Source organism: Urtica dioica, chromosome 3 (assembly GCF_054948205.1).
Source record: "Urtica dioica subsp. dioica isolate 48M chromosome 3, U.dioica_male_clone48M_v1_H2, whole genome shotgun sequence".
Classification (NCBI taxonomy): domain Eukaryota; kingdom Viridiplantae; phylum Streptophyta; class Magnoliopsida; order Rosales; family Urticaceae; genus Urtica; species Urtica dioica.
In genome coordinates, this window is record NC_142758.1 from 4,229,295 (window position 1) to 4,301,383 (window position 72,089).

The 72,089-nt window shown below is 40.5% G+C and overlaps 2 protein-coding genes and 1 pseudogene across 2 annotated transcripts; all 3 read right to left on the reverse strand.

Annotated features, from left to right (window-relative positions):
* Positions 1 to 11,924: 11,924 nt before the first annotated feature.
* Positions 11,925 to 14,502, reverse strand: HSFA8 (heat shock transcription factor A8). The gene is made up of 2 exons (XM_089610202.1): positions 14,134 to 14,502; positions 11,925 to 13,010 (listed from the first exon to the last, which is right to left on the reverse strand). The coding sequence occupies exons 1-2, from the start codon at positions 14,371 to 14,373 to the stop codon at positions 12,240 to 12,242; spliced, it is 1,011 nt and encodes a 336-aa protein (XP_089466328.1). The 5' UTR covers positions 14,374 to 14,502; the 3' UTR covers positions 11,925 to 12,239.
* Positions 14,503 to 28,938: 14,436 nt separating this feature from the next.
* Positions 28,939 to 29,724, reverse strand: LOC149402156 (secreted RxLR effector protein 161 pseudogene; annotated as a pseudogene).
* A 21,138-nt stretch (positions 29,725 to 50,862) lies between these two features.
* On the reverse strand, positions 50,863 to 57,266 carry LOC149402157 (MAC/Perforin domain-containing protein). The gene is made up of 8 exons (XM_089608183.1): positions 56,845 to 57,266; positions 56,503 to 56,744; positions 53,554 to 53,752; positions 53,404 to 53,478; positions 52,903 to 53,086; positions 52,389 to 52,558; positions 51,970 to 52,034; positions 50,863 to 51,745 (listed from the first exon to the last, which is right to left on the reverse strand). Exons 1-8 carry the CDS (start codon positions 57,100 to 57,102, stop codon positions 51,103 to 51,105), a joined length of 1,836 nt encoding a protein of 611 aa, XP_089464309.1. The 5' UTR covers positions 57,103 to 57,266; the 3' UTR covers positions 50,863 to 51,102.
* Positions 57,267 to 72,089: the final 14,823 nt, after the last annotated feature.

Genomic DNA, 72,089 nt, shown 5'->3' on the forward strand with positions numbered 1-72,089 from the left:
GGAATTTCCCGGATTCAACCCGAACACCCACTTGTTGGGGTTAAGTTTCATTTTATATCGGCGGAGGATTGTGAACATCTCCCTTAGGTCGTGCACGTGATTAGTTGCCTGTAGGCTTTTAACGAGCATGCCGTCCACGTACACTTCAATGGTCTTGCCGATTTGACTGGTGAAGATTCGATTAACCAAACATTGGTATGTTGCTCCCGCGTTCTTAAGGCCGAAAGGCACGACCTTGTAACAGTAGAGACCTCGATCGGTGACAACGGTTGTCTTAATTTGATCGGGCTCATGCATTCGAATTTGGTTGTAACCCGAATAGGCATCCATGAAGCTGAGGAGTTCATGGCCAGCCGTGGTGTCGACCAGCTGTTCGATGCGCATGAGTGGGAAGCAGTCCTTAGGGAAAGCTTTATTAAGATCTTTATAATCTATGTAAATACGCCATTTCCCATTAGGTTTTTTCACCATTACCACGTTGGCGACCCACTTAAGGTACTTAGCCTCTCGGATGAAGTTTGCGGTGAGAAGTTTCTCGACCTCTTTATTTATGGCCAGGTATCGTTCTGGATTGGACATTCGTCTAGCTTGCACTTTTTCGGCGACCCTTGGGTCGTCGTTTAATCGGTGCACTATTATTTCGGGATCAATTCCGGGCATATCCGCATGAGTCCATGCAAATACATCCTTGAATTCCCGGAGGAAGGCAGTGAGTTGAGTCTTGATGGCAAATGGAAGTCGGGTGCTGATCTTTACAACCTGGTCAGGTTTAGATTCGTCTAGCACGACCGGCACGAGATCATCAGAGGTTTCCACTTTGAGTCTCTCGACTTCATCCCGAGGGTCAAGTTCTCCGAATTTCCTTGCGTCCCTTAGGTCGCATGCGTAATCATCTTCATGGAAGATTGTGCTAACCCTTTTTCCATGGGACTTGCCATCGACTCATTGCACGTAGCATATCCTGGCCTAGGATTGGTCTTCGGCCATGATGCCAATTCCCTCTTCAGTGGGGAATTTCACCGGTAGGTGATACGTGGAAGTAATAGCCCTCAGCCGGTTCAACGTGGGTCGCCCGATGATTACGTTGTAGGGCGACTCCTGATCAACCACTAGGAATGGGACCATGTAAATGACTTCAATGCCTCCGGGAGTCCCGAAGGTGATCGGTAGATCGATGATGCCTTCGGTCATGACTCTCTCCCCAGTGAACCCAAACAAGGGCGTTTGGGTTGGAGTTGGGCGTAGCCCCCCAAGCTTCATGCGCTCTAGGGTGGACTTGAAAATTATGTCGGCAGCGCTGTCGTTGTCGATGAGAACCCTTTTTCACCAAGTTATTAGCCACTTGGGCTTTGAGAACTATCGCGTCATTGTGTTGATGTACAACTCGATTGGCCTCTTCGTTGGTGAAATACATCATCTCGTGTGGCACGGACGGAGGTTCCTCATACGTAAAGTTGACGTGCATAGCAGCGTCTTCCTGAGCCACGGCCCTAAGGAATTTTTTCCTTTGTCGGGCTAAACTCCATATTGTGGACCTCCGAATATGATAGTCACAACGTGAAGCTGTGGATTGGCGTCGGCAGTAGCCGCGGTTCGGTCGGCAAAAGCGACTGTTCCTCCTCCCTTGCCAGACTGTGGTCTGTTTGTGGTAGGGCCCACAGCGCTGATCATGCGCAACACGAACTCTTACAGCTCTCTCCGTTGGATCAAAGCCTCGATCTGCCTTTAAGATTGTAGCATTCGGAGGTCAAGTGACTGTATTCCTAATGGAACTCGCAATATCTAGATCGATAGCGAGTCGCGGGATCTTTTTTCATTGGAGCCGGGGGAGTGAACTTGTCACGTGCCAAAGCCAGGATCTGTTCCGGCGTCGTGTTCAGCGGTGTGAATGACGAATACCCTTTAAAGTCTTCCGCAAGTCGCGGCTTTGTGGGTGCAGAGGGTTGGCTGTTGGAAGCCTGATTCCCCTTATTTCGTCTTTTACGAGATTTGCCTTGCTCGTGGCTAGGTTCGTCTCGACGACGAGAGCTTTGATTGTTGCTCTTGTGGCCGTCGAGGTAATCTTCGATTCCCATGAAGGTCTTAGCTCAAGTCATCAACTCGGCCATGGTAGAAGGGACACGGCCAACGACTGACTTGAGGAAGTCACTTGTGCGCAAGCCTTCAATGATAGCGGCAATTGCGTCACCGTCGTCAAAGCGGTCGACCTTGTTCGACTCTTCGGTGAATCGAGCGAGGTATCGCCTAAGAGACTCGTCACTCTCTTGCCTGATTGACCACAGGTACATCTCAGTCTTCTTTTAGACCATAGATGTGGCGAACCGTGCTAGGAACATGTCCTTCAGGTCTTTGAACGAGAGGATGCTTCCCGACCTTAAGTTCTTAAACCACTCGAAACTGGGTCCGGCGATGGTAAGACTAAAAGCTTGGCACATGGCGCCGGGAGAGACAGCATGCATCGTCATCCAGGTTTCATAGTGCTGGATGTGGTAAGCATGATCCGTTTTTCCATCATAGGGAGCGAGGTTCGGGAGTTTGAAATATCCCGTACAAACCTCGGCCAATATCTGAGCCGTGAAAAGCGAAGAATTCTCCTTAATGACTCCATAGGCACTTCCGCATATTCCGTATTCCCAGAGATCTCGTATCTCATTTCGAAGATTTTGGATCATAGTGACCACATCGAGACCGGTAGTCGGAGTAACTCCCTGTACGGGAGGAGTCACCTGCCGCCTCTCATTAGACCCTTGACCCATGCGGCGGTTCCCGTTAGTTGGGGCTGCCAGCGGGATGTTCAGCCTAGGGATGGCAACGGGTACGGGTAAAGCCGGGTACACCTATTCCGTTACCCGTACCCGCTATAATTTTTTACCCGTTACCCGGACCCGTTTACCCGGATTTTGAGACGGGCCGGGTAACAGGGATACCCGCCGGGTAAGCGGGTTAAAAATATGAGAAATTGCCCTATTTGCCACTCTTTTGATAATTTTTTCCCACATTCCACTAAAACCTTAATTTGTCTCAAAATGCCACCATGACAAGAGTAAAAAGTCAAGTTTGCCCTTCACCCATTTCGTCTCTACATTAACTCTCATTTCTCAACCCACTCAAACCCATCACTTCTCACCCGAACCCCTAACATCGAGAAGAAAAATGGCGGACTCAAACTCATCACCCCCGCGTCCGACACCCTCGCGTCGGAGTACGGCGAGTTCGTCCGACACGGAAGAGGAAGAACTGGTTCCCAAAAAACCCCGTACAAAAATGGGAACTTTAAAGGTTAGTCTTTGATCCAAAATCCCTAACAGTTATTCTCTTGATTTATTTCGATTTTATTGATTTATTTTGGGTTAGTGTTGTTGATGAAATTATGGGTTAGTGTTGTTGATGAAATTTTCTTGATATTTCGGAATATTAGTCTCTGAACATGAGAATCGGTTCGTCTCTGAATATTTTTTGGTGATTTTGTCTCTGAATACTTGTTGGAATATTTGTCTCTGAACATGGGAATCGGTCTTGTATTTGTCTCTGAATAGATATCAACAATGTTGACATCAACGATGTCAACATTGTAGACATTGTAGAAATCTATATCAACAATGGACAATGATGTCTACAATGTAGACATCTATGTCTACAATGTAGACATCAGATGTCTACAATGTTGACATCTATGTCTACAATGTTGACATCAGATGTCTACAATGTGGACATAGATGTCAACAATGTTGACGTAGATGTCAACAATTTATTGTTTTTATTTCTTCTTGATTCTCATATCATTTCCTTATCTGATAATCTTTATTTTCAGGGTTGGTCGAGATTTGTTCCCGAAGGGAACATTGTAGACCATAATTTCAGCTTTTCAGGGTTGGTCGACAAGGAGGAATGAGCTAAATTGATTCATAAACTCTTATTTATTTAATATCAGTTTTTGTTGAAATTATGGTACTTTAATGATTATGGTATGTAAAACTTTAACTTAATCTTAGTTTTTTGTAAAAATTATGGTACTTTAATGATTATGGTATGTAACTTTCCCATTCACTCATCGTGTATGCCTTTGCGGCACCGTAAAATTTCCACTTCACATCCTTCGAAATCCCCTTAAAAGCAGTCTTCAAATTACCGGCGAGATGAATTTAAATTTAGTTCTTCACTTAGGCATGCAATTCACATCATTACACATATATAAAACATAGTGTAAATAGACATATTAAGCAGTTTCAAGCATTCAAGTCATACAAAAACCCATACAAAAATATAAATATTACGAAGTTTAGACCAATGATGTGAGAAATTCATCGTCAGAGTCATTTCTTGTTGATCCTCATCCTCCTATAATAGAGAAGTTCTTCTCTCTGTGTTTTCAGCATAAACAATTGTGTCCTCTTGGGCACGACTTCCATAAAATCTCTTTTTTTCTTCAACTGAGTCTCCCAGTCGTCTCCGATGATTTCTTTCATAACACTTTCGAGACACATGATCGGACCCGATTCAGTTTCACTACAAAAAGTATCCAAGTACCATATGTACTCAGCCTGGCTCATTTGAAACTCCGTGAGTTGTGCATCACCGAGTTCCGATCCGCTTGCCTTATTAACATCAATTGACTACAATTTTAGTAATTGTCTACAATTATAGGTATGAATGTCTACAATCATAAAAAATAATAACAAAAAATCAGCTTTGCTTGGCATCAAAATGTACCTCATTTTTAGAACATTTTCTCTTTCGGGGCTCGAAGTCGTCATAGTTTGTCACCGGAGATTCAATGGAGTGTTTTTCTGACATTTCTGTATATTTTTGACAATATTAGAGTCAACAACGTTCATTAGTTGTAGAACAAAAACTCACCATCATGTAATGCAAGCAAATGAATAACTAGAAAACTTCAGGCCACAAAAAAAGCATTCAAATGTCAACAATGTTGACTTTAGATGTCAACAATCCCTTCACATAGATGTCAACATTGTTGACATATATGTCAACAAATAAGAACGTCATCTTCAAAAATCACATAACATACCCATAACAAACTCATGCTTTTAAACAACAAAAACGAACGAACCTAGGGTTTTATTTTGTCATCTTCATTATTTCAAGACGAAAAGCTTTTTTATACCCAGAAAATGAAAAAAAAAAAAAAAACAAACCTATGGCTTTATTTCGTGGATTGCAACTTCTTTTGTTTTGGTCGGAATGCTCCTCCGACAATAACTGAGCTCCTCCGACGAATTTTTTGAGCCGTGGTCACGAGTTTTCTCAGCTTGGACGAGATGCGGGAGAGTGAAAGAGAGAGAGAAGAGATCTGGACGCGAGAGCTTGGACGAGATGAGGGAGAGAGAGAGAGAAGATCTGGACGACAGATAGAAGAGATGGACTGGAAGAGAGATAGACTGAGACCTAGATGTACTGGACGAGAAAGAGAGAAGAGATTGACGAAGGAGAGACTCACCTATTAATCGGTCTTCATTTCGGGAGAAAATGGGTGAGTAAAGATGTCTGCCAATTTGTAAAGAAAATAGATAGTGAAGGGCAAACTTGACTTTTTACTCTTGTCATGGTGGCATTTTGGGACAAATTAAGGTTTTAGTGGAATGTGGGAAAAAGTTATCAAAAGAGTGACAAATAGGGCAATTTCTCTATTTCTCTTATCACTCCATAGTTTATCATATCCGAATTTATGGGATTTTTAACCTTACCACTTGCATACTGCATTGGCTCCACTCTAAGCCCGCTCCACTATCTTGAGTGACCCTCATCTTATCCCGCTCCGTAGTGGTGAATCGAACGCCATTCATGATGTAACCTGAGTGTTTATGTGTCTGCTAGGTATATTTAATAAATTACATAGCATGTCACTAAAAGAACTTTACCCCTCTTGATACGCATTTCTAACCATTGAGGAAATTCGTGACGATGTTTTGCTTTTGCCTTTCTTAGATATCTTTTATTTGTTGCATCTTCTTGCAGAATATTCATATGTTCCCTCTAATTTAAAATAGTAGTTCAATAAAAACCATGCAAAGATATATGCTTATAAACTTATACATATATTTAATAAGTAAACGTACTTAATAAAAGACTGAACCAAACTTTAATTATGTAGAATGGTCTGATGTGCCAATATCATATCAACATAGGCAAGTGAACGAACTACATTGTTCATTATACCCCAAATCATATTAGAATCTTGATCTACATTTTTACGAAAGATTGATAAATTCAAGATCGTGCTAGTATTCTAAACAACATGAAGTTGATTTTTCAACCATGTAACTTTCGATAATACATCTTTCAGGTTGATTTCGATCTCTATTGTATCCCTTCCATACTTTCATAAGTCTCTCAAAAGGATACATCCATCAGAGGTACACGAAATCACACAACTCCACTTCTCTCACAAATTGATGGATGAAGCCATGTAGCCTTTCCTTGCATGATCAACTGGGTTTCGCAGTGCTGGACATGATAGTCATGATCAGACCTACCATCCCAGGGGGTTTCGTAGTTCTATATATGGTTGCACATGATTCCTCTTCGGCAGTTCAACCTTCGCGCGTCTTAACTGTCTGCAACGACTTCCCTTCAATCAGTGCGATGATCAAGGAATGAGCGTGGGAGTAAGCCTCTTAAGAATCGGAAGAGTCATTCCCTGGTCTAGGCTGAGGATCAGACGGCTCATAATTCTCTCTAATAGGGAGTCCCCTGTCTTTTGGATGAGAAGTGGCGGCGCCATCAGACTCCTCAAGGCACTAGTAATCAAGATCATCGTCACGATCCTCGCTATATTGAGGTTATGCGGTTCCCCATTGGGGAGCTCTCCCGTTCCCAAGATTTGATTCATGATGGCATTGTGGCAGAATGATCTTGAGAACATTACCATCATTCGATTGAGATTCTCCTCAATTGAGTTCATACGAACGTGTAGTGGATCCTGAACTGGATGAGGACTTGTAATCTCTTCTTGGAGAGACTCTTTGTTGTTTTGTGCAAGAAGCATCCTGAACTTCCTGCACGGGCATTGGAGTTATTTCCGCCCTCTGACGTACGGCTGGTTGGTTACTCAAAATTTTGGATAATAGTTTGTGAACTTGGGCGGTTTGATCCAAAGACAAACCAAGTGATCGCATGCAAGCCGGGTGAGATCTTATGAAGCCCTAAAACCATGGGTTAGGGTACGGATGAGGCGAAGGAAGTCCGCTCGTGTGTGCCCTGACTCGTGAGAACGTTTGAGATTGGCCTTTGAGCATCAAGTTCGGGTGATGCTCGTTTTCATGTTTTTTGGCCTAATTGGTTTGACGATGGATCGGCTCATAATGCTTCTCTTCGGATCCTTCACAAGTTGTGAGGATTTCTTCTTTTTTTTGTTTCCGAAAACGATCGATAACAGTGTCCGAGATAGATTTTTCAGAGATAGTTTGAGTTTTTTTTAATCATATCAATACCTTTACTATCCTTTTGTGAATGTCAGTTTTTATTTTTTATTTGTTTGAATTATTGCCGATAGAGAGCATTTATAGGACACTTATTATTACGCATAATATTTTCATATCGTCTCATCCTCGTAAAGAAAAAAAAAACATAGAAATTATAGGAACTCAAATATGAAGAACATTAATATTATTTGAAAAATAAAATAGGACTAATATATTTGAGAATTTTTATTTTATACATATATATATATATATATATATATATATAATTTTATTGGATATATGTCTGTATCTATGTCGATAACCGGTATCTCCGTAAATTTTTTATCAGTACTTTAGTAGCAGTATTTGAAATATCTATAAAATCTTCGTCGATATTCTCATCGGTAACCGATATCTTAGTAAAATCATATCAATGATATATGATCGGTAATGATATTTGAATCTTTGGGTGAGACTATGAATGACAACGGGTACGGATATGAGAGGGTTTACCTATTTCATTACCCGTACTCGTTAACCCGTTTATTTTAATAATCATATCAATATATTTTACTATCCTTTTGTGAATGTCAATCCACTTGAGTATCTAAGATCATTGACATTTTGTTAGATTAACTATATAACATATCATACAACTATCATAGTTCAAAACAAAATGTTATTATGATCTTACAACTTTACATTGTCAATTTATCTTATTCAAGACACTCTTCTCATTACCTTTTTAATACAGAACTCACATTTCATAAGAATTTACTTTCTTTGATTATTTTCTTTGACATAGTCAAAGGAAAATATATCAGTGATCTATGATTAAATAATTTATGCTGATACATTATCAAACATTTTATATGCTTCGATTATACGTGTTTATCCCCTTTAGGTGCTCTTTTTTTCATTCTTCATGCTAGAGGTTAAAGGCTTGTATTCAATAATATTTTTTCTTTTTAAGTTACCTCTTGCTCTAGAATAAGAGTCCTAGTAATTTTCAACTATTTCTAGAATTTGGTATTACAACATAACTTAGTTATAGAATAGTTTAGTATCAAGCTCTTAAAGATTTAAGAAGACTTTTGAAATATCATATCTTTTAAGTCTTAGTTAATATGTTTGATCGGGTGTTTCATTCATGTTCATGTGATTAATGATCAATATCATATGTTGAGATACAATAGTTACTACTTTCAATCAACAATTCACAAAATTGTAGGAGGCTTTCTGCTTGGTGTAATGCCCTAGTTACTGCTTTCATTGGACAATTCACAAAAGTTTATATCACTGACAATGTCAAATAAATAGAGTTAGTATTTCAACACAGTGTTGATGTAAGCTAAGAAATAGCATCGAGCAACTCTCTTTGACTTATGCCCCATATGATAAGCATAATCAATCTTTGATTAGAGTAAGTACTCTTTTCAAGATGATATGGGGTGGTGAGAACAATTTTGTGTTTATCCATCAGATAATCCTACAAATTTCTCATCCTAGAATTAGTTTGAAAATAGTGTTATATCTAAGGGAGCTAGAGACATAATGCTAATATAATAACAAAAAATTAGGTAAATAGCCAACTAAAACGTTTAGAATTGCTATATAGCCAACGTTTCGTAAATCTTATGTAAATAGCCATAAAGATGGCGTGGCCTAATGAATGGAAGTGGCTATTTACCTAAGATTTACATATGTAATTATATGAAATGACGATTTACCTAAGATATACGAAACGTTGACTATTTAGTAATGTCAAACTGTAAATATGACTATTTACCTAATGGACCCATATAGTAAAGCAAAGTAAATTTAGATAGAGTCAACATTTTGGAATGTAATTATGATGCATGAGCAATCTTAATTTATGTTTTAAAAATGGTTAAAATTATTTATTTTCCATGGTGTTATGAATATTAATGATAACCTACTCCACCAAGGGTGGCCGCAAGAAATTTCCTTTCGTAGTTGTGACTCATCACATATTTAGTTAAGCTAATCTCTAGATGTTAATATATTTAGTTTTCCTAATCACCATTGTATTGTATAGTTTGGTCACTTACTTCAAATGCCTTATTGTTCGAGGATTACATTTCAAGTAAGTCTAAGGGCTTAATGTTGGAAATTGCGTATAGAGTTTAGAAAATTTAATGACGTATCACAATATGGCAGAGTTAAGAAAATAATTTTTATTTTATAAAACTCAGTTTATAAAACCTATTCATGATGCATAATAGATTGTGTGATTTACTAACCTTATCGTGCTTGAACTTGTATATCCGGAATCTCCATCCATCTCACATCATGTTCTTGATCTTCTTAGAGTAGCCAGACTAAAGAATCTTTAATTCTAATAAGGACATCCGTGTATGATTTATGTGTGAGCACAAGTGAATTCTAAAGACTTGAATTCAATTTTCAAAGCCTCTTGATAACTTGGAATTGCTCGACCAAACTAGATACTTGATTTAACTATTTAACAATGTTAAATACTTGATTTCTCAAAATGTATTTGAATCAACACTTAAAATCTAATTCCAATTATACAAGTCATCATATCATACTTCTTTGCGAAGATGGAGAGACTAATCTTCCAAGATAGTCATGGCGGACCTGTGGACTTCCTGGTCAAGCCTACTCAGCAACTTAGCTCGCTGACCGAGTTAGGCGAGCCTCTTAGCACGCCTGGCAAGCCAGTACGCTTGTTGGCCAAGCCTGGAGAGGCGTTGAGGCGTGTGGGCTATTGTGCTCATGCTTGGGACATTTATGGCTTTGTTCCACACTTGAGTTGGTCGTGGGCCTTTATTGGGAAATGGGGGGGGGGGGGGGGGGGGGGGGGGGGGGTAACCGGACACAAACGATTGCTCCGACACAAGACACAAACGATTGCTCCGACACAATTCGTCGGTGAAACACGTAGGATATCAGACACGAACAATCGCTCTAATACCACTTGTTGGAGAAACACGAGCGGTATCGGACACGAACAATCGCTCCAATACCACTTGTTGTAATTATGTACTTACCTTGATAACCATGTAAGTTACGGAATAAATTAATTACACTAACAAGAATGTATGGTTATCTAACAAGATCTAGATTTACTTTATTAATTAAATAATGAAAGCATTCAAACATGTCAAGCAACCAATAAGAACAAAGAACAAGGTTTATAAAGAACTTACGGATTAGGCTCACGAACTGAAACTTCAAGCTTTCTCAATCCGTCTTCAAACGCCTTGATCTCCTTCTTCAAGCTTTCAGATCCTCGCACTCCTCTAGATGACACCGTAGTCTTCCAAAACGTAATCTTCGAACGAATAAAGAATACGGCGTAGGACCACACTCTTTAAACTCACACAATCAAGAAACAAATGTTGTTTCAAGATCTTACTCTTATTTTCTAAGAACGGAATAGAGTAATTCCAAGGGGTAGAGAGAGAGAGAATCGGCCACCCTCTAGAGTTGGACGAAATTTTGGACTTCCAAAAGCTTGAGTGGAGTTTTTTCTCTTCTCATGAACCCCTATTTATAGTAATGGAAATGATATATTTTTGGTAGTTTCCAAAATATATTATTTAATTTTATTGTGTTCACATTAGTGAATCAAAGTTTGACCCTTGGATCCCATCTCATTAATCCTACAACCTTCCTTTTGATATTGGGAACACGTGGACTCAGAAGTCTTGCCCTCGACGTGGTGCAAGGGTGAGCCTTGGTCTTGACCATCATGAGAAAGAACCGCGGCCTTGCTTGTGATGAGGCCTAATTTTACACTAATGGCCCATTTTTAAAAGTTTAAATTTTTTTTACGTTAGCCCCATTGAAACTTTTTTTTAAATTAGCCCCCGTGGTGAGCTTCTCTGGCTCTGTTTCTGAGCACGAGGGTGGACCATGGGCCTTGTCCAGGGCATGGCACGTGTCCAAGCCATGGTCTTACCTATAGCATGGCACAAGGGAAAGCATGGTCTTTGCCCTGACGCGGCGCAAGGTGTCGTTTGTTTCCGGATTCTTGCCACGTCATTTTTGTCGTCGAGGGGTCATTTTTCCCGCTCGAAAAATGACTGCGTTCTATATATATATATATATATATATATATATATATATATATATATATACTTTGAAATACACATTTAAAATTTCTTTAATTCCTCTCCATATTTACAGTAAACGCTCGGGAAAAAAGTTGCTGCAAGCTCTAGACTCGTTACAAGATCCATTTCTTACCCCAGATTGTAAATTTTCACCTTTACTTTTTTATCATACAACGCGACCAGGAACATAGCTACACAAAGTTCGAAGTTCATACCTATTTCTCTTTCCTAGGGATCCAAGAAGTGCCTAAAAGATTAAAAGGTATGTCAGGCTGAAAAAACCCTCAACTTAAAAAATCGATGTTTAGAATTCTCATTCTAGTCCTAACGCCAAACCATGTCAATGTGTTTTCAATCTAATGTCTTTGACATAGCTCTGAAAATTGTAAAACACTGGGAGTAAAATAGAAGTCACTGTAACATATAAAAACAGAAAATCGCAATCATGCCATCAGAGCGAGAGGCATAACCTCTTCAAATCTGTATACATGTTACGTATTTAGACTGCAGGGATAAAAACAGTCGTATATTCCTCTACGCCTATGATTATATGCATATGAGAGGTTGACAGAACCAACTTACATCTGTTTATACTTTATACGATGTTTAGGTTGAAAAAAATAAGATCCAGTTGAGAATAACTACAGAACTATATATAGCAAATCTGCGGAAATGCCATCAGCTCCCCGAACTGTTTGACTCAGTCCCAAAAGCTCTATGATTTTCCTAACATAGTCCCTAGTGAGGCCAAATCCAGATCCATATCAGTAGGAACGTTCTCTTCACCATCATCATCATTATCATCATAAACCTTGGTGGTCCTTTCGATACTCTCTCGGAAAGGACTGGACAAAAGAAGCTGCTCCCAAGAGCCGTCATCGGTCCAGTTCGGAAGCCCAAAACGGCCCGGGCTCTCCAACGAGAATATCTTGTCGTCCATGAGGAATTTCATGAGCTCCGAGTCCGAGAAAACATCCCTCGTCTCTTCTACACAGGTACTAGAATGCTTTGGAGAAGGGGTTTCGTGGTACCTCACGATCGTACCATTATCCGACTCGGGAGAAGAAGACTCTTCCAAGGCTGTCCCGGGCTCAGCTTCCACGCGCCAGCTGTTATCTTTGGGGTGGACCACCTTGACGAAGTAGCTGGGATATTGCATGGCCATCACGAGGAAGGAAAGCATTTGCTGCTGGCTCTTTTCCATGCCTTGAAGCCGCTCTCTCAGTCCGACGAGCTCGTGCTCGGAGCTCTCATGGTGTTGCCTGAGCTTCACCAGCTCCTGGGACAGCGTGTTCTTGTCGATCTTGAGGCTCTCCACCGCCTTGACTAGCACCTCATTCGCCTCTTTCTCCGCGACTGATTCGTCTTTCTGCTCCGGGGCTTGAGCGTGTTTTTTCCGAGATATGGAGTTTAGCAAATGCTTCTTGCCTCGGAGGAAGTTGTCGTGGGCGAATATCCAACTGTCCGAATCGATTTTTCTGAATCCCTGCAGCGATGAGCGGTTCGTAAGAACACAGTATGAGGTTTTACCGATTAAAAGTTAACGTACTTAAATAATTTTTCCCAAGGAATCACGAAGCGTCATGATTTCTCTAATAAGATGAGTTAAATCTGACATATGAATCCCGACAAAAGAATGTTTTATAAGAAACCCTAAAAAATGAAAACCACAAAGAAAGGGTAGTTAAGAAACATTTTGTAAAGAATGTTTGTCATTCCACGGTCATTAAAAAAAATTAGTAAAAACAAAAAAGAACAAAGAAAAAGGAGTTTAGTTCAAGGAAAAACGGAGCTACTCATTATCAAAAATTATTCCTAAGTTTAGTGTTTCAGTATCTGATGACCCTTTTCTAAGCTACAATGAGAATCTCCATGTCGATCCATTGCAGACATACAACAATCAATCTTACAATTCCATATTCAAACCCATTCTCTGCAAACATGATCAGCGGAGATAGAACATACCGAACAGAAAATTCATATCGAAAGAAATCATAAAGTTATTTCTTCTGAAGATTTGACATTTTCACTAGACAAACCAGTTCAACCCATTTTGGTTATTGTGGAACTCCAATCACTATCTTTGATTGCCCTCTAATATAAAATAAATAAATAAATGAAAGATTTTGTGTTTCTATCATCATTAAAGAGTATAATCTTCAAGAAAAAACCATCAAGAATTTTCTAAATATTCAGCCACATGATCATCCACAACCAATTTGATGCTCTTCAAAAGTAACAATAATCATACATCTCGAATGCAACAGCTTCCATTGATTCATTTTTTTTTTTAACAAAATAGGATGACTACAGGAAATAAAGAATACCAATTCTCAAGAACCAGTGAAAATAATTCAGTAGAACATGCCGATGATGAATGATATACAATTGAATCTTTTCAAGACTCATTCGAATTCTAAAGAAGTGATGTTTTTATCAGTAAAGCTCATACCTAACGGTGATCGGTAATCAATAACGAGATCAGCAATTGCCAAAACACGTCGATTCAGAAGCAGATAAACAGTTCGACACCGAAAGAAATGAAATCAAACTAACAAAACAAAAAAAAACAAAAATCATATAAGAGAAGAGAAATCGAAGAAGCTCACATAGATATTGAGTTGTCGCATGAAGCTAGCGAAGTTCTTGTGCTTGAAGTAGATGGGAAGCAAACGGAGAGAGAATTGGGTCATATCGCGAATGACGAAGCAGTCATCGGCGTTGTTCCACGAGATGATATCATCGGTTGAATGGTCGTCGACCATCTCGTAGCATTTCTTCAGGAAAGGAGCCACAGAGCCCAGCGACTCCGACCCAACAACACCGTCGCTATCCGCAGATTTCACCATAATTTTCTTTCAGGAAACAACACCGTCGCTTCCAAAAAGAGAGAATAGAAGAAAACCCCTAAAGGGAACACATAGTCGGACAGAGGAGCTCTTCTTGGAGAGTTCAGATGTTTGTTTTATAGTCTGGGATGGGTTTTAGGTAATACGAGTTTTATGACCCCACGCCGTAGCTACGGTTTTAACCAAGGGTCATTAGATATATAAATAGCTAATTTAAAAGTTATGAATTTTGTAAAATAATCAAAGTTTGTCTTAATTTAATGAAATAGTTAAAATGTGCAGTAATCTAATTTTTAAAAAAAAATTGACCTGAGATTAATTATTTTGAAAATGAAAAATTGTTTATAATAATCATAAAAAAAAATTTAATCTTGGCTGTCGAAGAAATTTTGAAAACGAAAATTTGGTTATTTTACTGAAAAGTTGAAACTTTAACTATTTTGCTAATCAATAAACTTCAAATAGCTATTTTGTATAATTTTTCTTTTATTTACAGTTTTGGACCTTTGGTTTGTCATTTGACCAACTTAATATTTACAGCGTATATTAAGTGAAATATTTTATCAAATATTGATTATTTATCTAAAATTTACTTAAAAACATTGGATATTTACTTAAAATTTGCAAAACGTGAAATTAAAAATTTCTTTAGTTTTAATTGACTAATTTGTTAATTATTTGTTAATTGAATAATAATTATCATATTTTAAAATGTTAAAAACTTGTATAAATATAATAATAGTGAGATGTATGAGAATTAATAAATGAAAAATTATACAAAATAGTCATTTGAAACTAATTAATTAGTAAAATAGCTAAAATTTCATTTTTTTAGCAAAATAATCAAAATTACGTTGTCAAATCTTTTTTAATACAACAAATAATAAAATCGGAGGCGAATCAAATAATAAAATAAGACTTGCGCAGAATACTCAGGTAATCAGATCTATTACGATTTGCCAAACAGTCACATATTTTTTTAAGATGTTAAGAACATGATATAGGACATCTTAGAAACAGTTTTTCAAAACTACAACATACTTCTATAACCCATCAATATAGCAACATTCATCAAAGACAACAAGTAGGACTATTCTCTGATTCGCTTTTCTTTCTATCTATATCGAATTATCTCTCTTAAATTCTACAATTATTTTGTAATATTTATCTAACATCATTTTTGTGGATTGTTGATATTTGAGCATGACATGACAGGCGATATGTTACACATATAATTTGCACAGTTCAAGCAAGAACTCGGATGTACCTAGAATGGAAGGAATCTAGCACCGAGCCCGAGTCAAATAGGCCCAAGGACTCATTAAGTTTAAGGAACGACCCGTTCATAAGCCAAGAACGAATCTATCGAGCAGAATTTCGGAGAGAAGAGAAGTTGATATGTCAAAGACTAGTCAAAACAAAGAATACACTGGTAAATAAATTAAAACTTAAGTATAATACACACCCGCACTCGAGAAAATAACCACCCACTACACACATTTTGGGAGCAGTTATCCGGTAACTGCTAGGGACATGGGACAGATCACCCCATGAACTCGACCCCAAGGCTTATAAATACATGAGGCAACGCTAAAGCGGGGACAATTCTAGCACACACATAAGCACACGCCAGACCTCTTGCCTATGTTGATCACCCTCTTTTACTTTCTCTCTGTTACTAGATTCGTCTGTATTTAGAGATAATCTTGCCTAGACACTCAGAGTTCTCGAAAATGTGTGCTTGAAACCAAGTGCTTTTCGTGAGACAATTATTGTACCGTTTTTGTCTAAATTGGGCGCTAGAAGGATAGGGTATCGTTGAAGATCGATGGCTAGTTCGTGAACTCCTACCGGAGACGCGAAGAACACCATCGGTGTCGATCCTCAAATCGAGCACCACAACCACAGCTTGCCACTCACGCCAGAGGAGCTTGCTAACCTACCACATCCCAGCATAGCAGAGCAGTTCAAAGAGATGCAAGAGCATCTCCTGGCTCTTCAAACTAGCAACAAGTAACTGGAGGAAAAGCTCCGAAATAAGAGGGTAACAATGCAAAGCACGATTGTAATCCTTGATGAGGAACCCTTACATCGACCACGCAAAGAACCTGTTGACAGGAGCCAAGGATTAAAAATCTCGGAAACATGGCAAAGATCAGTATGAGAGGGAAGAAGATGACTCAGACACCGCAGGTTACCAAGCCAGTCAAGAAAATATTTCTGATGTATACCAACCTTCAACTGAGAAAAGCAGGTCTTAGACCATGAAAAGTCCCGTCAGAAACATTAGAAAGTGCAAGCACTAATGAGACCAACTTCAAAATATTGGAGCATCAAATCGAGGAGGTAACGTTGTGCCAAAAAGATCCGACTCCAAAAATTGGAGACACTGCCTATCCATTCACTTCTCAGATGTTATTAGAACATTCATTGCTTGATCGGTTCAGGATGCCAAGCATCTCGACCTATGATGGAAAGATGGATCCCGGTGATCACCTTAATACTTTCACATCACGGATGCTGCTACAAGGAGTCGGACCTGAGGTAATGTGCAGAGCTTTTTCAATTACCCTTGCAAGCTCAGTCAAAAGGCGGTACCAAAAGCTCCGGCCAAACTCGGTGGGATCGTTGAAGCAATTGACCCAAAAATTCATGGAACAGTCCATCGGGTCTAGTTCCGAAAAAACTCCCAAAGAAAGGCTGTTGGAGATAAGGCAAACCCTCGCTCAAAGACTACATCAGTTGTTACTCGGAGCAAGCACTTCAAGTAAACGACCTCAACGAATACTTCAAGCTCTTCGGAATCACTTCAGGGATCCGAACAAAATCAGAATTCTGGTTGTCCCTCCAGAAGACAAGTCTGCGGGACTACAATGACTTTTTGAAAAGTTCTCATAAGTATATTAACGCCGAGGAGGCAAGATTGGAAGCACCGAAAGTCGATCTTCCAAAACTACGACGAAAAGAGCAAATGGGACAAAAATATGAAGATACCCGTCTATCAAAGGAAAGTCGACCAGGAGAAAGCCCTGCTAAGCCTTTCTCCAATAAGTTTTACAAGTATCACCCCATTAACGCTCATATAGAGGAAATATTCAGTCCCACATAAGACAAAGAAGATTTCTCAAAACCAAACAAAATCAAGAAGGATGTCTCGAAGAGAGACAAAACAAATTCGCATTCCACCATGACGTTGGCCACAAGACCTCGGATGCTTCAACCTGTCAACCTAAAAGAAGCCATAGAAGCACTGATCTGAAGATGATCACTAAAAATATTTCGAGCCGATCTTGGAGAACACACCGAGCAGAAGAGCGAGGCGTATGGTGACATCTCTTTGATCGTAGGCGGACCACACATTGGGGGAAACACGATGAAAGCTCTAAAAAGATATGTTAGGGAAGCCCATGCCGAACACCGCCAAGTCCTATTTGCGGTAGAGCAAAGGCCAACTAAGTTAACCAAGTCAAGCGCGGAACAATATTTGTTAGGAATATGGCCCGCTGAAGATATACAAAAAACATGAATGATCACTCAATATAATAGAAAATTTACTTTATTAGCATTATTGATTGGTGGGTTATTTTCTAGTTAGAATCAATAACGACTATCATCTATAGCCTCTGTATTAAACTAAATTACATGATGGGCATCTAAGTTCGGGCATGAGCTAAAACATAATCGTTGATTGATCCATGTATGAATAGTTGGATCTAAAATCACATATGTGGAACACAAGTGAAAGGTTGATCACTTATTAGGGGGAGCATTCTGCACATTTGGTATATGTACAACTCGAACAGATTTTGGTTATTGATGTGTCGTTTAAGCACCGTTATGATACACTAATCGGGATCGTTATGATGGTCACAGTGAGACTTAATCTAAATCCTGAAGTGGTCACGAACTTCTAGGTTGTACTACCGAGTTCTTTAACTCATTCGTTAATGGCTACTTGAAGATGCCTAAATACTTATGTCTTGGGAATTCGGGATATGATCTGAGCGAAAAGTGATTCACAGATACGAAATTCAACCTTCCTGAAAGAAGGTCAACTTCGCTCACCTAAGGGTTGATTCCATAACCGATTAATTATGCGCATTTCCTTAGTTAGTACGTATAATTAGAGATACTTGTAATAATTAGATTATTACTTGTTTAGATGAATAACTTCGCTGTAATTAGAGATACTTGTAATAATTAGATTATTACTTGTAATAACTTCGCTGTAAAGATGAATAGAGATACTTGTAATAATTAGATTATTGATTACACATCCACTATTATAATTTGGTTGCAATATTTTTCGCGCGAAATTACTTTACGAATAAGTTATTACTTGTTTAAATAACTTCGGAATGTCACTTAGATTTAAATGGGCTTGTAAAATAGCAATTTAAATCAGCCCACAATGCCCGTAGGACTAGTGATAGGCGTGTACATAGAGGGGATCAAAGCCCAATAGGATTGAGGCTTTTCTCAAATAAGATATAATTATTATATATTAAATATGATCTGATTTTATGAGTATTTAATGTACTAATTATTTATGAGAGTATCATGGAGATATTCTCTGTTATTCCTTTTATGGAATAATATATCCTATTGTGATAAACAAATAATATATTAATTATGTTATTTATTGAGAATATCATGGAGATATTATCTACTATCCTATTTATAGAATGGTATCTCTTATTGTGAGAAATAAATAATATATTAATGATGTTATTTATTAAGAATACCATGAAGATATTCTATATTAATCACTTATCTGATTAATATATTCTAAAGTAAGAAGTAAATAAATATCATATATGAACTGAATATTTTTTTTTATTAAAGTATCTATAACATATTTGATTTGTTCTATTCATAAAATAAATATCTCACATTAATTTGAATAACATCAAAGGAAATCAGGAAAGTGCATATTCTATTTTGGGTAAGCTAGAAAGTATAAATAAGGGGCTTAAGATACAGAAAAAATGGTCTAATAGCCTTGTTCCTCATTTGGAATTTTTGGCAGCCCCTCCCTTAGTGTTGTGGACGTTTTCCCTCTGTCCCGGAGTTGGAAAATTAGTTCATACCACTTCCCAATGAAAAGAAAGATATTTTGACCCCTTGTTAGAGTAATACACCTTGGTCTTTGTTCTTCCAAAGATTACATTTTGGAAGATTGTGGTATCGATCAATCGACGAGCAACCGAGAAATCCGAGGCTTGGAGATCCGAAGATCCCAAGAGCAAGGAGTCTTCGAGGAATCTGAGAGCTTGAAGATCCGAAGTTCCAATGAGCAAGGAGCCACCGAGGAGTCCGAGAGCTTGGAAATCCGAAGATCAAAAGAGCAAGGAGCAGTCGAGATCTGAAGAATCCTGGAGCCCTGACACAAGAAGCAATGAGATCCAAAAGCTAGGAGTGTGGAGGATCTGTAGCTGAGCCGAAAGATATGTAATCCGAAATCTTCTTATGAGATTGTGTTGATAATGTTTGCCTAATATTAGAGCTGTTATTGTTGAATGATTTTGAGTATGTTGGTAATTATTGTTTACATTAAAGATTAGCGAATGTTCATGTATTCTTCTATTCCGCACTAGTAAACATATTGTAACGGTTAAGATATTGGTTACCCAATCAGAAGTATTGAAACGATTGTTCATGTTAAATACATGAGAACTGTAATTAACCCTAGAAAAGTAGTTTACCCATCGAATTGGGTATCAGACCGATCGCTTTTATCATATATCCACCACCTTACTCCCATCACCAATCACATTCACAACAAAAGATGCGCAATGGGTGATGTTCCCGCATAACGAACCCTTAGTAGTCTCGGCTCTCATCAGGAACCGATATGTCCATCGGATCATGGTAGATAATGAGAGCGTAGTCGACATTCTCTATGGAGAAACCTTCAACAAAATGGGTCTTTGGAAAGATTCCCTAACACCATCTCTAGAAAATCTCTATGGTTTCACGGGAGCAAGCAAGCCAAAATGAACAATCTGGATTCCAATTATATTGGGAGAGCATCCGAGGACAAAAATCGTCAACACAAAAAGGGTTGTGGTTCCAGGCAAATCACCATTCAACTTTATAATTGGGAGGCCAACCTTGCAAGAGCTCAGAGCCATCACTTCAGTGTAGTATCTAAAGATGAAATTCCCAACTGACTAAGGAGTCGGTGAGGTCTAGGGCACTCAGGCACTTGCATGGAGCTGATACGCCGATTATCTCAAGGATAGTCAAGACAAGGAGAGCCACAAGGTGATGATGGTCAACATTGATTTTGATCCACGCCTCCCGAGTCGAGGAGCGATCGGACTCGGAGACAAGATAGAATAAGTCATCCCAGATCCCGAGCAGCCAAAAAAGAAACTCAGGATTGAAAAATATCTCGAATCAGGTACCAAACGTGATATCATCTCTTTATTATCTAATAGCTTATATATCTTCGCGTGATCTCAAGCTAATATTGTTATGAATTCTTGCCCACGAGAAGATTTATTTGTAATTTTCGCTGAAATATTAATAAAATAAAGTTTTGACATTTATAATCTATTTGAATTGAAAGCGTTATCTACTATTGCAAATAGTTACAACAAACATTCATCAATCCTTAGTCTCCGTATTAAACTGAGTCATATGCTGGACACCTAAGTTCGGGCGGTGACCTAAAACATGGTCAGTGACTGATACAAGCCTGGGTAGCTGCATCCGAAGTCACATATGTGGAACACAAGTGAAGGTTGATCACTTAGTGGAAGCATTCTACACTTGTGGTAAGTGTACGATCCGGACAGACTTTGGTTATGTGTGTGTCGTGTAAGGACCGTTGTGACGCACCAACCAGGGTCACTATGATGGTCACAGTGAGACTTGATCCAAATCCTGAAGTGGTCAAGGACTTCTAGGTCTTGTTACTTAGTTCTTTGATTCAGCACGTTAAAGGCCAATTGAGGTTGCATAAACAGATGTTTTGGGAACTCAAGACTTGATCGGAGAAGGGAAATGTTTCACATATACGGAATCCAGCCTTCCTAAAAGAAGATAAACGTTCTCTCACCTAAGGGTTGATTCCAAAACCGATAGATTGTGCGCACTCTCGAATTAAGTAACGTTCGAGAGAATCTTTCGCTGGGGAAGCAACAATGCTTAGGGCTCATATGTATGAGAAAGGTATAACGAAATAATTGACCTGGAGGATCTTGATCACGTACTGACTATATCAATGGACACTCGTCACGATGAGTAAATATAATTCCAGTATTAAAGGAGAGTTCAGTCTTAGCTTACACGGTAGAGTATTGACTAAGATTAGACGAATCGATCGAAAAAGAGAAATGACTATTTCGTCTTTATGATCGGATTCGTTAAGCTTCAATAGTACTGGGTCCATAGTCCCCGATTCGGCTTCGATAAAGACGAATAGGAACTTTCTAATAATAATGTTTTTATTATTATAATCTCATGTGTTGTAATATGATTAGCAGTATATATTCGAAAATTTGTTTATTTGTCGAATTAACTATTTATAGTGGAATTAATTATTTGTTGTTGGATCAAGTAAATAATTAACTGAATTTTGAGTTAGGCCTTATGGACATTGCAAAATTCGAAATTCCTTGGCCCATGGAGAAGCAATTAATTCGTCCATACCCACAGTGGGTATATTGGGAAAACGCCCAAAAACGAAATCATTTGCTCATGGGTACATAAAATTCGAAATACCCATAGTGGGTATATTGGGAAAGCGCCCAATTTTTCTCTTTGATGATTTAAATAAAGAGAGAATAATATTAAGAAGGAAATAAGATATTTGCCTTTATTTTCTCTCTATTTAAATTCCTAATATCTAGGAGATAATATTAGATTTGATATTATCTCACTATTTAAATGGGAATAAGATATTGTCTTTTTAAATAGATTCCTTATTTAAAGGAATATATTATGGAATAATATATCCTAGATTATGATCTTAGGGTTAAGAGAGAAAATAGGAATTTAAATAAAGATATAACTGTTGATATTTGATTGGAGACTATGGTTTCCTAAAACCTCTCCATTCTACCACTATAAATAGGGGGTCTAGGGTTGAACAAAAATCATCCAAAAAATAGAGGAAAAATTTCGTCCATTCCCTCTCTATGGTGGACGAAAATTTATCTCTCTCCCTTCCCTTCGGAACTCCGTGATTCCAATCTCATAAACACGGTGCGACCTGAATTCATCGTTCGAGGTCGTAGTGAGATAAAGATTGTGCCCACTCATATTTCCTATTTGCCTCGAAGATTACGTTTCGAAAGACTGCGGTGTCATCAACGACGGCTTGAAGCTGATCCCGAAGTTTCAGAAATAACACGAAGGATTAAACTTATAAAGACTGAAGATGGATTTGTCAAAGCCTCAAGATTTAGTTCGTGAGCCCAACGAGTAAGTGTCTCTAAAACTTAATCAGAAATTTTATCGGTTACTTGCTCGCTCTCATACTTTAATAGTACACACAAGTAAATCTAGATTCTTGTTTAGTAACTGTTATGTGCAATTTTGATAAGCCCAAAATCAGCACATGGGCCTCATGGGCCATAAAAAAGACAATAAAAAACAAAAACAAAAACCCTAGCTGGAGGGGGGGGATTCACACGGCAGCCACATAAAACAAAAGAAAAAAAAGAGAAGACCAGGTCACGCAGGAAAGAAAAAAAAAAGAAAAGAAAGAAGAAGAAGAAGAAGAGAACGCGGAGAGAGAGAGAGAGAGAGATAGAGCGAGACTGAGAAGGAGAGCAACGTCGTCGAGCACCGCGAACCTCCGGCGAGCCCCACGAAGCCCTCGTGCCCACGAGCCACGGCGAGGCCTCGGGCCAGCGAGCACCGTGAAGCCTCGGACCAGCAAGCCATGTGAAGTCTCGCGCCGTCGAACCACCATAAAGCCCCGTGCCGGTGAACCGCCATGAAGACCAGCGCCACGTCGACTCCCACTTGGCGAACCACTGCGATGCGAAGTCTCGCATCGGAGAGCCAGAACGAAGTCCGCGCCAGAGATTGAAGGCAAGCCTCCATGAAGCACGTGACCGGTGTGTCACCGCGAGTGCAAGGCCACCGAGCCTCCATGAAGTGCGTGGCTGGTGAACCGACGCGAGTCCGAGATCGGTGAGCTTTCGCGAAGACGTGGTCGGAGAGCACCACGAAGACGTGGTCGACGAGCACCGCGAAGGCGTGGTCGGAGACCACCGCGATTCTGTGGCCGGCGAACCGGCGCGAATCTGAGATCGGCGAGCCCTCGCGAAGACGTGGTCGAAGAGCCGGGCGAAGACCCGTGCCGATGAGCACCGCAAAGACGCGGTCGGGGACCACCGCGAAGACGTGGTTGGCGAGTACTGCAAAGACGTGGTCAAAGAGTCGGGCGAAGACCCGAGCCGACGAGTCGAGCGAAGATGTGGTCGGAGAGCACCGCGGAGACGTGGTCGGAGAGCACTGCGATTTCGTGGCCGGCGAGCCGGCGCAAGTCCGAGATCGGCGAGCCCTTGCGAAGACGTGGTCGGCGAGTACCGTGAAGACGTGGTCGGCAAGCACCCCAAACACCGATCCAGAGAGCCTAGCGAAGACCCGTGTCGGTGAGCCATCGCGAGTTCAAAGCCAATGAGCCTCCTCGAAGCACAAAGCCGGGAGTTCGAAGTCGACGAGACCCGAGCAACGAGTCACGAGATGGCGCCCCCGACGAATCACTCGACGAGGCGAAGAGCCACGACATGGCGTACCTGAAAGACCACTCGATGAAGAGCCATGAGATAGCGTCCTCGACGGACCACTCGGCGAGGCGAAGAGCCACGAGATAGCGTCCCCGACGGACCACTCGGCGAGACGACGTGCCACGAGATGGGCGAGTCTCCGATGGACTACGCGGCGAGGCGACGAGCTACGAGACGGACATGATAGACGTACTCGGCGAGGCGACGCGCCACGAGACGGACAGGATAGACGTACTCGGTGAGGCGACACGCCATGAGACGGACATGATAGACGTACTCGGCGAGGTGACACGCCACGAGACGGACAGGAAAGACGTACTCGGCGAGGCGACATGCCACGAGACGGACAGGATAGATGTACTCGGCGAGGCGACGCACCACGAGACAGACAGGATAGACGTACCCGACGAGGCGCCACGTCACGAGACGGACATGATAGATGTACTCGGTGAGGCGACGCACCACGAGACGGACATGATAGACGTACTCGGCGAGACGACACGCCATGAGACGGACATGATAGACGTACCCGGCGAGGCGACACGTCACGAGACAGACAGAAAAGACGTATTCGGTGGAGCAACATGCCACGAGGCGGACAGGAAAGACGTACTCGGCGAGGCGGTGGCCGCGAGACGTGGGAGTCTCCGACGGACCGCTCGGTGAGGCCACGAGACGGCGTCCCCGACCGACCGCTCGGCGAGACGGATAAGCCTGACACGTAAAATATAAACAGGAGAGACGTAATCGACGAGACGATGAGCCACGAGACGAGGGAGTCTCCGACAAGCTACCCGACCGCTGAGCCGGACGCGTCATGTCTCGTCCCCCCTGGCAGGACGAGACGAGCTCCCCTGGCGGGACGGGGCGAGCCACCTGACAGGACGAGGCAAGCCACCCGACCGCCAAACAGGACATGTCATGTCTCGTCCCCCCTGGCAGGACGAGACGAGCTCCCCTGGCGGGACGGGGCGAGCTACCTGACAGGACGAGGCAAGCTACCCAAATGATGAGACTACCCCAACCCTCACAACTCCACTATAAATATCTGAGATAAACACTTGTTAAGGGTTGACTTTTTCTCTCTCTAACTAAACTCTGTCAAAACCCCCATTCAGCTATTTCTCTCACTAGAAACACCTTTGAGACCGAAATCAAGAACAAAGAGAATCAAAGCCACTCCACTCACACACTTTCACACAAAAAACGAGGGTGAGAGATAAGTTCACTCTCTCTCAAAACCCGAGGCCCTCGACCCAAATTATATTCCCTCTACGATCGTGTCCAAGAGCTTGAGAAACCAATTCTCTCGTTCTTCATTCGATAAGAGGAATATCCCATTACTAATCTCACAGATTCGAAGACACGTGGCCGAGTCCGCTCACGTCACGTGTCCATTAGTGTTGAACCAAAAAACGGCTTAAGAGTAACTACCTTAATTAGCTTTCGAGTAGTGTAATTATTTTCCGCATGGTTATTAGGGTGAATTAATCACCAACAAATATGATACGGATAGATCTCAAGCTAACATGTCATAGACTAAATGTAGATCCCAAAGAAAGACCTATTAGGCAACAAAAGAAGATGCCATATTAGTGGAAGATACACTGCAATAAAAGAAAAAGCAGATAAAAGCAGACTCATTATTAGAAGCCGACACTTGAGCGTGACTTGCTTCCACTGCCGGTGTAGCAGAAGAAGATACTTACTCCGAACTTTGATCCGGGTCCTCGATCTTCTCCGTTGTCTCGAATACATCAGGGTTAGACGACATCTCTTCCCTACACAAAAGCGATGAGGAATCAAAAATTATATCCTTAACTTTGTTGGAATCGGATTCCGAGAGCCCGAGAGGCCGATGATAAATCTCAAATAATGGATCGCAAACACTGGTTGATCCCATCCGACCCCTGGTATATGATACCTATAAGGACTCCGAAACCACGGGACCGTATTTCTCGATGAAAGGGTTACCACATCGGGATCTGGTTCTGATCTCTCTACCATGTTGTAATCTAAATCCAAATATGGTAATCTACGACCACCTATTTTCTAATGAATACTAACCGAAACTAAAAACCCTATGAACTGGAAAAAGTTAACGGTCCGAGCATCGAAGAAGTACTAAGAGTCAAATTTCCCAGCCAATGAAACAGAAACGAGCATGCATTGAAGATATGTGCAATAACTAGACTAGTCGAGAGACTTACCCGGACAAGATCGATAAAAAAAGCTTTGAAAACGCAGAAATCGCCACACAACTCGTCCGAGGAGTCAAAAGACTCGAAAAAGGCGCTAAAAATTAATATAAAAAGAAGAAGAAAATGAATTTAAATAATCCGAAAAAAGGTATTTATACTTTACATGGACGGACATGATTAAACGTGTTTGAGAATCTTCTCAATCGAAATATAGAGACGAAAAGTCACAACGATTCAAATGAAAACAATATCAAAACGACGCCGTACAAATTACTCAACCTTAAAAAGGATCCGAGTAAAAGAATTCTAAGAACGACCCGAGGATGAGAATTGTAAAAGTATTCGAGGTAAAATTTGATCGAAGATCATACTATATAGTTCTTTACTATGAACCGAGAAAAGAAGGAATCCAGCACCGAACTCAAGTCAAAATGGCCCAAGGGCTCATTAAGTTTACGGAATGACCCGTTCATAAGGTAAGAACTGACGGGGATGATTCCCCCATATAACCATATTAATGCGGAAAAGTAATTAATTACGCTAATCATGAGCTAATTAATTCAATGATTATATGACAAGATCTAGATTTACGTTAATTAAAATTATGCGAGAGCATATAAGTCAACCAACCGATATAAGAGTAAACGAGTACTTACATTGATTTTCGGTTCAGCTACAGAACGCTCCTAATCCAATCGCGTACTCCTTGCGTCGTCTTGATGAAGGACTCGAGGATGACACCTTAGTCTTCCGAAACGTAATCTCCGAGACGAATAAGAAAGATGAGTGGGCACAGTCTTTATCTCACTAGATCACGAAACTAGGTGTTTCGAGATCTCTCTCTTATTTTACTAAGAATGGAAACAAATTTACGAGGGGAGGGAGAGGCAGATGCACGGCCAAGGGAGGCTAGTGATGCACGAAATTTTGACAAAATAATTGCTTATTTTTGCCTTCTCATAAACCCCTATTTATAGTAGTAAAAGGAGATATTCATGGAATCTTCCAGAATATTTTATTTCCTCTTATTGTGTTCACACTAGTGGATTAAATCTAGGTCATTGGATCTCAACAAGTGAATCCTACTTTTTCTCTCATCCATCAGATCAATATCTATGGGATATTATTATCTATTTAAATAGAGAATATATTATTTAGTGAGAGAATAAAGGAGAATATATTATTTCCCTTTAAATATATTCTCATATATTCTCCTAAATACTTTCCTTTAAATAAGGAGAAAATATAGGACAATATCTTATATTATTCTCTCTCCTTTATTTAAACAACTAAAGAGAAAATATTGGTAAATACCAATATTGAAAAAATCGGATTTGATGGCACACGGCCAAGGGGATTAATCCTATGCCAAAATTCTCAATTCGATTTTTCCATGTGTGCAAGGCCCAATTGCTTAAAACCCAATTAATCATTTATTTACTTGGTCCAACAATAAACAAATAATTAATAATTGTTTATTTACTTGATCAAACAATAAATAAACAATTCTACCATAAATATTTATTTAATTCTGCGAATACCCGTTTTCCAGAATTAATGCTGTCAATCACAATTACAGCAAGTGAGATTAATAATGATAAACATTATTATACGAAAGTTCTTATCCCCCTTTACAAGAGCCGAATCGGGGACTATGGACCTAGTAATAGAAGCATAACAAATCCGATGAAAAAGACAAAATAGTCCTTTCTCTTTTTCCATCGATTCGTTTAATCTTGGTCAAATACTCCACCTTGTAAGCCAAGACTGAACTCTCCTTTATACTAGAATTATATTTACTCATCGTGACGAGTGTCCACTGATATAGTCAGTTCGTGATCAAGATCCTCCAGGTTCAACCCGTATCGAGAGAAGTCAATTTATCCATTATACTTCTCTTGATACATATCAGCCCTAAGCATTGTTGCTTCCCCAGCGAAAGATTCTTTCGAACGTTACTTACTTCGAAAGTGCGCGCAATCTATCGGTTCTGGAATCAACCCTTAGGTGAGAGAACATTAACCTTCTTTCAGGAAGGCTGGATTCCGTATCTGTAAATCATTTCCCACTCGAATTATGCTCTGAGAAAACTCCCAAGACATAAACTGTGATTAGCATGAATAGCCTTTTAGCGAATGAGTCAAAGAGCTCAGTAACATAACCCAGTGTCCATGATCACTTCAGGATTTAGATCAAGTCTCACTGTGACCATCATAGTGGCCTCGGTTAGTGTGTCGTAACGGTCCTTAAACGACACATCTACACCAAGACCTATCCAAGTCGTACACTTACCACAAGTGTAGAATGCTCCCACATAGTGATCAGTCTTCACCCATGTGTTCCACATATATGACTTTAGATATAGTTTTCCAGGCGTATATCAGTCATCGACCATGTTTTAGCACACCACCCGAACTCAGGTGCCCAGCACGTGACTCAGTTAGATACGGAGGCTATGGAATAATGAATGTTTAATAAATCTCATTAAATAAGAAATAACGCTTTCAATTCAAATAGATAATAAATGCCAAACTTTATTTTATTAATAATTTCAACGAGAATTTACATAAGTATCTTCTCGTGGGCAAGAATTCCTAACAATCTCTCACTTTGACCTAAAGAAGATATGGCAGGTATCTAAGGCCCATTCCTCCCACGTGTTTCATGAACACATGTTCAGATAGTCCCTTTGTCATTGGATCCGCAATGTTGTCCAACGTCGAGATCTTCATGACTACAACGTCTCCTCTTCGAGCTATTTCTCTTATAAGGTGGTATTTTCGTTCTATATGATTTCATCTCTTATGGCTGCGAGGTTCCTTCGAGTTTGCGATGGCTCCAGTGTTATCACAGTGGATTTGCACAGGCCTCTTCATGTTAGGAACTACCTCCAGTTCGGCTAAGAAATTCTTAAGCCAAACAGCCTCTTTGGCTGCCTCGGAAGCTGCAATATATTCAGCTTCCATAGTAGAGTCTGTGATACTAGATTTTTTAACGCTTCTCCAGAAAATCGCTCCTCCATTGAGAGTGAACACTGATCCAGACGTTGACTTCAACATGTCACGGTCTGCCTGAAAATCAGAATCAGTGTATCCTTGTATCACCAAGTCATTACTTGTGTTTACAAGCATCATGTCTCTAGTTCTCTTAAGATATTTTAGGATATGCTTAACAGCCACCCAATGCTCTTGACCAGGGTTTGACTGGTATCTACTAACAACTCCCACTGCATAGCATATGTCGGGTCTAGTACACAACATGGCATACATCAGACTCCCAACTGCTGAGGCATACGTAACTCGACTCATATCCTCCACTTCTTGCGGTGTCTTAGGACACTGCTCTTTCGACAGGAACTTTCCTGAACGAATTGGCAACAACACCCCATGGGCATTTTGCATCGAGAAGCGAGAAAGTACCTTATCTATATAAGTACCTTGAGACAGAGCTAGTAGTTTGTTCTTTCTATCACGAATTATTTGGATTCCTAGAACAAATGCAGCATTCCCCAAATCCTTCATTTGGAATTGATTTGCCAGCCACTCCTTTATGTCAGACATTACTTTAATATCGCTTCCTATAAGCAGGATATCGTCTACATAAAGGACTAAGAAAACATTTACTTTCTTCGAGTACTTGTAAACACAAGGCTCAGAAAGGTTTTGTTCGAAACCATAGGTCTTGATCACCTCATCAAACCTTTGGTTCCAAGATCTAGACGCTTGCTTGAGTCCATAAATGGACTTCAATAATTTGCAAATCTTGTGCTCTTGACCCTTTTCTATGAATCCGTCTGGTTGAGCCATATAGATTTCTTCTTCCAGATATCCATTCAAGAATGTCGTCTTTACATCCATTTGCCAAATCTCATAATCGTAATGAGCGGCAATGGTCAGAAGAATTCTGATGGATTTAAACATGGCTACAGGAGAAAAGGTTTCGTCGTAGTCGATTCCTTCTCTTTGGGTAAAACCCTTAGCCACAAGTCTAGCCTTAAAGGTTTCGACTTGTCCATCAGCTCCTTTCTTCCTCTTATAGATCCACTTGCACCCAATCGGTCTAATTTGTTCGGGTGCATCTACAAGAGTCCAGACTGAGTTCGAGTGCATAGACTATATCTCTAGATTCATGGCTTCTAGCCATTTTTCCTTGTCCAAGTCGACCATGGCGTCATTAAATGACACGGGGTCGTCGTCGTTCGCATCCAAGGCAACGACGTTTGCTTCAAAACCAAGATATCGGTCGGGCTCTCTAGAGACCCTCCCACTACGACGAGGCAGTGTAGCACTTGGACCAACGTTTGTGTTTTCTTCTTCATCTCCCACTCTCACAACAATTGTAGGTGGAGATGGATTCCCTTGGACGTTAGTCTTCGGGGTTGTTCTAACAGTTTCCTCGAGTATAATTTTACTTCAAGGTTTATGACTTTTAACATAATCATCTTCAAGAAAATTAGTATGAGTTGAAACGAATGTTTTCCTATCAATAGGATCATAAAATATACCTCATTTTGTCCCTTCTGGATAACCAACAAAGAAACAAACGTTAGTTCTTGGTTCCAGCTTGCTCGATTTCTTTTTCAAGACATGAGCGGGACAACCCCAAATACGGAAGTGACGCAATCCTTCAGGTGCTCCATTCCATAGTACTTTGGGTGTTTCGGATACAGATTTTGAAGGAACTTGATTTAAGATATACATGGCAGTCTTTAATGCATAACCCCAGAAAGATGTTGAAAGTGAAGAGTAGCTAATCATGGATCTTACCATGTCTAATAAAGTTCTATTTCTCCTTTCAGCAACCCCATTTTGTTGAGGGTTACCAGGAGCAGATAATTGCGACTCAATCCCATGCTCAAGCAAGTAATCGGTGAACTCAGTGTCTAAGAACTCGCCTCCCCGATCTGATCGAAAGGTCTTAATAGTCTTACCCAATTGGTTTTCAACACAAGCACAAAATTCTTTGAACTTACTAAAAGTTTCAGATTTTCGTTGCATTAGGTAAATGAAACCATATCTAGAATAGTCGTCAGTAAATGTGACGAAGTATTCATAACCGCCTCTCGCAGCTTCACTCATTGGTCCACAGACGTCAGAGTGAACAAGTTGCAGAGGTTCGGTGGCTCTTAATCCTTTTCCAGCAAAAGATCGCTTGGTCATTTTTCCTTCAATACAGGATTCACAAACAGGCAGAGTTCCCACTTGAAGGTGTTTCAACGGCCCAAGCCTTGAAAGCCTATCTAGCCTTTTTATATTTATATGACCAAGTCTTAAGTGCCATAAATAGGTTTGTTCATCACTAGACAGTTTAATTTTCTTATTAGATGTGGGTTTAGCTACTTTAAACATTTCAGCATTAAATGAACATTTATTTTCAGGTGTTAATACATATAAACCATTATATAATAAGGCATCACATATTAATCTTCCATCTAAAGAAACGCCCATAGTTTTCTCATTCACAGATAAAGAAAATTTTTGTTTAAGTAATTCAGAAACTGAAATTAGGTTTCTACAGAACCCAGGAATAAAATAAACTGAATCTAATATCAAATATTTATTTCCAAATCGGAGTCGAACTATTCCTAAAGCTTTAGCCATGACGGACTCTCCGTTCCCCACTCTAAGCTGTAGTTCGTCTCCCCTCAGTTCCTCCCACGAGTCAAACACCTATAAGGTTGTACAAACATGATTAGTTGTCCCCGAATCAATTATCCAGGACGAGAGAGAATCTCCAGCATATAATGCTTCTAATACATGTAAGTGAGTGAACGGTACATTACCTTCACACGACTCAGGGCTGATGTCATCATCATCAGGAATCACTATAAGTGATGGCCTTTCCATTACGAGAACATTCTCTAATGATAAATCTTCTGGTGAAGGTGGACGAGGTTGTGGTGCCAAACTCGGTTGCACCTGATGGTAAGCATACTCTACCAAACCATCATGCCAAGAAAGAAGTTCGCTTTGAAAATTCGTCATCTTATAATCCGGGCCAAAACCACGAAAGTAAATGACAAAGTCGATGTATTCCTCTGCGAGTGAATCCAGAATGATTTCAACCCGAGTAGCCTCATCAATCTTTGTGCCCCGAAAGGCAGCTAGATTCATCCAATCTGACATGTTTCTCATATAGAGAACTGCGCATTCACCAGACTTCATTTTGTTATCCATAATATACTTCAAGAGATCATAGTTCGAAGTCATGCTTAAATTAATAAAATACAAGTACATAAATTTCTAATGAAAAGAAAAAACATTCATCATATAAATTTAGGAAATAAAAAACATAATGCATAAGCACGGGGAAAAATACTAAAGATTTAAAAGACCCACTTTTTATATTCCAAGGTAATTCGACTAATAGTCACAGTCCGTTTCACTCTGGTGACGTAACGGAGTGCACCTAGTGAAAATGAGAACCATCTCAGATTAGTGAACAATCACAGTACATGTACCTTCATAACTATGCTCACTAACTACCATTTTAATGGGAATCGTTGGCCACATGAGAAACCACCGGTTGGTTCATGCATGAGTCGACCCAACATTTCAGTGAAAGAAATCTAGCCCATACGCACTATCGTAACTAGTACACGCAGAGATCAACCCTCCCACCTATCGTCAGAGATACAACCTTGGTATTGGAATCAGAAAGCCCTTTCGAATGGAACAGACCACCATGTTTGAGCAAGTATAGGCTTGTCATCAAACATCTTGAAATCAAAGTAACTCGAGACAAGAAACTTTTTGGTACCTTCTTCTTCGGCCTTGAACTTGTACTCGAGAGCCTTCCATATCTCGACCGCCGATGGATTGTCGGTGTAGAGATCGTAGAGCCGGTCTGACAATGTGTTCAGAATATGACCCCGGCACAGCAGCTCGTCCTCTTGACGCTTCTTCCGGTCCGCCTTGAGTTCGTCATCATCTTCGTCCGTCGGCTCTGGGATGGGCACCAACGTCGGGTCGAGCACGTAGAAGATCTTTATGGCGGTGAGGAAGAAACGTATCTTGTCCTGCCAGTGGGTGAAATTGGTGCCGTCGAAGCGGTCCAACTTGACGAAGTCCTGGCTCATCACTTTCAGACTCGAAACAGACGCCTCGGTAGCCATAGCACAAGATACTATAAGATTGTTAGATAATTCTTCGAAATTGAAGACTTCGAGGCTTGAATCACGCATATGAACGTTTTCCTTATAGTATTTCGAGTACCCCAAAATGTCTTAAGGTTTCTGTACAAGAATACCGCAGGATACGACAAGCCTAGTTCGGACTGCACCAAGACAGAGTGAAAATCCGAAAATAAGTAAGAACTGTGTTTCTGGATAAGTGTTTCGGGAAGAGAGAAAGTTGATTCGAAAACCTATATGATTACTGAATCCGAAGTCGGATTATATAATCAACCGTACCTGTTCGCGAAGAGGTTCGACGAACAGACGCACTGTTTCGGTTGAACTACGGTTATAGTCGCAAACGACACGACCGTTGGCCAAACGATAGCTCGTTTCGAAGCGACGTGACCGTTAGTTCGAACGGTAACCACAAATAACTGCTAAATGAGGAGGCGCGACCGTTGGCGAGAATCTCCGCGAGAAGCCCGCGGGCCGTGCCTTTTCGCTTGGAGGTCGAGCTCACCAGGAGGTCGTCTAGTCGACCTCGCCCCCAGTCGAGCTGAAAAGACTTCGTCGAGGTCGCCTAGTCGACCTCGTCACTTCCTCATTCACCTTAGTATTTGTTCCATGTGGGACTCTTTACCACACACAAACTCACTTTCTCAATCAACAACACACTATTTTGTCTTTTAGTGAACAAATTAAATTGAGCTAATTAAAACAGTTATTTAATTTTACTCAATTTCCAACAATCCCCCACTTGTTCAGAAAAGCCAAAATAGAATCCAGAAAAGAAACAAAGAGTGTTAGTAAGTATCTTTCGATTTGAACTTATCCTTAGTATAAGCAACAGAAGACTTTATCGGAGATTAGGTAGCCAGGCTTTGAACCTATTTTCCTTGTGATAAAATCGGTGTTACTCAACACACACCCTTTAGTGTTCTTCGCCTATATCACACGCTTAGCACCGTTCATGGCCATGTGCTCATCCTGTCTCGTGAATTTTTCATGAGAGAAAACTCCAACTCTCACTTTGGGACGGCACCATCCCGAAATTCACATAGGTGAAGTTCTTACAGTATCTCTGTTACGTATAGATACTTGTCCTCAAGACTGAACTTCATTAAGAGTTAAGAAACTCAACCTCCCGATTTTAACAGTCAACATTATTATACAATGTTACGAATATCCAATTCAATGACTTGTTCATACCCATTGAACCTATTGTTAGTCATTTCCTAACCTTAGGTTGGGTTGCCATCATTGTCAGATCGCTACTCAAGGAGTTTAAGACCCATACCTCTCGAGGTCGATTACACCAAATCTCTTGCAAGAGGTTTAGTGAACGGATCATCAATATTGAAGCTTGATCTCACATATGTGAGCGAAATGATTCCATCTTTAATCAATTTCCTCACATAGTCATGTCTAAGACTAATATGTCTAGACTTTGCATTATACACTTCACTGTATGCTCTAGCTAAAGTTGATTGACTATCACAATGTATCGACACGGTTGATATATTGTCTTTAGCCAATGGAACTTCTAAAAGAAGATCCATCAACCATTCAGCCTCTTGACCTGCGGAAGCAAGAGCCACGAATTCTGATTCCATGGTCGAATGAGTGATACATGTTTGTTTCTTTGATTTCCAAGAAACTGCCCCACCGGCAAGTGTAAACACCCATCCCGTCGTAGATTTGTTATCTCCGACACTCGATATCCAACTTGTGTCAGTATATCCTTCTAGTACGGCAGGAAACTGACCATATTGAAATCCAAGATTTTTGGTTTTCAAAAGAAATCCAAAAATTCCCCCAATGGCCTTCCAATGTTCGACGCTTGGATTGCTAGTAAATCACCTCATTTTACTAACGGCAAATGCTATGTCTGGTCGAGTACATTGCATCAAGTACATAAGACAACCAACCGCACCAGCATATTCCAATTGAGCCACAGCCCTTCCATCATTCTTTTCAAGTTTTACACTTGGATCAAATGGGGTGTTCACTTCTTTGAAATTTAAATGTTTGAACTTATCAAGCACTTTTTCAACATAGTGTGATTGACTAAGTTCATAACCCCCACTGGTTCTACGAACCTTGATACCCAAAATAGTATCAACTTGTCCAAGATCTTTCATTTTGAAAGTGGAAGATAGAAACCTCTTCGTTTCTAATATTCCTTTCATCTCATTGCTAATGATCAACATATCATCGACATAGAGACATAGGAAGATCACAAGGTTACCACGCACCTTTGTGTACAAACACTTGTCACAAACGTTAGGAACAACTCCATTCGAAAGTATGACTGAGTCAAACTTTTGATGCCATTGTTTGGGTGCTTGTTTTAATCCATATAAGGATTTAACAAGTTTGCAAACCTTTTGTTCATTACCCGGAAGCACATAACCTTCCGGCTGCTCCATGTAAATCTCCTCATCGAGATCTCCATTTAAAAATGCTGTCTTGACATCCATTTGATGAACATTGAGGTTATACAAAGAAGCCAAGGCAAACAACACATTAATTGTTGTTGTCCTTGCTACCGGTGCATATGTGTCACAGTAATCAATTCCTTCTCGTTGTCGAAATCATTTGGCTACTAATCTAGCCTTGTAAGTGTTAAGAGTGCCATCACTATGGTACTTTTTTCGGAACACCCACTTACACCCAATAGGTCTCGACCCTTTGGGTAGATCGACAATCTCCCAAGTGTGGTTTGACATAATAGAATCCATTTCATCTTGGATAGCATCCTTCCAAAAGGCAGAGTCTCGAGAAGCTACAGCTTCATTATAAGTCTTAGGATCATCTTCAATAAGAAGAATAATAGGAATTTTTCGAGCAAAACTCTCTCTATTTCCTTCTACTAGGTAAAAAGAAATGAGGCGAGAATCTATTTCCTTAGTCTTACGGACTCTTTTGCTTCTCCGAAGTTCGGGTTGTTCTACAACTACCCTAGAAGAATTTTCCTCTCGAGGCATCGAGCCTGCCTGGAGGTCGAGCTCGCCTGGGGTCGAGCTCACCTGGGGTCGAGCTCGCCTGAAGGTCGAACCTGCCTGGAGGTCGAGCTCGCCTGAGGTTCGAGTTCGCCTTGAGGTCGAGCCTTCCTGCTGGTCGAGCTCGCTTGGGATTTGAGCTCGCCTTGAGGTCGATCCTCCCTGGAGATCGAGCTCGCCTAGTCGAGGTTCTTCATTAGTGAAATTTTGAGATTCTTTTCCTTTCGAGTTAAGATTCTCAAAGAATTCCACATCTCGGGATTCTACTATGACATTAGACTCTAAGTTTAGAAGTCTATATGCCTTGCTATTCGTAGCATAGCCAATAAAAGCACTTCGTATCCCTCGAGGACCCAACTTGGTCCTTTTAGGATCAATGTTTTTGTAGTAGGCTAGACACCCCAACACTTTGAAATACCCAATATTAGGCTTTCGCCCTTTCCATACCTCGTACGGAGATATTTGGGTTTTCTTTAAAGGAATACGGTTTAAAATATGACATGCGGAAAGTAAAGCTTCACCCCATAAACTAAAATGTAATTCAGAATGCATTAACATGGCATTTATCATCTCTTGAAGTGTCCTATTTTTACGTTCGGCTAAACCGTTTTGTTGTGGTGTTCTAGGTGCGGAACATTCATGAACAATACCATTTTCTTCACAAAAAGCATTAAAATCACTAGGAAAATATTCACCGCCCCTATCACTTCTAAGGACTTTAATATTAACTCCTAATTGATTTTCTACTTCAGCCTTATACACCTTAAAAGCATTGAAAGCATCATCTTTATGTTTCAATAAATACACATATGTAAATCTAGAGCAATCATCAATAAAGGTAATAAAGTACCTATTTCCCCCATGGGTTAACATGCCATTAAATTCACATATATCAGAGTGTATAAGATCTAACAACTTAGAATTTCTCTCTACACTATAAAACGGTTTCTTTATCATTTTAGATTTAACACAAATTTCACATTTATCTAATTTATCAGATTTGCACGAAATTAATCCACATTTAATTAACCTTTTAATAGTGCTAAAACCAATATGTGCTAATCTACTATGCCATAAAGAAACGGAATCAACCATATAAGCAGAAGGAGAAATTTCATTAATCACATTGTCAATAATACAAAGTTTGACCATCCCTTCACTGGAATAGCCTTTGCCAACAAATACACCATTACGGGTCAAGACAAGCTTGCTCGACTCATACACAGATTTGATCCCCGGTTTGCCTAGGAGATCGCCACTAACTAGGTTCCTACACATATCCGGAACATGGAGAACATTTATCAAAGTGACCGTCTTCCCGGAGGTGAAGTTGAGATCCACGTTCCCGATGCCGACAACTTGAGAGCGATGCTCATTTCCCATCTGAACCGCTTGTCCATCGTTGACTTCAGAATAGGTTTTGAAGACAGCCCTATCATAGGCGACGTGAACGGTAGCACAAGTGTCATACCACCACCCTTGAACCTTGCCTTTGACCGCCATGAGTTCGCTCAACGTAGCGACTATGTTAGTATCGGTCATAGTGGCGTCGACCTCTTTCACATCCGTCTTGCGGTGTCGATAATCTCGAGCATAATGACTGGGTTTGCCACACACATAGCAGCCCCCTTTGGACCCCTTGGACCCGGGCTTGTTACCGGACTTGGATTTGCCGGAATGCTTGAATTTCTTCGAGTCCTTTTTGGAACCCGAAATTCCTTCCTTGTCATTCCACTTCCTCTTGCCTTTAGCGCTCACCGCATTGGCCTTGGAAGTACCGGCATCCGTCGTCTTCTCTCTCATCTTCGATTCCTCCTCGATTCGAAGATGTTTCTGGATTTGCTCCAGAGAGAAGTCCTCGGTGTTGTGAAGAAGTTTCTTCCGATAGCCTTTCCACGAATTGGGCAACTTCGCAATAATTGCACCAACTTGGAAAGACTCCGGAATATCTATCTTCACAGTCCTCAATTTGTTGACGATAACTTGCAATTCATGAACTTGAGCAAGTATAGGCTTGTCATCAAACATCTTGAAATCAAAGTAACTCGAGACAAGAAACTTTTTGGTACCTTCTTCTTCGGCCTTGAACTTGTACTCGAGAGTCTTCCATATCTCGACCGCCGATGGATTGTCGGTGTAGAGATCGTAGAGTCGGTCTGACAATGTGTTCAGAATATGACCCCGGCACAGTAGCTCATCCTCTTGACGCTTCTTCCGGTCCGCCTTGAGTTCGTCATCATCTTCGTCCGTCGGCTCTGGGATGGGCACCAACGTCGGGTCGAGCACGTAGAAGATCTTCATGGCGGTGAGGAAGAAACGCATCTTGTCCTGCCAGCGGGTGAAATTGGTGCCATCGAAGCGGTCCAACTTGACGAAGTCCTGGCTCATCACTTTCAGACTCGAAACAGACGCCTAAGCCATAGCACAAGATACTATAAGATTGTTAGATAATTCTTCGAAATTGAAGACTTCGAGGCTTGAATCACGTATATGAACGCTTTCCTTATAGTATTTCGAGTACCCCAAAATGTCTTAAGGTTTTTGTACAAGAATACCGCAGGATACGACAAGCCTAGTTCGGACTGCACCAAGACAGAGTGAAAATCCGAAAATAAGTAAGAACTGTGTTTCTGGATAAGTGTTTCGGGAAGAGAGAATGTTGATTCGAAAACCTATATGGTTACTGAATCCGAAGTCGGATTATATAATCAATCGTACCTGTTCGCGAAGAGGTTCGACGAACAGACGCACTGTTTCGGTTGAACTACGGTTATAGTCGCAAACGACACGACCGTTGGCCAAACGATAGCTCGTTTCGAAGCGACATGACCGTTAGTTCGAACGGTAACCACAAATAATTGCTAAATGAGGAGGCGCGACCGTTGGCGAGAATCGCCGCGAGAAGCCCGCGGACCGTGCCGTTTCGCTTGGAGGTCGAGCTCGCCTGGGAGGTCGAGCTCACCAGGAGGTCGTCCAGTCGACCTCGCCCCCAGTCGAGCTGAAAAGACTTCGTCGAGCTCGCCTAGTCGACCTCGTCACTTCCTCATTCACCTTAGTATTTGTTCCATGTGGGACTCTTTCCCACACACAAACTCACTTTCTCAATCAACAACACACTATTTTGTCTTTTAGTGAACAAATTAAATTGAGCTAATTAAAACACTTATTTAATTTTACTCAATTTCCAACAAAAGCTCTCCGATCCGTTCAACTCATTCATTAATTAACTATCCTAATCCAATTAGACAATTTTAATGAATGAAAGCCCATGACAACTATAAACATACGATACAAGATCTAAGTTATAGCATACAAGCATGGCAAAGCAATTAAATAAACAAGCATAGCAAGCATGGTTTGATTTGTGTTGATCGTATCCTAATTGACTCTTATAAAGTTAAAACGAGATGAACCCAATCACGTTGGTTCATGGATATTGGTTGAGCACAATCATATGTCTCAATGGAAAAATAAATCATTATTAAAAATATTTAATTTTTCATAGTTTTTCGAAGAAAAAAAATTATTTGAATCAAGGCCCAATCATATGTCCTTTAGAAAAACAAATCGATATCAAAATCATTTATTTTGCAATGTTTTAAATAATATTTACTTGGGCCCAGCCCATATAAATAATTTAAATAAAACTTCAAAAAATTAAAAAAAAATTCAATTTTTTTTTTTAATTTTCGGTGGGCCTATTATCCTCGAGCCCACCCGCCACGGTAGGACTCGATCCGAGTCATCGGCCCGTGCGCCAGGAGGGCTGCACGGCCGAGTGGTGCAGCACGGAGGCAGGGGCGGTCTTTTGGCCGTCCCTTGCGTTCTTGTCCCGCCTTCACGGCGGGATTTTCCTTTCGTCGTGGTGGTTCTCCGATGGTCCCTCCATCACTCCTCGTTGTGGGTCCGTCTCTCGCCGATCATCGTGATCAAGAACGTCGCTCATCAGATTACAACAATAATAATAATAACAATAGATTTACAAAAAATCCTATACCCTTTGAATTTCGGGAGTACAAAAAATCTAGAAAAGCGAGAATCAACAAATTCTACGATCAACCACAAATCACAATTCACATAATCATATATTGAATTGCATGAACTTCATATCAAAATATAAATTCATTCAAACCATATAAAATTTAATCACATGAACGAATCAATTAATTAAGTAAATCAACCTGGCTCTGATACCACTTGACGGGGATGATTCCCCCATATAACCATATTAATGCGGAAAAGTAATTAATTACGCTAATCATGAGCTAATTAATTCAATGATTATATGACAAGATCTAGATTTACGTTAATTAAAATTATGCGAGAGCATATAAGTCAACCAACCGATATAAGAGTAAACGAGTACTTACATTGATTTTCGGTTCAGGTACAGAACGCTCCTAATCCAATCGCATACTCCTTGCGTCGTCTTGATGAAGGACTCGAGGATGACACCTTAGTCTTCCGAAACGTAATCTCTGAGACGAATAAGAAAGATGAGTGGGCACAGTCTTTATCTCACTAGATCACGAAACTAGGTGTTTCGAGATCTCTCTCTTATTTTACTAAGAATGGAAACGAATTTCCGAGGGGAGGGAGAGGCAGATGCACGGCCAAGGGAGGCTAGTGATGCACGAAATTTTGAGAAAATAATTGCTTATTTTTGCCTTCTCATGAACCCCTATTTATAGTAGTAAAAGGAGATATTCATGGAATCTTCCAGAATATTTTATTTCCTTTTATTGTGTTCACACTAGTGGATTAAATCTAGGCCATTGGATCTCAACAAGTGAATCCTATTTTTCCTCTCATCCATCAGATCAATATCTATGGGATATTATTCTCTATTTAAATAGAGAATATATTATTTAGTGAGACAATAAAGGAGAATATATTATTTCCCTTTAAATATATTCTCATATATTCTCTTAAATACTTTCCTTTAAATAAGGAGAAAATATATGACAATATCTTATATTATTCTCTCTCCTTTATTTAAACAACTAAAGAGAAAATATTGGTAAATACCAATATTGAAAAAATCGGATTTGATGGTACACGGCCAAGGGGATTTGCGCAAATCCTATGCCAAAATTCTCAATTCGATTTTTCCATGTGTGCAAGGCCCAATTGCTTAAAACTCAATTAATCATTTATTTACTTGGTCCAACAATAAACAAATAATTAATAATTGTTTATTTACTTGATCAAACAATAAATAAACAATTCTACCATAAATATTTATTTAATTCTGCGAATACCCGTTTTCCTTAATTAATGTTGTCAATCACAATTACAGCAAGTGAGATTAATAATGATAAACATTATTATACGAAAGTTCTTATCCGCCTTTATCATAGCCGAATCGGGGACTATGGACCTAGTAATAGAAGCTTAACAAATCCGATGAAAAAGACAAAATAGTCCTTTCTCTTTTTCCATCGATTCGTTTAATCTTGGTCAAATACTCCACCTTGTAAGCCAAGACTGAACTCTCCTTTATACTAGAATTATATTTACTCATCGTGACGAGTGTCCACTGATATAGTCAGTTCGTGATCAAGATCCTCCATGTTCAACCCGTATCGAGAGAAGTCAATTTATTCCGTTATACTTCCCTTGATACATATCAGCCCTAAGCATTGTTGCTTCCCTAGCGAAAGATTCTTTCGAACGTTACTTACTTCGAAAGTGTGCGCAATCTATCGGTTCTGGAATCAACCCTTAGGTGAGAGAACATTAACCTTCTTTCAGGAAGGATGGATTCTGTATCTGTAAATCATTTCCCACTCGAATTATGCTCTGAGAAAACTCCCAAGACATAAGCTGTGATTAGCATGAATAGCCTTTTAGCGAATGAGTCAAAGAGCTCAGTAACATAACCCAGTGTCCATGATCACTTCAGGATTTAGATCAAGTCTCACTGTGACCATCATAGTGGCCTCGGTTAGTGTGTCGTAACGGTTCTTAAACGACACATCTACACCAAGACCTATCCAGGTCGTACACTTACCACAAGTGTAGAATGCTCCCACATAGTGATCAGCCTTCACCCATGTGTTCCACATATATGACTTTAGATATAGTTTTCCAGGCGTATATCAGTCATCGACCATGTTTTAGCACACCGCCCGAACTCAGGTGCCCAGCACGTGACTCAGTTAGATACGGAGGCTATGGAATAATGAATGTTTAATAAATCTCATTAAATAAGAAATAACGCTTTCAATTCAAATAGATAATAAATGTCAAACTTTATTTTATTAATAATTTCAACGAGAATTTACATAAGTATCTTCTCGTGGGCAAGAATTCCTAACAAAAACGACCCCTATCGAGTAAAACTTTGGAGAGAATATAAGTTGATAGGTCAAAGACTAATCAAAACAAAGAATAAATGTGTAAATAAATTAAAACTTAAGTAAAATGCACACCTCGATGGCTATTTCGAGCACTCGAAGAAATAACCACCCACTACACACGTTCTAGGAGCAGTTATCTAGTAACTACCTGGGACATGGGACTGATCACCTCACGTACTCGACCCCTCGCCTATAAATACAAGAGGACAATTCTGAAGCGAGGACAATTCACTTTAGCACACACAAGCTCACGCCAGAAGTCTTACATATCATTCAACACCACCTATTACTTTTTCTCTTTTACTAGAGTCGTCTATATTTAGAGATAATCTTGCCTAGACACTCGGAGTTCTCGGGACTGCGTGCTCAGAACCAAGTGCTCTTAGTGAGACAGTTGTTATACTATTTTTGTCTGTCAACATGATAGATCTTGATTAAAAAAATTAACTTCTCGATGAAGGCCTTAGGCAGCTCAAATAGCATATCTCGAAGTAGCCAAAAATAGACTATCCAACAATCACTACAAGAAATACCACATTTAGCGACGAAACTATTAGCGACGACTTAATCGTCGCTAATAAATCGTCGCTAATCACCCTTTTAGCGACGATATTATCGTCGCTAATATTTTGAGGCGAAAAATAATAAAGTTTGGCGGCAAAGATAATTAGCGACGAATTTATCGTCGCTAATTCTTTTTTGTCGTCGCTAAGTTCGCGGGAAAATAATTAGCGACGATAAATTCGTCGCTAATTATTTCTGAATTCATTTAGCGACGATCATATCGTCGCTAATAATGTTGAATTAATTTCGAGTTTTAAAGAGGGAAAAATCCCTCCAATTTAATTAAGACGAAAACTTTTAGCGACGATTTTATCGTCGCTGCATATATTTTTATCGTCGCTATACAATTAGCGACGAAATAATCGTCGCTAAATGTTTTCGAATTTTGACGAATTTTAAAGAGGGAAAAATCTCTCCCATTAAATTAAAACGAAATGATTTAGCGACGATAAAATCGTCGCTAAATATGTGAAATTTACTATTAGCGACGACGAAATCGTCGCTAAATGCCTGGTTAACGTAAGTTCATTTAGCGACGAAATGAAATCATGTAGCGACGAAAAAATCGTCGGTATCTTTAAATACCAGATCGCGACTCAGCTTCCCCATTCGCTCCCAAACCCTAAAATTTACATTTTTCTCTCTGCTTTCTCCTCCTCAGCCGTGTGTGTCGTCCGCCGTGTGCCACCGACACTCCTCCGCCGTGTGCCTCCCCGGTAAGTCTCTCTCTCATCACTATTTCTCTCTCTCTCCTCACATCTCTCTCCTAAAGTCTCTCTCCTGTCTGCAGCTCCGCCGCCGCTCCTCCGCCGCTCCGCCGCCGACGTCGTTGCCGCTCCACCACCAACGCCGTCCTCGTCCTCGTCCGCCCCGGTCCGGCAGCTCTTCCCCTCCCCGCTTCCCGCGCACGCGCCAAATCTACACGGTAAGTTTTTTTTATATAAGTTTATATATATATATATATATATATATATATATATATATCAGTTATAGAATGAATTAATTAGTTAATATATATATATATATATTAACTTTAAGAACTTAATTAGTTATAAAGGTAAATGAATTAATTAGTTATATTCACATAATTTAGTATAAATATTTATATTTATAGAATGAGTTATATATTTGTTATAAATTTTATAAATATTTAAATTATAAAATATTTAAATTTTATAAAATTTTATAAATATTTAAATTATAAAATATTTAAATTTTATAAAATTCGTTATAAATTTTAATATTAGGTATAAATATTAAAATTATAAGTTTATATATATATATATATATATATATATATATATATATATATATTAGTTATAGACTGAATTAATTAGTTAATATATATATATATATTAGTTAATATATATATATATATATATATATATATATATATATATATATATTAACTTTATAGAACTTAATTAGTTATAAAGGTAAATGAATTAATTAGTTATATTTACATAATTTAGTATAAATATTTATATTTATAGAATGAGTTATATATTTGTTATAAATTTTATAAATATTTAAATCGAGGACCAACGTTTAAGCGTTGAGTTTGCGGCTGGCATGACAGAGTTCATGGCAATGGCCCGACAACACGTAAATGTCGAAGGACGAGTTAAGTGTCCATGCAAGAGGTGTAACAACGTGTTGATGCAAAAAATTCCTGATATAGAGAATCATCTCTTTATCAGAGGATTTAAGAGGAATTACACGAGGTGAAACTTTCACGGGGAGGAAGAAGATGACGTAATGCAGTATTAGACGGATTACAGAGGAGGAGGGATGTTTGATGCTGTACACGATATCTTAGATCACAACGACGTAGACGGTGACGATGACAGTATTGACCCGAATGCAGAATACCAGAGTGGACAGTTCGATGACCTTTTCAGCGACCTGAACACAGAATTATGGCCGGGTTTTACGGAGTATTCGTCACTCTCATTTGTTGTCACGTTGATGCATTTGAAAGTGATGAACAAGTGGACGAATAAGTCGTTTGATCAGCTACTGAAAGTATTGAAAAAATCTCATCCGATCGGCAACACGATTCCAGAGTCACACTATGAAGCAAAGGCGAAATTGCGTCGATTTGGTATGGGTTACGAGTCGATTCACGTCTGCAAACACGATTGCGCATTGTTTTGGAAGGACAACGCCAATCTAGACGAGTTTCCAGTTTGTAATGAGAGCCGGTGGCTAAAGAAAGACGGTGGAAAAAAAGTAGCGCATAAAGTGTTGCGCTACTTTCCACTGAAAGATCGACTTAAGCGACTGTACGCGAGTCGGCACACAGCTCTAGAGATGCAGTGGCACGAGAATGAACGCATTAAGGAGGATGGTGTACTGCGACATCCTGCAGACGGAGCAACGTGGAAGGAGATCGACCGAAAATATCCCATGTTTGCGGCAGAACCGAGGAACGTCCGGCTTGGACTTGCCGCCGATGGTTTCAACCCATTTGGTGACATGAGTTTATCGTACAGTATGTGGCCGGTAGTCTTGACTACGTACAATTTACCGCCGTGGTTGTGCATGAAAACATCGTACTTGATGTTAACATTGCTTATACCAGGTCGTAGTGCGCCGGGAAAAGACATGGATGTTTTCTTACGACCGCTGATTGATGAGCTGAATGAATTGTGGGAAACCGGTGTTGTGTTGAGAGATGGTTCGACCGGTGAGCTATTCAGGTTGTTTTCCGTACTTCTATGGACGGTGAATGATTTTCCAGCGAGAAGCAGTTTGTCGGGATGGAGTGGTCAAGGGTACCTTGCTTGTCCGACGTGTAACAACGACACACCATCTTTCAAGGCTCGAAACAAGATTGTTTACTACGATCATCGTCGATTCTTGCCGTTGTTACACCTGATGAGGAAGAGCAAACTGTACAAGGTACGAAATGAGAAACGACCACCACCAGTGAGAAAATCAGCGAGCGATATACTTCGGCAATTGCGATTAGTGGGAGATGCAACCCCGGGGAAGCACCCTGACTTCGGCGGGAAGAAACGAAAGTGCGATGCGAGTGAGCTGAATTGGACAAAGAAAAGTATTTTCTTCGAGTTGCCGTATTGGTCGAGTCTTACGCTGAAGCATAACCTCGATGTAATGCATATAGAAAAGAATGTATGCGACAATCTTCTGGGTACCTTGTTGAACATCGAGGGGAAGACGAAAGACACAGATAAGGCACGGTTGACTTTGGCGGATTGGAACATAAGGCACGAGCTTCATTTGTACCAAGAAGGAGATAGATGGATGAAACCGCCTTCGTCATACACTCTGACACCTTCAGAACGGAAGCAGTTTACTGAGTTCTTGAGATCTTTCAGATTTCCCTATGGTTTTGCGGGGAATTTGAAGAAGAATGTTACCGCGGATGGGAGGTTGACGGGTTTGAAGTCTCACGATTGTCACATGATGATGCAGCGCCTATTGGCTCCTGCTATTCGTCCTTTTCTGGATCGAACAATTCGAGATGCCATAATAGAGCTCTGCAACTTCTTCAGACTTATTTTCTCTAGAACGCTGGTAATTTCAGACATTGAGAAGGCACAAGAGGATGTGAAGCTTATATTGTGTAAGTTGGAACGAATTTTCCCGCCTGATTTCTTCACAATCATGGTTCATTTGGTAATGCATCTACCGGAGGAGGCAATTGACGGAGGTCCAGTTCATATGCGGTGGATGTATCCATTTGAGAGATACCTTGGAACGCTCAAGAACTTTGTGCGTAATCGAGCTAGACCAGAGGGTTCAATTGCCGAAGCCTATGTTGTAGACGAAGCATTGACATTCTGCTCAAGGTATCTAGAAGGCGTTGAGAATCGTTTCAACATGCCCCAACGAACAGACGTCGCGTCTAACTTCGAAGGTGTCGAACGAGAGTTATCAGTGTTTCAGTCATCAAGTTGTCGGCCTTACGGGAAGATGACCACGATACGCTTAGATGAGAATATACGATTGCTCGCTGAGTGGTACATTTTACGAAATTGTCCCGAAATTGACGATTTCATGAGGTAAATGAGTGAAATAAATGAACTTGAATTATATTTATACGAAGTGATGTATTAAATGAACATGAATTTTATTTCAGTGAACACATAGATCTCATGGAATTAGAAGGTCGGCCAGATGTTGAAGAAGCGCATCGACTTGAGTTCCCAAAATGGTTTTGGGAAAAGGTATTTGACTAATTAACTCAAAGAATATGAGATAACTCGCTTCGACACTAACCGACTCGTTAATGGTTGTATGTAGGTATTTCGCATGAGCCAAGATGGATTATCCGTTACCTCTGAATTATATGCATTGGCATTGGGACCACATTTCGCACCACAGACGTATCCGTGTTGTGTAGTGAACGGAGTTAAATTTATCTCCTGTCAACGTGATAGCAGAAGAACGACTCAGAATAGCGGGGTATGTGTACCAAGTGAAGGAGGTCACGACTTCTACGGTCAAGTAGAAAACGTCATTATCTTGACGTATCAGAACAATTGTCGCATCGTCTTATTTCAATGTCGTTGGTTCGGTGACCAAGATCCGAGGAAAAGGACACGCAACGACAATAACTTGACAAGCGTGTATGTGGCAAAAGAATGGTACAAAGACGAGCCATTTATTTTGACAACTCAGGCGAAACAAGTTTTCTACTTGGAAGATAACTTGAATGGTCTTGATTGGCGAATCGTCGAAGAGTGTAATCATCGAAATGTATGGGATCTTCCTGATATTGACCTCATTCTTGGTCAATCTTCGTCTTCAGTTCAGTTGTCAGTAGAACCGTCAGATTTAGATTCACTGTCGACGCGTCATCAGTCTGCGATACCAGAGCCCGTGAGCAACGACGCAGTGAACTTGTTGGAAAATATTGAAGAAGAAGAGTTTATCGATGACGAAGAAACCGAGGACGAAGATTTGATAGAAGAAGATGATTTGTCAGACGACGATGATTGATAGTATATAACGTTTTTCATTTACTTACTAAATTAACTGATTTAAATCATTACGAATGCATAACTAAATAAATTTTGTTTTGAATTTCAGATGGCTGCGGCTACAGGAGCTGGAGGCAGCGGAGGCGGGGATGACTTCTTAGCCCGTCTCCCGAATTGTTGCCAGTCGGCGCCCGTACGTGATGGCGTCGAAGAAGAAGACGAGGATATCGAACCGGCCGTGCGTGGGCCGACGGTCAGGCTTCGATCTGAGCGTGCACGGCGCCCCGGGGTGAAGGAAGTCGTTATTTATAACGAGGAGTTTCAGTCGCTCTTGCAGCCAGAGCGTGAGATGGATCCGAATCTCGCGACGTTCGCGAACACGCTCGGGTTGGTCGTCCGAGACAAGATCTCGCCTACGGTCCCAAGGTGGACGAATGCGAACGTGGGGCCGGCGAAGGAGGCCGAGATCCGAGCAGCGATTCGAGACAAGTACGACATTCGAGTCGATGGTGATGCAACCGGGAAGAAGAAGGCGATTGTCGATGCGGCAATCATTCGAGACGCGAAGACTCGTCTTCGCGATTGGAGGCATACCTTACGGTCATGGTTCGACATCGACTGCAAGAGCAGCGTACAGGTGGCGCGGTCGCTGAAACCGAGGACCGTTAAGCTCAACACCGAATGGGAGACGCTGATACAACGATATACGAGCGATGAGTTTAAGGTAATCAAATCATTTACGTTAAATATGTGTTTACCCTTTTATTAAACGATTTGTTATTTACGTGTACGTTTACTTATATTACAGGCCATACAAGCGAAGAACAAGGCGAATCGCGCGAAGAAGAAGACGAACACTCAACACGGGACGATTGGGTTCTCGACCCACCGCATGAAGAACGTAAGTTTTATGTTTATATGATACATCAAATCGTTAAAATTATCTAACACTTGAAGTTTTGTTTACATGCATGCAGAAGAGCGAGACATGCGCTTTCGAGAGCTTGTTTGCGAACTACAAGCGCCAACATCAGTCCGACAAGTCCGAATGGCTGACTCCTGAAGCCTCCGCACGTTATGTAAGTTTACATTTATTTTTCTTATTTTTCGATTAATATATACTAACTAGTTAATTATATCAGGATCGACTGGTCGATAGGTTCAACACGTTGCGAGCGGAGGCTGAGCAACAAGGAGCGGACGTTGATATTTTCGTCCTAGAGCAGCAGGCGATCCGCGATATTATGGGTTCGCGGACTGATCTCTTGACCGGCGTCGGACGTTTGGTGCCACAGGGAGCACGGATGGCGGCTGAAGTCGCCGAAGTCTACGGTTCGGAGGCTGGGACGTCGCAACCAGGATATATCTCGCAGGAGGTGTTGACATCGACCCTCGCCGCGTTCGCCGAGGCAATACAGAGTCAGGTGCCCGGCCTCAACCTTAGCTCGTTCATGCCCCAATTTCCGCAGAGTTCGCAGCAGGCTCCGTCATCCCACAGCCAGCAGACTCCGACGGCCGGCGTCCACACTCCGACGCCCGGTGTCCACACTCCGACGGGCGGCCAGCAGAGGACTCCCGACGCCAGCCAGCAGACAACGCCCGGCGGACCAAGTCAGTCTACTGATCAGCACGTTGTTCCGCCGCAGCCAGCAGAGTTTCAGCGCCAACAGAAGAGCGTTTCACGTCGAGGAGGGGGAAAACGAGCGCCGGGACGACAAAGCAAACGTCGCAACTAGTGTTTTATTAGATATTTTGTGTATAGTAGATTATTATTTACATATTTCTCGATAACCGAAAACGTACGTAACCGGATTTTATATATTTGTTGATTTGGATAATATAATTTAGTTTTTATTTGATTTTTCATTTTAGAATTTCATAAACAAAAAACCATAAAAAATTAATAATTAACGACGAAAAAATTGAAAAAAATAATAATAATAATAATTAGCGACGACAAAGTCGTCGCTAAATATTATTACACAGAAGTAATTAGCGACGACTTTGTCGTCGCTAATTACCTGTTTCAAAATGGAAAAAAACTTCTCGTCATGACATTTAGGGACGACATTATCGTCGCTAATATCGTCGGTAAATATTTAGCGACGAATAAATCGTCGCTAAATATATTTATGCACGGACATTTAGCGACGATAATAATCGTCGCTAAAATCGTCGCTAAATAGATTTAGCGACGATTATAGGGTTATTACCGACGAAAAAAATCGTCAGTAATTGTCGTATTTGTTGTAGTGAATAGAAGAAGCCTGCTCTTAATTATCCATTTTTTTAAACCCTCTAAAATGCAACTTCATTTTTGTAAGCTAAGTAAGCAAGGACTTCTTGAAACTTTTGGCTAAAGTTTGTGTTTTTCACGAATTAGGCATCGGGCAGGCTATTGCGGAAGTTGATCATCTGATTGATAAGATTATCTCCAATCTCAAAACTATATATATATATATATATATATATATATATATATATATATATATATAATCTATATATAAGTCAGCTATAGATCAAGGTTAGGGTCAGATACAAATTTGTAATAATGTATGAAAGTAGAACACATTAGTATGTGCCGTTATGGAAAAATTGAGAATATTTTAATACATTTTTAGATTAAATACTTGTAAACGGACATGAAACATGGAAATCTTCTCCACCTTGTAATTCTACTTAAAACTATTAAGCGCAACCTAATATCTATCAGCAACTCTATACACGTAGTTCCATGTAGTAAAGAAAAATTTGTTTCCCCTTACTTAACAAGTTTATTTTGTTATGAAGAGACATTCAACAAAGAGAAGTTTACATTCAAACCTAACCTACCTTTCTCCAAATACAATCTAGCTCCAGTGACAAGCCAATGCCCTGGATTGTCCTGTGGCCCTTTACAGTACTGAGAGGTATCTATAAACCTCAAAAGCTTTTGTGTCCTCTGCGAGACGGGCGGTCCAGTCGGGAACACCGCGGAGTCAAAGATCAAATCCGTCTGTTTTCCTTTTACCAAATGATTGTTGTTATTATTACTGCTTGTGGTTGAAAGCGACATGCTTATGGCGGAGAAAATGCCGGACCGTTGAGAGAGCTCGGAACCAATGTCGGTCCAACAGGACTGGACCACGAAATTATCGTTGACCCTCGAGAACAAGAGCCGGAGGTGAAGAACGCTCTTCGAGCTATGCTTCTTCACCACAAGCTGGGCTCCGGTGACGATGGAGGCCACGTTTTTCTTGAAGGTCCACTCGGGGTCATCTATGACAGGGACTGTACACACGTGTGAGAAGTTCTTCCCGTTGATTCCTTCCAAGTATTGCGCATGTTCCTGCATGTCCTCCGATCCTCGCCATATGGACTCTTCGCCGATCTTGTTTTCTATCATTTTCGGACAATTCATTGGGTGTTGAAGGTGAATCGCTAGCCTGAACACACAAGTTATAGTACTGTGATATCAGTGATGTGGAACTCAACTACGTTCATGTGTCATTTATCTAGTATTTATGAACCTATGAATTCAAGGTACTGATAGAATAAGTTTGGAGCATTATTAGCAATAGATATGCTAGCCAAAATAAATTACTAATTGACCATTTTCAGTCACAAGGAAACCGAAAGTTAAATAATAATAAAGGGAAAATAATCGTACTTATTGCATTTCATGCCTTCAAGGTAAAATCTCATTCCTGTGACTGGCCTTTGTCCCACCACGACCTGATCATTATAGCTATCCAAATTGATCATTTTTAAACAATTAATCGAGTAATTAAACCACCAAAATTTGTAAATTTGCTAAATAGCTAACATTTTGTAAATTTTAAATAAATATACATTATTGTGGTATTATATGAACGTTTTTAGCTTTTTATTTATGTTATTGGAGTCTAATGGATATTTACAATTATTTATAAATATTTACAGCCGCTAATGTCTTTTTGACTTTGTTAATAAAATCTCGTAATTATTTATTTAAAATTTAACAATTTGAGTTTATAATATATATATATATATAAAAAAATAAGAAGTCCTTTTTTTAATATAAAATATATAATAAACAAGAGGTCATACCTGATTGGTGTTGACGTACAATTTAGGGCCCATTCTGCTGAAGTGAATTGCAGGGGATGACGTGGACCTATTTGTTGCGGGCCCCAGGGGAAGATCGTTGTATATGGGAGCCCACACCTTGTGCGTTTGGAAGTCCAGAAAGTATTGCAAATCAGCTATTGGGGGCTTGTCTGCATTTACTCAAAATACTCTCAGACAATCTTCTAAAAGTGAATCATAATTCATAATACCTTATTTTAATTTGGCTTATATTGTGTTTTAATTTTTTATTTTTATTTCTAATTCACTATATTGATATATATTTAACGAATTTAGTGGACATTGATACTATATAACCGCACCATTTTCTAAATGATTTACAACCCTAATGGGCAACATCAGTTATGTTAATTAAGCACAACTTTTTGGAAACTTCATTGGAGAGTCTATAAAACAGAATTGAGAAGTGGCATAGGCAGTTTTGATGTTGTAGATTAAATGAAATGAAGGGCTGGGGGTTAAAAATTAATCTTACACCGAAGATAGAGATTAATGGCGTGAGCTAGAAGGCCATCCCCGGGAACACCTTTGAGAAGAGAAGTTATTGGTACGAAGCTGAAGTTAAGGACATCGGGCATTGATGGCACCGTTAAAAGCCACTCGCAGTGACTTCTTATAGATGGATCGCCTCCTCTTTTCGAACAAATCACGCTGATACCCTGAAAAATGAGATCATCTTTGGATCAATCATGTTAGTGGTGTGATCATTAAGTCTTTATATTATCATTATTAAATCATAATTGGATTTTTCCCGATAGACATTGAATAATCAGATTTATTTTTGGGTGACAAAAATAAGTTTTGTAAACCAATATGATTATTTTTGTGGTGACATGCTTTTAATGAGTACGTTCCCTTCATTTTTTTTTTAGTATATAAGAAAATGCTCATTAAACAAGTAATCTAGTATATAGTCATCATAGTTAATTGTTCAAGAACTGGATAAAAAATGTCCAACAGTACGCTCAGAACCTACATTGTGTGTATTCATGGAAGCGTATGTGCTTATGGTGTATGGCTGATGCTCGAATACATTGAACGCCTTTGGTGCCTGAAAAATCCATCAAATTTAAACTTAGAAAACTGCAAATAATTGATGGCCTTTTGAGAAATTGATAAGCATAACCTTTTGCTTGGTGTCTTTGGTTCGCATCAACGGTGTGAAATTGCATGTGCCGGAGAAAATCTGATCTCCAAGGTCATCCAAGTGTTTTTTGAGCTCTGAGGGTTCCAAATTAGAAGATTTATCTTGCTTAACAAGAACTACATCTTGACCTCCAACGCTTAGTCCCACTACTATGTGTGTTCCATATTCCTCTATGAATCTGCGACATTAAATAATTAAAAATCTTCCAAAAAAAACTAACATATGAATTTTTTAATTTTTGTCGGACAAAAACCATATGATTAATTTTAATGACTGTCTTCACAAAGCCAAAAAGAATTGGTTGCATGAAAATGGGTAACACACTAGTTGAATCAGCTTAGCTCAGCTAAAACAAATAGAATTGTAGTTGCGTACTTTTTGATACACATCAAGTGCAACAGCTCAGAAGATATTTCGATCGAATAGGCAAAGATTGTCTCGTTATAATTATTACAATATTCTTGTACTATTATACAGAAAGACATGGCATGCAAAAACAAATTAACGACCGTGTTGTCCTACCATATGAAATTCAGAGATTTGACTTTTGGTTGTTGAGCTAATATATTGAATAGTTCATATGATCAAATTGAAGAATTTGTTACAAGTGGCCTTATTTAATTGTATATTTACTTTCAGACCACCATAGCGAATTAATGATGAAAGAGCTGACTTTACCGACATGCGGGCACTACATTGGCTTTTAGAATATTTATCATATCTTGCAAATATTTTAAAACTAGATTAAATTGAAATGTTAGAGCCAAATTAACCAAAAGTTGGAAGTTATGTAGCAAGAGAATAGTCGGCTAAGCACGTTGCTACGGTTGTTGACTAGATGTGCCACCTTTATAATTGTTGAGAAATTTCAATTATTGAATAATTATTATAGAATTAAACAATCAATGGCAAAACAGCAGTTGGTAAGTCGTTTAAATATTAACATGAACATGCCTAATTAAAATGTTGTCGCGCTTTTGAAGAGCATGCCTAAAACCACGGTTTTGATGGCTGTATATATAGTTTTGCATTTTACTAGATCATCACTACATAAATAATACCCTAGTATCGATTAATTTTCCTTAAGATAGACATTGGCTTTAAACGTGACATAAATCACTTCAAAAACACATAAAATCACGTCTTTTCACCAACAGATACAACATAAGACGCGTTTGAAGGTCCGTATCTAGATAAAAAAAATATATATATATAAGCGACTAATCGTGTTTGAATGGCAAAACAGACGCGAAAAATAAATATTGTCAAATGACACGAAAATATAATATATATATATATATATATATATATGTATATATATATATATATATATCTGTATGTGCAGAAGTAATTTAGCGGAATACTTTTTTTATTATTCTACATTAAGTACGATATTTACAATAGTGCTGACAGCATAATTGACATTAAATTTTGAATTCAAAGTTTGAATATATATATATAACTGTTTCCTATTTAGGGGAATAAAAAGTTAAAAGTATTAAAAATTGTAGCTAAAAAGAACTGTATATGATTTAACGAAACTATTAATTGCAAACTAGATATTAGTTGGCATAATTTGACTAGTCGAGATTTTATCCTTTAAAAAATGTAATCATCCGAGGATATGGCCCACACGACCTTTCTTTTAAAGTGTGTAAAAATAAGGATAATAGGAGTAAAGAGAGAGAGAATAGAGATGACAATGGGCAAAATGTTGCAAAATTAAATCATAAATTAAAAAATATATATATATTTTATTCATACCCATTTAATTGTAATGAGTATAGGTGGATTTAGGTAAAACTCTAAAGATTACTTTACCCATTTAGTATTATATTTATTAATACAAAATATTTAAATTTAATAAATACGTACAATAAAATTTTCTTAGAATTCTTAAATATAATAATGATTTTAAATGGGTAAGGTATTAATAGTGTCCTAAGTACTTAAAAATCATATCATGTATATACCTATATAATTTCTAATGAATAATATAATACTTGTACCTTATCTATTACTTATTTATTCGGATAAGATCTTATTTATTTATAGGAGTAAGGTCTTGTGATTACATGATTATATGAGTAAAATTGTCAAAAGAGAGAGAGATATGTACTTATTCTAGATATTTGATGCAAGTGTACCTATGACTTTAGACTAATCTGCTGTGACTTACGACACACATTTCGTGTAACTTTAGCAACTAACGGGTTGAAAGCTATATCTTGCACTGTATTATCAAACAATGATCATGAAACCTTATGAGTCATATTCCACAGTGAAATAAGTATTTTTAATAAAGTTAACGACGACTTGAATCACATTCCATAGTGCAATCAAAGGTAATATAGTATTCTTAATTTCCACATTCTTGTCATCTTGTGTACTGTTATTAATTTAAATACTTTCGAGGAGATGTAAAACATTGGCAGTTACATTTTAAAAATCTATTTCGAGGATATGAAATTTAATGCTCAAATAATTGATGTGTCGGGACTGTAGCGGAGCAACAGAAATTTTAACTATTTAACCGAAATATCAATAAATTTTCAGTTTTAACTTTAATAATTTAACGCTCACCTTTATTATATACTCTTCTCTTCAATTACACAAACTTTTAGATATTAACATAATTTTCTAATGGATTTTACACTCTCTCCTGAAGTGTTTAGGTTTGACAAAAAATAATTATGTGTTAAACAATCTGTGACTTTGAAGGGTTTTTGATAACTTATGTCAGTTATGTGTGGTGTTAGGAGGGATATATTACAAACATTATCTAACTAATATTTATATGATATTGAGGAAAATAAGCAAAAGTCAGCGAAGCCATACCCAACAAACACCCAATCAACACGCAAACCGATATAGTAAAATAAAGAAAAAGAAGTAAAATAATTGAGTCTGAAATGATTAGAGAAATACCTTGCAAGTGCATATGGATCCCAGGAAGAAGGAACGGCTTGTCTGACTTGGTCGCAGAGAACAAGCGGGTATGGATCGATATGCACGTTTAGTAGAGATATGAAAAAGCCGTCCAGACCCAACCTTTTCACATCTGACGCGTCAGTCGCCCATGACCCGCTCCGAAACCCGAACATCGCGTTGAAAAGCCCCGACGGGATTTTCCCCGGCATCGATACTTTTCTATTGAACACCTCCGACATCTATATATACATATATATATATAGACGATGCTTGTTAGATCAATATACTAATCTGAAACATTGAAACCTAATACTTCTCTATCAATTGAAAAAAAGGTACCTGAGTGAAGGTGAGAATGTCGGACTGATAGCGAACACGGTCGCCTTTGTCGCATTTGATATCCGGAGAGACGCCGTGAATGGGCGCGAAGCCCGGCACGGCGAGGGTTGTCTTGTTGTCGCCGTCGTTGAGCAAGACCAGCCTTTCTTTGCCCTTACAGTACTTTAGCCTGAAATCCGACGTCAAGTCGAAGCCTTTTCCGAGGCTATTCACCGCTTTTTCAACGATACTGTTGCTCGACTCGCTCGTCGTACCCATTTTTAATAAAGACCAATGGCTATGTTCATATTTGGGAATTCACTATATATTGGTTTGTTGAATTTATTATCGGGTTCACGTATGAACGAATGGTATGTCTATACGGACTTATATTATTATTATTTTCTAGAAGAAGGTTCGTTCATTTCTTCTTAGTCTTGGATCGGAGCTCTGGACTTTGACCGTGTTCTCGAATTGTTAAAATATTTTAGTTTTATTTCTAATTTTATTACAGCTGGATTGGTTCGATACGCTGATGGTGGGACCACGATTCACGCATACCAAAGAGACTCATTCCATAAAGCAATCAGTATGCACGGACTATACTATATAACTTTCGAAAGTTTTTGTTGTACCGGGACTCAGCTGGAATGAAATCCTGTTTTTAATACCGTATTGAGACTCGAATTTTATTGATATTTTGAGAGATATCAATAATTTATCGAAATATCTAATAAAGATAAAGATAAATTGTATCGACGAAGTTATCGCTACCGTTATTGATATGATAAATCAACAAATACCGAATTTACCTAGAGGTATCCAATAAACAAACAAACAAACATGTATATATATATATATATATATATATATATATATATATTAATACTATTAAGATAAACTATAAAAAATTAACACTAAATTAAATTTCATTCATTAATATTTATTAGTGTTAAATGTTGGACTATGGAGATGGTGTTTTCTACATTGACCGGAATAACCATGAGAGGTTGTGGTGGAGAGTACTCGTTGTAAACGGAAGACCCTTCATAATAAGGGTACAAGTATTCCGCAGGATATTGTGGTGGACAGTACTCGTGGAGATGATTGTCACCCATAAAATTTAAAAAAATTGGTCCAATTTATTTTTAAATTAAAAAAATTGACATGATTTTTGATATTTTGGTAATCGATCCGGTTTTCTGCTGTTATCGGCAGTTTCTCCGATATCTAGCGTATCGATTTTGTTCACACCACTATCAAAAGTGCCAAAAATCGGTAGACCGACCAATTTTTGTCCGATTTCCCCAATATTTGAATCCCTAATATGTATTCATCGGTATATTACCATTTACTGTCTCCTTTAAAAAATTACAGTCACAAGCGAATAAATAAAGGATTATTGGAACAGGGAAAAAAAAAAGATTAGTTATCTAAAATCTCTTTTAACTATTTTAAACGATTGATTGATAACGTATTCTCTGATTGTTCAAATATTACAAACATTTACTATCAACTAATAAATTATAACAAGTAAACTATCCTTCCGTCTAAAACTTAATGGTTTGTGAACATGTGAGTGTCATATGAATCCAAAATTAAAGAAAATTTGATACATTGGTAGATAATTAATTGGGTAATAATTTTAAAAATGAAATATTAACGTATTTGTGGCATTCAATTATCCAATTATATAAATTTAATATTATTATTCAAAGTAGCACTCCATACAGTTTTCGAATCTTAAGTTTAGTAATTAGTTGTAACCAACGTCATTTTAGCTTATTTCACATCTTTAATGGTAATTATTCTGGTATAAAAATAGCAGATTGATATCAATAAATACTCGTTTAAAACCATTTACGTATTCACATGGTATTTGAGTCATATTGAATCACAGACGATTATGTTTTCTTTCCTTTCTCACACCACAACAACTTACCACCATAACTTATAAATTACTCATTTAGTTGTAATGAGTATGGGTTTGGGTTTGGGTTTGGGTTTGGATTTGGATTTGGGTAAAACTATAAAGAGTATATGTTAACTCAAAGATATTTTTTTGGGAGAGTGGGCATCCTAGCCCAATCAACTCACCAATATTAGGAGAATAGCTCAAGTTTGAATAAATTAAGTTAATAGCCCAACTAATATTTCACTACCTAAATTACTCTCATATATAAGAGCAAAACTCAATTTTCTCAAAACCTAAACCTAAACTCGTTCTCATCTTCGTCTATTTCACGCCACCGATCCACTTCACGCCGCCGATCGCCGCCAATCGTCGTCCATCCTCGTTGCTGATCCCTAACGTTGCTGGCGAGATCCGCCATAGACGGCGTCGATTCCGTCGAGCTCCGGTGGCGGCGATGCTCGGAGAATCGACGGCTCAGATTGACTCGAAAATCGGCGGGGGGAGAGGAATCGGCGGCGGAGAGGAAATCGGCGGCGATGGAGGGGATTGAGGAGAGACACTTTGTAAATTCGCGAATCGGTTAATTTAATTAACTTACTGGAGTGAGTTAGGTTAATTAATTAACTGATTTTTGAAGGATTTGAAATTCACAAAAAATTTACAAAAATCATAACTTAAGTCAATTGATATTCAAAGCATTCAATTAATTAACCTAATTCCGAATTCAATCATTTAGTAAATTAACTTTACTCACAACAAAATCAGAACCTAAACTAATATTCAACCAATAAGTTAATTAATTAACCTAACTCACTCCAGTAGGTTAATTAAATTAACCTCTTCGCGAATTTACGAAGGGCGTTATGGTCTGAGCCGAAAATATGAGCTATTTGCTTAATAAAATGAAACTTGAGCTATTCCCCCAATAAGAATGACAAACTTGGCTACTTACAACAAATTTCACTATTTTTTTTGGGAAATTGACGACAATAATACCAATTGCTTGTCGGTTACTAAAAATCAATCAAAACCCAAATATTGACACATCTAGTACCAAATCGGTCACGAACTGTGTAGATTTCATGACAAATTGGTATGTGACAAACAAATGATATTATATTTATTAATAATAAAAATCAGAAAATTTAAAAAATTATCTATATTAATATTAAAATTTTTAATGTGTAATATAATACTCGTACCTTATCCATTATTTATTTATTCGCTTAAGATCTTATCTATGGTGCATAAAATTTTGCGGGTCTGTGAATACTTGTTATCCAAGAAAGAGAGAGAGAGAGTTGTACTTATTCTAGATATTTGATGCCACTGTACCTATGACTTTAGACTAATCTGCTCTGACTTACGACACACATTTCGTGTAACTTTAGCCACTAACAGGTTGAAAGCTATATCTTGCACTGTAGCAGACAATGATCATGAAACCTTATAACTCATATTTCACAGTGAAATAAGTATTCTTAATATAGTTCTATTTTTAATTAAGTTAACGACGACTTGAATCACATTCCATAGTGCAATCAAAGGTAATATAGTATTCTTAATTCCCACAATCTTGTGTACGGTTATTAATTTAAATCAGTTTGAGGATTGAAATATCGTTACTATTGTCGTATCGGGATTCAAATTTTGATATCTCGGAAGATACCAATGGTTTACTGGAATATCTAACGAGAGTAATGATAAACTGTATCGATGAAGTTACTATTACAAACGTGATAAATCGACAAATACCAAATTTATCAACCGGTATCCAATGAACAAACAAATACAAACATGTATATATATATAATAATAATATATTATTAATGATATTAAGATAAATTAAAAAAATATTAACACTTAATTAAATTTCATTCATTAATATTTATTAGTGTTAAATGTTGGACTATGTAGATGATGATTTCCACCTTGATCGGAATGACCATGAGAGGTTGTGGTGGAGAGTACTTGTTAGTCAGCGGAAGATCTTTCATAATATGGGTATGAGTCTTCCACGGGAGGTTGTGGTGGATAGTACTCGTGGAGATGATTGCCACCCATAAAATTTAAAATAAATGGCCCCATTTCTTTTTAAATTAAAAAAATTGATATGATTTTCGAGATTTCGGTAATCGATCCGCTTTTCTGCTGATTACCGACGATTTCTCCGATATCTAGCAATTTTGTTCATACCGCTACTGGGAAGTGCCAAAACCCAGTATACCGACCAGTTTTTTTCCGGTTTCTCCGGTATTTCAATCATTGATATGTACTCATCGGTGTATTATCATTTACAGTCTCCTTTAAAAAAAATTACCGTCACAAGCGAATAAATAAAAGATTATTGGAGCAAAAAAATAAGTAAATAAAGGATTAATTACCAAAAATATCTTTTTAACTATTTAAAACGATTGGTTGATAAAGTATAATTTGATTGTTCAAACGTTACAAACGTTTACCATCAACTAATAAATTATAACAAGTTACATATCCTTCCGGCTAAAAAATAATTGTTTGTGAACATATGAGTGTCATATGAATCCAAAATTAAGGAAAATTTGATAAATTGGTAGAAAATCAATTGGGTAATAATCTTAAAAACAAAGTATTAACGTAATTGTCGCATTCAATCATCCGGTTATTTAAATTTAATATTATTATTCAAAGTAGTACTCCACACACATTTTTTGAATCTTAAGTTCAGTAATTAGTTGTAACAACATAATTTTCATTTATTTCACGTCTTTAATGGTAATTATTTTGCTATAAAAATAGCAAATCGATATCAATAAATACTCATTCAAAACCATTTATGTTTTCACATGGTATTTGAGTCATATTGAATCACAAACGATTTTGTTTTCCTTTTTTTTTCACACACCACAACAACTGACCACCATGACTTCTAAAATACCCAGTCTGCAACTTTGCATGTCAATACGGCTTCCACCATCCACATATTTGATCCATAAGTCATGTACAATTCTGATAGCCCTTCCCCTGTTTTCATCACCCCACTATATGGCTCGCAGATCCGGGCTATTAACATGGCACTTCGATCGTAGAAAAAAATTTGATTTGTGGATGGTTCTCTTCCACCCTCCAAAGAAGAAGGTGCATTGATGAATTGGCAATGTTGCAATGACCTGGTCACAAACTGGCTCCTCAATTCAATCTCACCATAAATATGTCCGAGAATTCTTTATGCTAATAGTGTGCCTCAAATCTGATTTGATCTTAAAGAGCGTTTTTTTACAACCAAATGCTCCAAAAATATCAAACAATAAATTTTTCTCTCAAACAAGAGGGCATTACTATCTCTTTGTATTCACATAGCTCAAATCCTTATGGGATGAGTTGAGTGCGATTATAATGAGAAACGACAGGCCTTTATTTTTATTTATTTATTTTGGGAAAATATCAAGAGTATCTCTCGTGTTTAATCGAAATGCGAGATTTATCCGTTCGATTTCTAGAAATATCAGACATATCCCTTCAGTTTAATATAAATGACAAATACCTCCCTTAAAAAATGTTATATTATAAATATCACAATTTTCGTTTATTTTTTACAAAAAAATAATTTGAACTCCCCAAAATAGTAATAAATATTTATTCTATTAAGGGTATTTTTGGGAGTTCAAATTATATTTTTATAAAAAATAAACGAAAATGGTGATATTTGTAATATCACATTTTTTAGGGGATGTATATGTCATTTATACAAAACTGAAGAGATATTGCTGATATTTCTAGAAATCGAAGGGATAAATCTTGCATTTCGATTAAACGTGGACGGTACCACGAAATTTTATTAATAAGCATTCACTTGTGGCGGAGGAAAACCGTAGTTACAGAGACATTTCTTAACAAATAAATAGAAAAAAAAGGTAAAGAATATAGATTACACAGATTTTTTATGATATCTATATCTCATGCCATCTTTTACAATCAAAGATCGAATATGAGTCGGTAAACTATCAGAATTAAAAATAGTAAAACAATCCAAAGAAAACCAAGCTTACTAAGCGATTCATCGACCATGTTCTCCTCTTGATACACATGTTTGATGCAAACGTTCGTTAAGGCTTTCGAGATCATGTTCCATCGACACGCAATATACCAAGGATGTTTAACTTTACCAGTAAGAGAATCAATAAGGACTATTGAATCACTCTCAATGGTAGTGATATCCGCCCAAAATTTCGAGAGGTTGAGAATGCTAGTTACCAAACTTTCCGTCTCCGCGTCCAGACTAGTCGTAGCCTTGATCGGACCTGCAAAACCACATATAAACGTACCTCTTCCATCACGGATGACACCTCCGATTGCCCCACAACCATCGCGGAAAGCACCATCAATATTCAACTTAACGACATGCCTTTATAAGTTTGTTTTTTTAATGCTTTTAGTCGTTTATTTTCTTTATTGTTTTGTTATTCTGTATTAGTCCAACGTGTACCGTTGTACTCAGTAAACTCTCGTGATTGTGTATTTAAAACACATCACTTTATTCAATAAGATTCACGAGGCATTTTTCATTTCCATCTTCTTCTTCTTCGAAGCTCCGATGCAACATGGTATCAGAGCGAGGAAATTATGCGACTCTTCTCTAATCGATCGAAGATTTGTCTAAACCTAATCCTAATCCTCGTCCTTCTCTCTTCCTTTTCCCTCTCCGATCATGGAAGCTCATGAAAAAAGCGCTAAACTCTGTTCAAGAAACTCCGAACCAAATCGCGACGGTGAGATCTCCGATTGACGATCGTGTCAGTCCATACTATCTTCATCACGCCAACAATCCTGGAGCAGTCATTGTTTCTCAACTGCTCAACGATGACAACTATCCGTCGTGGATCCACTCAATGCTCATCGTCATCTCAGTGAAGTACAAGTTAGGGTTTCTCGATGGATCTCATAAGACACCAAATAGATCGAATGTGTTATTGCTCAATTCTTGGAACAAACAATAACATCGCAATTTTCTTGGTTGATGAATTCCTGTAACAAGGAAGTTGCCTCAAGCCTTAGATTTGGCAAATCTACGAGCGAGGTATGGCTCGATCTAAAAAAATCGCTATCAACAAAGCAATGGACCGCACATTTTTCAACTCCGAAGAGAACTCTCCAATGTTGCGCAAGATCAGAAGCCTATGGCAACCTACTTCATGGCCTTCCGTGTAATTGTGCTATTTGGGAGGAGCTCAACGATTTCAGACTTGCGTGCAATTGTGAGGGATGTCTATGCAGAGCATTTGATTGCTTTCTTGGAGTCAGAATATGTCATGGCCTTTCAATCTAGCCAAGGTTTAAATTTTTTTGAGCAAATAGCCATCAGGCTGATGTGGCATATTTTATTGTCTCTTTTTTGTCTTTCCTGATTTGTGGAATAAGTTTAAATATATATTCAAATTATTAATATATTTGTTAATAAATTTTAATTATTTTGAATCTTTATTTTCAACAAGTAGTTACTCTTTCTCTCTCTCTCTCTCTCTCTCTCTCTCTCTCTCACGCGCGCGCGCGCGCGCACACACACACACACACATATATATATATATATATATATATATATATATATATATATATATATATATATATATATATTGCTTCTGTACGTTACTCTCTCAATTTTTGTTTTTTTTTCTTTTTAAAATTAAAAAAATCTATATCTTCCTCATATATAGACTCGAAATTGAGTAATTCTAAATCATATAAATTCATGGTGAAGAGAGCTTCAAGAATACACCTATAGTATTGGCTAAAAGTTCACGTCTACTGTCGTGGAATTCCGCCATATCTGAGCTCCGAGGGTCGCCAAGCTCTTCGTCTCCGTTGAGCATCGCGTGACCAGATATGGGCTCTGAGGGTGACAGAGCTCTTCGTTGACAAGCAGAGGCGCGGAAGCACCGTCCATCGATCGAGGAGGAGAGGAGTGCCACGCCAGAATCATATGTAAACTTCTGTTAATTAACGTGAATTAATGTTGTGTTCCATGTTTTCCCAAGTTCTTACTTCTAAATCTTTTATGGTTAATTACTATAAATTTTTGTTAATAATAGTTAAGTATTGTTAATATTAAGTGTTGTCGGTCGTTTTCAGAAAACCCGAGATGCCAAGAAGACACGCCGTTCAAAGGGCCGATGGTCAGGCCGGAGGTCCTGAAGAGCGGCAAGCCTTCTCTCATGAGTCGACTGACAAGTGCTCGTGCCAAATCCTCATGCCCCTCGAGTCGAGCCCCGAGTCGTTCCTCGAGTCGAGCCTTGAGTTGTTCCTCGAGTCAAGCCTCGAGTCGTTCTCGAGTCGCTCCTCGAGTCAAGCCACTAGTCATTCTCGTCGAGTTGAGCCTTGCTCCTCGAGTCGAGTCACTCTCGTCAAGTGGAAACCTTCATATTTCACGTGGGAAGAATGGTATTCAAAGACCCCTAAAGGCCCGCAAGAGCCCGGCAAGACGAGCCGTTCACCGCGCGCACAGCACGCTGCGCTGGCCAGCCGTGCAGCAGGCAGCGCGCCGCGCCAGGATGCGCCCGCGCCGCGCGCTCCATGCGCCGCGCTCCATGCGCCGCGCATCCTGCGCCGCGCCCGGTGACTTGCGCGCCGCGCCCCCTGCGCCGCGCGCCGTGCGCCTCCACTTGATGGCACGCGCGTTCCTAGTCCCACATGGACGAAAAAGGGACCTTCTAAGGCCCCCAAACACCTATATAAACCCCCTCCCATTGAGGGGAAAGGAATAAAATAAATTCTCTTCATCTCATATCGACACACTCGATTTCTTACTCTTCTCTGCTTCTCTGGATGCCATATTTGGCCTGAGGCAGATTCTCTTCTCTCTCCCCCGTTCTCAGAGGTTCCTAAGCACTCACGGGGACTTCCCGGACGTCGCTCCCTCTGACCGAACGTTCTCCGGTGCACAAGCACGCCCCAAGGGTTCTCGACTAGAGTTCCCCTCGCGCGTCTAACACGCTAGACGCGTACGCGATCTCCGAGGTTCTGAGACGCTGCCGAGGACTCATCGCGCCCCGTCTCCTTCGTCGAGCACGCTTCTCCATCAAGGCTCCGCGCCTCATACTGCGTCTTTCACGCTTGAACTACGTTCTGACCTGATCCCACGCACGGGTACGTAGGCAGCCGACAACCAAGGCACGATCACTCCTCCTCCTCACCCCCTACCTCTCTCGAGAGGCGGGTTGATCGGAGAAAACCCTAGCTCGAGACTATCGAGTTCACACTCTTGGCCCGGGTGCGATCACTTGGTCCGGCCTTGGATCGAACCGCCCGAGGTTTTAAATAGTTGTTCATTTTCGTGCGACAACATTTTGGCGCTAGAAGGAGGGGACTTCCCGACCTATTCAGCCCGAAATCCCTTCTGTTCATCTTCTTATTTTCTTCTGCGAACTCAACCTTCTCGAACTTGAGAAACGATGAGTAGCCAACCACCCGTACGTTATGAGGGCGTGAACAACCCCAAAAACGTCACTGGGACCAAAAAATACTTCTTGCGCTCCCGAGCGCATGGTGACGAAGAGTCGCTCCACGAAGAGAGCTCGACCCGCTCACCATCTCCATCTCCTGATAGCAGGGACGACCGCATCATGGAGTTAGAGGAGAGTATCCGCCGACTGAAGGCGAGGAACGCAAGGTACCACAGCCGACTGGCTGCGAAGCAACCTATGCGTGACACGATAATCCCCAACGGGGATCCTGAGAACCTCAACGAGGAAAGCCGCGACCGCGACCCTGATTACGAGGGTACTGGTGAGTCGGAGGATATCGAGACTTCTCTCACGAAGGACGAGGGACTCCCCGCCGTGTTTGAAGCTGGTCCGTCGAATCCCTTACCCCGAACAGGCGATGCGCCGGCAGCTTCTCAAGAGGAGAATTCCCGACGTTCAGCTCTCGACCGACTAGGTCCGAGGGAGAATGTTGCGGAAAGTCAGGGCGCGCGGAGAACGCACCGTCGCAAACAAAGCCTCCGCCTCCGTACGACCAACCCTGACTTTAGGGACCGCCTCACTGCTCAACGCATTGGGCGTGGCAATGATCTGAGAGAGCGACTAAGCTCTAGACCCAATATCCCGCTGGCAGCCCCAACTAACGGGAACCGCCGCGCAGGACAGGGGTCTAACGAGAGGCTGCAGGTGACTCCTCCCGATCAAGGGGTTACTCCAACGACCGGTCTCGATGTGGTCACTATGATCCACAACCTTCGAAATGAGGTACGAGATCTCCGAGAATACGAAATAAGTGGAAGTGCCTATGGGGTCGTTGAGGAGAATTCATCGCCTTTCACTACTCAGATACTGGCTGAGGTTTGTACGGGGAATTTCAAGCTCCCGAACCTCGCTCCCTATGATGGGAAAGCAGATCATGCTTACCACATCCAGCACTATGAAACCTGGATGACGATGCTGGGTGTTTCTCCTGGCGTCATGTGCCAAGCTTTTAGTTTGACCCTCGCCGGACCCGGCTTTGAGTGGTTCAAGAACTTAAAGCCAGGAAGCATCCACTCGTTCAAAGACCTGAAGGACATGTTCCTAGCACGGTTCGCTACATCTATGGTCCAAAAGAAGACCAAGATGTACTTGTGGTCAATCAGGCAAGAGAGTGGCGAGTCTCTTAGACGATACCTCGCCCGATTCACTGAAGAGTCAAACAAGGTCGACCGCTTTGACGACGGTGACGCAATTGCCGCTATCATAGAAGGCTTGCGCACAAGTGACTTCCTCAAGTCTGTCGTCGGCCGTGTCCCTTCTACCATGGCCGAGTTAATGACTCGAGCTAAGACCTTCATGGGAGTCGAAGATTACCTCGACGGCCGCAAGAGCACTAATCAAAGCTCTCACCGTCGAGAAGAACCTAGCCGCGAGCAGAACGAACCTCGTAAAAGGCGAAACAAGGGGAACCAGGTTTCTAGCAACCAACCCCCTGTACCTCAGAAACCGCGACTTGCGGAAAACTTCAGAGGGTACTCGTCATTCACGCCGCTGAACACAGCGCCGGAAAGGATCTTGGCTCTGGCACGTGACAAGTTCACGCCCCCGGCTCCAATGAAGAAGGATCCCGCAACTCGCGATCGATCCAGGTATTGTGAGTTCCATCGGGAATACGGTCATTTGACCTCGGAATGCTACAACCTCAAAAGGCAAATCGAGGCTTTGATCCAACGGGGTGAGCTGAAGGAGTTCGTGTTACGCATGATTAGCGCCGCGGGCCCCACCGCGAACAGACAACAGTCTGGTCAAGGGGGAGGAACAGCCGCTTCTGCCGACCGAACCACGGCTACTGCCAACGCCAACCCACAACTCCACGTGGTAACCACCATACTTGGAGGTCCACAAGATGGAGATTCAGCCCGACAACGGAAGAAATTCCTTAGGGTCGTGTCTCAGGAAGACGCTGTTATGCACGTCAACTTCACATATGAAGAACCTCCGTCTGTGCCTCACGAGACGATGTATTTCACCAATGAAGAGGCCAAGCGAGTTGTGCATCCGCACAATGACGCTATCGTGCTCAAGGCCCAAGTGGCCAATAACTTGGTGAAAAGGGTTCTCATCGATAACGGCAGCGCTGCCGACATAATTTTCAAGTCCACCCTAGAGCGCATGAAGCTCGGGGGGCTGCGCCCGACTCCGACCCAAACGCCATTGTTTGGGTTCACTGGGGAAAAGGTTATGACCGAGGGCATTATCGACCTGCCGGTCACCTTTGGGACCCCTGGAGGAATCGAGGCCGTTCACATGGTCCCATTCCTAGTGGTCGATCAGGAGTCGCCTTATAACTTAATCATCGGGCGACCCACATTGAACCGGCTAAGGGCAATCACCTCCACGTACTACCTACTGGTGAAATTCCCCACCGAAGTGGGAATTGGCATTATGGCTGGAGACCAATCCCAAGCCAGAATATGCTACGTGCAAGGAGTTGATGGCAAATCCGCGGGAAAAGCGGTCAACACAATCTTCCAACTGGAAGACGATTTCCCATGCAACCCAAGGGATGCAAGGAAGTTCGGAGAACTTGACCCCCGGGATGAAATCGAAAGACTCAAGGTCGAAACCTCTGATGATCTTGTGCCAATCGTCCTGGACGAATCTAAGCCTGATCAGGTTGTAAAAGTCGGCGCCCGACTTCCACTCGCCATCAAAACTCAGCTTACTACCTTCCTCAGGGAGTTCAAGGATGTTTTTGCATGGACTCATGCGGACATGCCCGGAATAGATCCCGAGGTAATAGTGCATCGACTGAACGACGACCCAAAAGTCGCCGAAAAAGTGCAGGCTAGACGAACGTTCAACCCAAAACGATACCTGGCCATAAATGAAGAGGTCGAGAAACTCCTCACCGCAAACTTCATTCGAGAGGCTAAGTACCCCAAGTGGGTCGCCAACGTGGTAATGGTAAAAAAGCCCAACGGGAAGTGGCGAATTTGTATAGACTACAAAGATCTTAACAAAGCCTACCCTAAGGACTGCTTTCCACTCTCGCGCATCGAACAACTGGTGGACGCCACGGCCGGCCATGAACTTCTAAGCTTCATGGACGCCTATTCGGGCTACAACCAAATTCGAATGCACGAGCCCGATCAAATTAAGACGACCGTTGTCACCGATCGAGGTCTCTACTGTTACAAGGTCATGCCTTTCGGCCTTAAGAACGCGGGAGCAACGTACCAGCGCTTGGTAAATCGGATCTTCGCCGATCAAATCGGCAAGACGATGGAAGTGTACGTGGACGACATGCTCGTTAAAAGCCTACTGGCAACCAATCACGTACGCGAAGGGAGATGTTCACAATCCTCCGCCGATATAAAATGAAGCTCAACCCCAACAAATGCGTATTCGGGGTTAAATCCGGGAAGTTCCTCGGTTACATCGTCATCCGACGAGGCATAGAGGCGAACCCGGAAAAAATCAAGGCACTCCTTGAAATGAAGTCGCCAAGACGAGTCAAAGAGGTACAAAGCCTGACCGGTCGGATTGCCGCTCTGACACGCTTCGTGTCTAAAGCCACCGACAAGTGTCAACCGTTCTTCAAAGCTCTGAAGAAGACGGACGGCTTTGAGTGGACGGACAAATGCGAAAGTGCCTTCCAAGAAATGAAGGCTTACTTTGGGTCCCCACCATTCCTCTCTAAACCGAGAGAGGGCGAGACGCTATACGTGTATCTCGCCGTCTCTGAAAGAGCTGTAAGTGCCGTCCTTGTCCGCGAAGAAAACAAGGTCCAATGGCCGATCTACTACGTGAGCAAAGCCTTACTCGACGCGGAAACGCGCTACACCGAGATTGAGAAACTTTCTCTGGCTCTCGTAACGGCAGCAAATAAGCTACGACCGTACTTCCAAGCTCACCCAATCGCGGTGCGAACTGAGCATCCAATCGGTAAAGCTCTTCAAAAGGGAACATCGACTCGCATGGCGATCTGGTCCCAAGAATTGAGCGAGTACGGGATTGAGTTCCACCCAAGAACGGCTTTAAAGGGGCACGTCTTAGCTGACTTCGTGGCAGAATTCTCTTATACTCCCGATATGGGAAGAGCGGAAGCTGACTTGAACGATGATGCGTTAACTCGGAAAAGGAAGGTAGACCCAACGGGTCCCATCTGGGAGCTATACGTAGATGGGGCATCTAATGCTCGGGGGGCTGGCGCCGGAATAATTTTGATTAACCCCCACGGGGAAAAGCTGCGATACGCCCTTCACTACGGCTTCCAAGCCTCCAACAATGAAGCTGAATACGTAGCGCTCATTGTAGGGATAGAGCTAGCACAGAAACTCGGCTCCCATAACCTACGAATACACTGCGACTCGCAGTTGATCGTAAACCAGGTTAAAGGAGATTACACCGCCAAGGAACCTAACATGGTCGCATACCTGGCTAAGACAAACTCCAAACTCGATGCCTTCTCTTGGTTCGAGATTCACCAAATCCCAAGAGAACGAAATTCGGAGGCTGACGCGCTTGCTCGCCTCGGATCTGGCATCGACGAAGACGGATTGGGGACCGTACCCGTTGAATTTCTCCCACGGCCATCCGTCTCCCAAGACGAAGTCGGGACCATAGAGGTGGCATCTCAGCCCACTTGGATGGACTCAATTGTCGAGTTTTTGCGAAGAGGGGAACTCCCCAAAGACCGCAAGAAAGCCGATAAACTGAGGGCCTTAGCATCCAAATACACGCTCCGTGAGGGCATACTCTATAAGCGCAGTTACTCGACGCCGCTACTCCGGTGCCTCGATAGCGTCGAGTCGACCAAGGTCCTCCGTGAAATCCATGAGGGCATCTGCGGGAACCACGCCGCTGGAACTTCCCTTGCGCTCAAAGCGCTTAAGCAAGGCTATTTCTGGCCTACCATGACGCGAGATGCTTGCGAATGGCAAGGCGTTGCGATAAATGCCAGCGCTTCGCGGAAATTCCGCGACAGCCCCCGACCCCATTAAGCAGCATCGTTGTCCCACGTCCCTTTGCTAAGTGGGGCGTGGACATCATTGGTAAGCTCCCTAGAGCGCCAAGGCAATACGAGTACGCCATTATCGCCATCGACTACTTCACTAAGTGGGTAGAGGCCGAGCCGCTCGCCAGAATAACTGAAGCAAACACGACAAACTTCATCTGGAAAAGCATCATATGCAGGCACGGTATCCCCGCCTCGATTGTGACCGACAACGGAGCACAATTTGACAACGCGCGAGTAAGAGATATCTGCGATCAATTGAAGATCAGCAAGACCTTCTCCTCGCCGCGTCATCCTCAGGCCAACGGCCAAGTCGAGGCAGTCAACAAGACTATCAAAAGCAACCTGAAAAAGAAGCTCGAAGACAAGAAATGCGCCTGGGCCGAGGAATTGCCATTCGTCCTATGGGCATATAGGACAACCGCGCGAAACGCCACCGGCAAGACGCCATTCTCCCTTGCATATGGGGTCGAGGCCGTGGTTCCAATTGAAACCGAGATACCCACGTTCCGAATCGATACATTCGACGAAGCGGACAACGACGAGGCCATGCGCCTTGAGTTGGACCTGATCGATGAAAAGAGAGCGGAAGCATTAAGACGCCTCGCCGCACAGAAGCGCAAGGTCGAAAGATACTACAACTCCAAGATCAAAAGGCGAACCTTTGCCATCGGAAGCCTCATCCTCAGACGAGTGTTCCAGAACACACAAGTCCAAGGCGCCGGCGTCCTAGGCCCGAACTGGGAAGGCCCTTACAGAGTCCGCAAAGTCATTCACGACAGGACATACTACATCGAGCACACGGACGGAACTCCGATTCGCCACCAGTGGAACGCGGAGCACTTGAGGCAGTACTACCAGTAGCTAGCGTCCCCCGCATTTTTATCGCTTTTAT

What these genes read in the sequence shown, in the direction of transcription:
- LOC149402157 (XM_089608183.1), bottom strand. Translation starts at nt 57,102, where the DNA reads ATGGGTACGACGAGCGAGTCGAGCAACAGTATCGTTGAAAAAGCGGTG. An exon ending in CTTCCATGAATACACACAAT is followed by an intron (nt 53,087 to 53,403) that starts GTAGGTTCTGAG and finishes CTCATTTTTCAG; the next exon opens with GGTATCAGCGTGATTTGTTC. An exon ending in TGTACGTCAACACCAATCAG is followed by an intron (nt 52,035 to 52,388) that starts GTATGACCTCTT and finishes TATAATGATCAG; the next exon opens with GTCGTGGTGGGACAAAGGCC.
- HSFA8 (XM_089610202.1), bottom strand. Translation starts at nt 14,373, where the DNA reads ATGGTGAAATCTGCGGATAGCGACGGTGTTGTTGGGTCGGAGTCGCTG. An exon ending in TGCGACAACTCAATATCTAT is followed by an intron (nt 13,011 to 14,133) that starts GTGAGCTTCTTC and finishes TCATCGCTGCAG; the next exon opens with GGATTCAGAAAAATCGATTC.